At 43.4% G+C, this 71,702-nt stretch overlaps 3 protein-coding genes and 1 long non-coding RNA gene across 16 annotated transcripts in view; 2 read left to right on the top strand and 2 right to left on the bottom strand.

Moving 5' to 3' along the window:
• Positions 1–3,207: 3,207 nt before the first annotated feature.
• Positions 3,208–19,572, top strand: ercc6l2 (excision repair cross-complementation group 6-like 2). The gene is given in 21 exon segments (XM_035786113.2): positions 3,208–3,518; positions 4,804–5,128; positions 5,224–5,332; positions 5,460–5,576; positions 5,733–5,926; positions 6,065–6,226; positions 6,433–6,640; positions 6,918–7,058; positions 7,300–7,416; positions 7,493–7,612; positions 7,766–7,837; positions 9,970–10,115; positions 10,341–10,436; positions 11,314–11,413; positions 12,230–12,299; positions 12,302–12,381; positions 12,493–12,570; positions 14,054–15,113; positions 15,323–15,477; positions 15,634–15,806; positions 17,546–19,572. Coding segments are annotated over 21 exon segments (4,719 nt in total). The 5' UTR covers positions 3,208–3,484; the 3' UTR covers positions 18,708–19,572.
• Positions 19,573–34,952: 15,380 nt separating this feature from the next.
• On the bottom strand, positions 34,953–63,829 carry LOC118393439 (17-beta-hydroxysteroid dehydrogenase type 3). 2 transcript variants are annotated; one of them, XM_052461783.1, is made up of 11 exons: positions 63,567–63,826; positions 46,448–46,494; positions 44,251–44,326; positions 43,712–43,819; positions 43,518–43,585; positions 40,833–40,877; positions 38,999–39,033; positions 38,740–38,821; positions 38,547–38,612; positions 38,053–38,202; positions 34,953–37,955 (listed from the first exon to the last, which is right to left on the bottom strand). In XM_052461783.1, exons 1-11 carry the CDS (start codon positions 63,715–63,717, stop codon positions 37,860–37,862), a joined length of 924 nt encoding a protein of 307 aa, XP_052317743.1. In that variant the 5' UTR covers positions 63,718–63,826; the 3' UTR covers positions 34,953–37,859. The 2 variants fall into 2 exon arrangements, with proteins under 2 accessions (XP_052317743.1, XP_052317744.1); XM_052461784.1 differs by lacking the exons at positions 38,547–38,612; positions 38,740–38,821; positions 38,999–39,033 and having other exon boundaries at positions 63,567–63,829.
• LOC127907290 (uncharacterized) lies at positions 44,348–46,406 on the top strand. Of its 12 annotated transcripts, none has more exons than XR_008064071.1 (4): positions 44,348–44,643; positions 44,848–45,299; positions 45,504–45,607; positions 45,713–46,406. It is a non-coding gene; the product is annotated as an uncharacterized LOC127907290 (long non-coding RNA). The 12 variants fall into 12 exon arrangements; XR_008064064.1 differs by having other exon boundaries at positions 44,814–45,299; XR_008064066.1 differs by having other exon boundaries at positions 44,746–45,299.
• Positions 63,830–70,698: 6,869 nt separating the features above from the next.
• Positions 70,699–71,702, bottom strand: part of LOC118393438 (39S ribosomal protein L41, mitochondrial-like) — a 1,755-nt gene continuing 751 nt past the window's right edge. Inside the window, exon 2 of the mRNA XM_035786111.2 lies at positions 70,699–71,361. Within this exon, the coding sequence (XP_035642004.1) occupies positions 70,903–71,310 (408 nt within the window). The 5' untranslated portion in view covers positions 71,311–71,361 and the 3' untranslated portion in view covers positions 70,699–70,902. The remainder of the gene's footprint in view (positions 71,362–71,702) is intronic.

Genomic DNA, 71,702 nt, shown 5'->3' with positions numbered 1-71,702 from the left:
AACTGAGTAAAAGACCCTCTGCATTGAGTTGGCTCACCAATAGGATATTATTTCAGAATCAATATTCCCAAAACAAAGAATTATTTTTAAACAATATATCCCGATTTTTCCATATATAATATCTGTGTGGGGAAAATGATGCTTAAAAATGAGGGACAATGACAAGAAAACCTGCCGATGAAAAGCAGAAAGTATCACTGGAACTTTGTCAATATTATATTTGCAAACCAACATGAAGTTAAGGACACCAAAAGTAGAGAAGACATGATGAGGAATAAAATTCCACATAGAAGTGGGTCTTCTTAGGAGTTGTTTTATCCAATTGATCTTAAAAGTGTTATTTAAGTTAGTAAAGTCCAGAAAATTCAGCCCACCATTCTCACAAGTGTTCATTACAACAGTTTTCCTAATGTAATGGGTACAGTTTCTCCACAGAAAGTTGAAAAGCATCTGGTCTATCTCCTTACTGATTTTACTGTCAAGATATAAAGATAGAGTGTCATATGTTAGTCTAGAGATACCTTCAGCCTGGGTTATTAGGACACTACCTTTTAAAGACAAGTCCCTCTTTAGCCATTGATTTAGCTTCTTCTGTTTTTTTAAAATAAAAGGGTTCAAATTTAGTAAGCCTCTAGACTTCTGATCCGTTGTAATGGTTATGCCTAAATATGTAATTTCTTACTGGAATACGATAATATGCAGGTGTCACCCAATCTTTGACAGCCACGAGTTCACATTTATGAATGTTAAGATATAGACCAGACACTTTGGAAAAGGTTTGTATCACATTGATCGATATAGGAACTTGGTTAGCGTCTTTCAGAAAAAGTGTAGTATCATCAGCCAGCTGGCTTATAATAATTTCTTTACCAACAATGGAAATACCTTGTACCGGACTATTATTTAAAGAATTTATAAGAAGTTGGGTGATTAATAAAAACAGGTACGGAGAGATAGGACAACCTTGCCTAATTCCTCTCTTTAACGCTACATTTTCGTCGCCAGACGAACTGGCTCCAGGTCATCTATAAGTCTATGCTAGGTAAAGCTCTGCGTTATCTCAGTTCACTGGTCATGATAACAACACCCACCCGTAGCACACGTTCCAGCAGGAATATCTCACTGATCATCCCCAAAGCCAACACCTCATTTGGCCGCCTTTCCGTCCAGTTCTCTGCTGCCAGTGACTGGAACGAATTGCAAAAATCGCTGAAGTTGGAGACTTATTTCCCTCACCAACTTTAAACATCAACTACCTGAGCATCTAACCGATCACTGCAGCTGTACATAGTCCATCTGTAAATAGCCCACCCAATCTACCTACCTCATCCCCATACTGTTTTTATTTGATGTCCTTTTCTGCTCTTTTGCACACCAGTATCTCTACCTGCACATCATCATCTGCTCATTTATCACTCCAGTGTTAATCTGCTAAATTGTAATTATTCACTCCTATGGCCTATTATTGCCTACCTCCTCATGCCTTTTGCACACACCGTATATAGACTTTCTTTTTTCTACTGTGTCATTGACTTGTTTGTGTTATTGGCTTGTTTATTGTTTACTCCATGTGTAACTCTGTGTTGTTGTCTGTGTCACACTGCTTTGCTTTACCTTGGCCAGGTCGCAGTTGCAAAAGATAACTTGTTCTCAACTAGCCTACCTGGTTAAATAAAGGTTAAATAAAAAAATAAAAAATAACTCAAATCTAGGTGAGGTGCCATATTTCAATTTGACGGAGCTGTTACTATTTGTATAGTCTTAATAGTCTTACAGAAAAAATCCCCAAAGCCAAGTGAGGTCTGAGTAGTCAAGTATGTCTAATACTAGTTTGATATTGTTAGAAATATGTCTGTTCCTCATGAAGCCAGACTGTGTTTCATCAATGATTGCATCCAGGACTTCTTTCATTTTTTTTCTAGTAGTAAGGCTAATTAATATCTTATAGTCATAATTAAGAAGACACATTGGACGCCAGTTATCGATGAGCAGCACTTCTTTTGTAGGCTTAGGTATCAGTGTTATTAACCCCTGACTCATTGTATGAGGGAGAACATTGTTTTTAATACTCTCTAAAAAGACTTCAAATAGGAAGGGAGCTACTTGTTCAGACAATAATTAGTAAACTTCTGATGTAAATCCATCAACACCTGGTGAATTATTGTTCTTTAGATGTTTGATAGACTCTATAATCTCTTCAACTTTGATGGGTTCATCACACTGTTTAGATTCTATATCACTGATAGAGTGAACATTATTCAGTGAGCCAAAAAACATATCTGTGGATTCCTGACTGTACGTAGAGATATACAATTTCCTGTAAAAATTGTTACAGTATTTAGCAATTACTTTTTGGTCATCTGTAATAACACCATCAATGTTTAACTTATGGATAGTGTTATTTGTACAGTGATATTTCACAAGTCTAAAGAAATAGGTCGAATTCTGTTCTCCCTCCTCAATCCATTTTTTCCTAGATCTAATAAAGGCTCCTTCTGGTTTTAATCTATATATATTATCCAGTTTATTTTGTAACTCAATTCGTTCCATCTTCTCCTCCCCTGAGAGGGCAGCTGGGGACCTTTGAGAAAGGGAAGTTATCTTAATGATCACATTTTCCTCCTCAGCTCTTCTGGTCTTAGCAAGATTACTACCATATTTTCTAAGGTATTTGGACAGCTCAAATTTAAAGAGCTCCCAGTTTTTGCAATAAGATTTTTCTTCACAAGCCCTTTCCCAAAAGTGTGAAAGCAGATCTTTAACCTCAAACTTAACTATATCATTATTTAATAACGAGCTATTTAGCTTCCAGTATGATGCTCTACCAATGTTAGCATCAGGGGTAAATATTTTGATATCAATGTAAAATGGCCCTATGGTCTGTGAGGAGAATAGTACAAATATTTGTAGTAACACACTCAATATCAATACACTTGGATATAAGCCAAAAATCTCCGAATACAACAAGTGTAGACTTGGTTTGATTTGGTTGCGTCAGCGTTCCATTCCGCTGGGCCTAAATTGCACAACAGGTAGCACTTTCTATTAATATTAACATATTGAAGCAATTATAAATGTTCACTTTTAGATATTTCAGGGAAAATAAAGAACACATTTAATTATATTTTGGTTTTATTATTAGTTTCGTTTGAATTGACAATTAGTGTTTTGGCAGCCAGGGTGATTGTTGAAAGTGCGACGCCGAATGCTTAAACTAGATAAACAGCAGAACGCTTGCTAGCTAGCGACGCTGACAAGTACGGGCAAGATAGGTCTCAAAGATCTAGCTAGCTAGCTAGCTATACATATTACTGTCCCGTGAAAATACGAAATCTTTTAGTTATCGAGTGTAAATTTAGCTAACTAGCTAAACGCTATTTGACTGTCTGAGCAATGTCTGTGCCAGACAGTGAAGAGACGTGTCTTACTAGTTAACGTGAGCTTGTCTGCTTTAGCTAGTTACAGCTTGCCACAATGCTTTTTGATGATGGCTTCAACTTCCACAGCTGACATAAAAGGTTTGTTACGCAGACGCTTAATGGGAGATAAATTAGCTCGTTGAGCTTTAAAAGTTTGTTTCTCAAAACAGTCACATAGCCAGCTAGCTAGCTAGTAGCATAAGTTAACTGTTAAGCTCACATTGTCTTGAGTTGGATGTTAACAGAATGTATTTTACGGTGGTGATTTTAGCATGGAACGTTAAGTTAAATCCTGGTGAGGCAAATTCCCCTAAATGTTTTTCGATGGATTCCAGCAAAGCCATTACACAGCACATACATGAATATCACGGTGACAAACGGGTCCCAGAAACTTTTAGGGTCTACATAAAGCTGTCCCAACAGCAGAGCTTTCTTTTCAGCACCACGGAGTGAATCCCTTAGCGATTGCTACATTTCTCTTCATATGACAAGGATTGAAAAGGATTTGCCCGTAGATTGTCAACGTGATTCATGATGACTGCTTGTCTTGCTTGTTAGCTAAGATCAAAGGTATGATGTTGACATGTGCAGTCCAATCAAAGCTACGGTAGATAAAATTGTCAAATTATGCTACATCTGTGGCCAATGATCTTGAGCCTTCTTTGATGGGCACTTCTAATGTAACTCTATGGCAGTACCCAAGGAGCTTGAATGTCCAACTCTCCCCGTAGAGTTTGCGGCGACGTAGTGTCCCCATGAGTGACAGAACACGGAGCCATTCACGGTGTAACTGGAGAACATTACCAACCTCTACGCTCTGTATTTTCTGCTGCCTGCTCCACCACCCCAGAAAGCACTGAGCTAGGCTGAAACACCTGCATTTTGGAGCTGCCTTACTCAACTGTATGCGGCTTTATTAACTCAATATTATATATATTTTTGTTTCCAAACTGATATGTGACACGTATTAATGCCAGAATCACATGCAAAACAGGCAACACAAAATATATATATTTTTAGCTTAACGGGTGGGGCTCAACCTGCCCTGAAGGTCACCACTGGTAATTTAGCCTATTAAAAACAAAAACTGTTTCAAGTGAGCATTCAGCAGGTCTGATACCGAAAATAAAGTACATTCTTGCCTACTTCACCCATTCTTTTCATTTATTTTTTCAATGAAAGTTGTGTGTAGTTCCAGTAGTTAGCTACACCGCTACATGGCAAAACAAGTCATTAGCTAACTACTCCCTCCCATAACAACTGCAAAATGTAGTTAAATTACATGTAGTTCACTACTCCCCAACGCTGCTTGCTGTCTAGGTATTTATATAGCTAACCTGACATAACTAACCAAGCCATGATTTTCCCTCCCTCCCATAAACAGTGTGGCATGAGGGCGACAGATGCCTCGCTCCCAGCCTCAGAGATGGCACCCTACTACGAGAGGGGACAATCCAGAAACTCCCTTCCACTTCTCATGGTGAGGACATGGCACTGGTGAAGTTCACAGATCAACATGATGAAGATGAAGAAGAGGAGGCAGTCTTTCCAGTCTGTAAACTCCAGAGACCAGACACAAACCAGTCGTCCACCAGTGTAGTGTCTGCCCAGGAGAAGCCTCTATTCCTCTGCAGCCAGACACCTCCCGGGCCATCAGAGCCCTTGGTGTTGTCACAGAGTGGTGTGGCAGTCCCATATACCATCAACAGGTACGTGAGCTGTTAACTAGGAAGCTGGGATTTTGCTGTGCTTCCCAGGTTGTTTTTGCTGTATGAATGGGGCCTTAATCAGATGCCGTCAACAGGTACCTGAGGTACTACCAGAAGGAAGGGATCCAGTTCATCTATGACAACTATGCCCAGTCCAGAGGATGTATCCTGGGAGATGACATGGGTCTGGGCAAGACCATTCAGGTAAAAACTAGACTGTCTCTGCAGAAACCTGATTGTTGACGGTATGTAGCTAGAGTATTAGCACTATTGGAGTTATCATGTGAAGAAAGACCTGCTGTTCATGACTGACGTGTGTGTCTGTCAACAGGTCATTGGTTTCCTGGCTGCTGTGCTGGGTAAAACAGGGACATGGGAAGACATTGAGAACAACAGGCCTCAGTTTCTTCTTACTCAGATCCCCACACAGCGAAGCAAACCCCGAAAGGTAGATTTTGAGCTATAGATTTCCCACAAGGGTAGCACTCTTTGAGGCTGAAAACTGAATGATAGTTACAAAAATGTTAAAACCCACATGTGCATGCCCATGCTCTCTGTTAGGGTCCTGTGTAGGTGTTGTTATATTATCCATGGTTGTGCCCAGGTGTTCTTGATTGTGGCCCCTCTGTCGGTGCTGTACAACTGGAAAGAGGAGCTGGAGACGTGGGGTCACTTCCTGACCGTTGTAGTCCACGGTCTGAGGAAAGAGGAGGAGCTGGCTCGCATCCGGAGGGGACGCTCTGAGATCGCCCTCACCACCTACGAGACCCTACGCCTCTATCTGGAGCAGTTTAACAGGTAGCGTTAGCTAAGATAATTAGGTGTGTTGGCGTGTGTAGCCTGAAACCATAGTAGACCCGTTTCCTAATCCTATCGTGAAACTCCACCTATAAGCATGCCACGCATTTTGACTGTGTGGCCGGTCTTCAATTCCAGCATTGACTGGTCTGCTGTGATAGTGGACGAGGCCCACAAGATCAAGAACCCCAACTCCCAGATCACTGGGGCAATGAAGGATCTGAGGTGTCCGGTCAGAGTGGGCCTCACTGGCACAATCCTGCAGAACAACCTGGATGAGCTCTGGTGTGTCATGGACTGGTGGGTCTACACTGGCAATATAACTACTACTACTGTTTCTATCACTGCTGCTACAGTACGACTGATTACCCTTTATTAGACACGTATTAGTGTAATGATGTAGAGTCAAGAGGTTACCCCAAAAAACCTCCCAATACCCAGTGCCACCATTTCCTTCTAAACCACTCTTTCTCTTGGGATTGACCTTCTTCCTTTGTGTACTTCAGGGCCATCCCTCGTTGCCTTGGCAGCCTGGGTAACTTCAAGAATATGTTTTCGGACCCCATCGAACTGGGGCAGAAGCACAGTGTAACTAAGCGGGCCCTAGCGACGGGCAGGAGGGCGGTCCGGGCCCTGGCTGCGAAGCTCTCCCATTGGTTTCTCCGGAGGACCAAGGCTCTTATCAGAGAGCAGCTGCCCAAAAAAGACGACAGGGTGAGACTTCCACACACGGTTCATGTTCATGAATTAGGGTTGTGCAATTCTGTTAACTTTTCCAGAAATCCTAGTTGGGAGTATTCCTGCTTATTCTCTCCTGATTTCAGGAATTTTCCAACAAGGATTCATGGAAAACCTGGGAATTTTGGGAAAGTTACCTGCATTTTACAACCCTAAATTGAATGAATTCTCTGGCCTTGAATGCGAATATCCCTGGTCTAGCAGGTGGTTTCAAACATCTCACTAAGTGAATGGCTCCTCCATCTACGGCCAGGTGGTGTACTGTTCGCTGACGTCGTTCCAGCAGACTGTGTACCAGGCGGTACTGGACACGGAGGACGTCACCCTGCTCTTGCGCTCCTCAGAGAAGTGTGACTGTCACAGTGGACACTCCCGCAGGAAGTGCTGCTACAAGGTCGGCTTATGACAGGAACAGTTGTGTTATAACCTCTATTTGACCCACTATGAAGAAATCTGTTATTAACCGTTTTGCACTCTTTAGTTCAGTGAACATCAGTCAAGGTTTGAATCATTGTTTGGTCTTTATAGGTCACTTAGACTAAGCAATAGTCACAATGTTGTCAGTAATGTTGACTTTATTGTGATAGGCCTTCCCTGGGAGGTGATGTAAATGTTTGGTCTCTTGTACACTACAGGTGAATGCTCGGGGTGTGCGTGTGACAGACCTGTACTTCAGTTACTTGGCCATTCTCAGGAAGGTGGCCAACCACGCGGCTTTACTGCAAGCCAAGTGGAACACCAGCAAAAAGCAGGTACGCTCTCACAAGTGAAGTCCTGGTTATTATTTTACTGAACATGACAAGTTCTGTTTGGTTTAACATCTCTCAGGAGCAGTATGTGAATGAGATCTGTGAGAAGGTGTTCCAGAAGTTTCCTGACTTCACAGAGAAATGCAAGCAGGCAGCATTTGAGGCCATGTCAGACCCCATGTACAGCGGAAAGATGAAGGTAGGTTGGTGTCGAGGACAAAAGTCATGTCACGTGAATGGCAAAGGTAGTTAGGTAGGCTCATATGTTTACATATAGTATTAGGTTTTTAAGAGAAGTATGTCTCATTTGGATCCTTGGTTGATATCCCTCTTCCTCTACACCCTGTCATAGGTTCTCCAGAGGTTGTTGAAACATTACATGCAGAGAAAAGACAAAGTGCTATTATTCTCCCTCTCCACTAAGGTAAAACGTTTTAATTGTGTTTGGTAGCCACAGGGATTCTGTCATTTGTGTCTAACTGTTTGTATGTGTGTGTCTCTCTGTGTTTGTGTGTATGTACTGTAGATGTCATGTGTGAGAGTTGGGGGATCTGTAGGGGTGTTAGTATGTGTGTAGGAAAATGGCTGTGGTTGATAATGATGAGATCATGTACTGGGCTTTAGATGGTGTCAGAGCTCTAGTTCAGACACAACCAAAGCATGGATTGCTGTCTTCCTTACTTTGTCCATAGACTGCTTACATGATGAGGAAACTATCCCTTTAAGCGTACAGTGCAATCAAAGTATTCAGACCCAATTACTTTTTCCACATTTTGTTACGTTTTAGCCTTATTCTAAAATTAAAATCGTTTTTTTCCTTCATAAATATACACTCATTAATTAACCAATAATGACAAAGCAAAAACAGGTTTAGATATTTTTTTTGCAAATATATTAAAAATAAGAAACTGATATCAAACTGATATATATTTTCAACAATGTAGAAAATAGTAAAAAATAAATGAATTGCCTTTAACTTTGTGGAAGCACCTTTGGCAGCGATTATAGCCTTGATTCTTCTTGGGTATGACGCTATAAGCTTGGCACACCTGTATTTGGGCAGTTTCTCCCATTTCTTCTCTGCAGATCCTCTCAAGCTCTGTCAGGTTGGATGGGAAGCGTCGCTGCATAGCTATTTTCAGGTCTGTCCAGAGATGCTTGATCGGGTTCAAGTCCTGGCTCTGTCTGGACCACTCAAGGACATTCAGAAACTTGTCCCAAAGCCGCTTCCGCGTTGTTTTGGTTGTGTGCTTAGGGTTGTTGTCCTGTTGGAAGGTGAACCTTCGCCCCAGTCTGTACTTCACTTCGTTCATCAGTCCCTGGGAGACTAGCATGATGCTGCCACCACTATGCTTCTCTGTAGGGATGGTGCCAGGTTTCATCCAGATGTGATGCTTGGCATTCAGGCCAAAAAGCTTAATCTTGGTTTCATCAGACCAGAGAATCTTGTTTCTTATGGTCTGAGAGTCGTTTAGGTGCCTTTTGGCAAATTCCAATCAGGCTGTCATGAGCCTTTTACTGAGGAGTGGCTTCGTCTGGCCACTCTTACCATAAAGTCCTGATTGGTGGAGTGCTGCAGAGATTGTTGTTGTTCTGGAAGATTCTCCCATCTCCACAGAAGAACTCTGGAGCACTGTCAGTGACCATCGGGTTCTTGGTCACCTCCCAGACCGATTGCTCGGTTTGGCTGGTCGGCCAGCTTTAGGAAGTGTCTTGGTGGTTCTAAACTTCTTCCATTTAACAATGATGGAGGACACTGTGTTCTTAGGGGCCTTCCATGCTGCAGAAATGTTTTGGTACCCTTCCCCAGATCTGACAATTCTTTCGACCTCATGGTTTGGTTTTTTCTCTGACATGCACTGTCAATTGTGGGACCTTATATAGACAGATGTGTGCCTTTCCAAATCACGTCCAATCAATGAATTTACCACAGGTGGACTCCAATCAAGTTGTAGAAACATCTCAAGGATGATCAATGGAAACAGGATGCACCTGAGCTCAATTTCGAGTGTCATAGCAAAGGGTCTGAATACTTATGTAAATATGGTATTTCTGTTTTTTATTTTTAATACATTTTTGCAAACATTTCTAAAAGCCGTTTTCGCTTTGTCATTATGGGATATTGTGTGTAGATTGATGAGGAACATGTTTTATTTAATCTATCCTAGAATAAGGCTGTAATGTAACAAACTGTGGAAAAGGGAAGGGGTCTGAATACTTTCCCAATGCCCTGTATACTTGTGGTCATTTATGAACATTTGAACATCTTGGCCTTATTATAATCTCCACCCGGCACAGCCAGAGGAGGACTGGCCACCCCTCATAGCCAGGTTCCTCTCTAGTTTTCTTCCTAGGTTTTGGCCTTTCTAGGGAGTTTTTCTTAGCCACCGTGCTTCTACACCTGCATTGCTTGCTGTTTGGGGTTTTAGGCTGGGTTTCTGTACAGCACTTTGAGATATCAGCTGATGTACGAAGGGCTATATAAATCTATTTGATTTGGTAACACGCCACGTCACCAAAAGGAAGTGTTCTCAATATGCTGTGTTAACCCTTCAGCTGCTGGACGTGCTGGAGAGCTACTGCATGGCAGATGGGCTGGAGTATAGCAGATTGGATGGCAACACCAAGCCCAGAGAGAGGCTGAAGATCGTCAAAGAGTTCAACAGCTGCCCTGACATCAACCTCTGCCTGGTCTCCACCATGTCAGTGCCACTCCCACCACCTCTCATAGCTCTGCTTTAACAGAGCACAGAAATATGATTGTGTTGGATGTCCCCCCCAAATGGCACCCTATTCCCTACATAGTGCACAGCCCTGCTCAAAAGTAGTGCACTATATAGGGAATAGCGTGCCAGTTGGGACACAGCTATGTTTGAAATGAATGAACCACTGACTGTAGGTTCGCTTGTCTGTTTCTCCCCCCCCAGGGCAGGGGGTCTGGGCCTGAACTTTGTCGGGGCCAACATTGTGGTCCTGTTTGATCCCACCTGGAACCCTGCCAATGACCTGCAGGCAATTGACAGGTATGCCGCAATATCCATACATGCCATGTACTTACATAGGAGTACATAGTCATAGAACCTTACAGGGTTCTTTCCAATATGTTGTATCAAATCAAACTTTGTCACATGCGCCGAATACAAGTGTAGACCTTACCATGAAATGCTTAGTTACAATCCCTTAATCAACAGCACAGTTCAAGAAGAGTTAAGAAAATATTTACCAAATAAACTAAAGTAAAAAAGTATAATTAACAATAACGAGGCTATATACAAGGGGTACAGGTTAGTAATTTGTACATGTAGGTAGGGGTGAAGTGATAAAACATCAAGTAGCAGCAGTGTACAAAATAAATGGAGGGGGTCCTAGACTTGGCGCTCCGGTACAGCTTGCGGTGTTGTAGCAGAGAAAAGAGTCTCTGACAATTTTATGGGCTTTCCTCTGACACCGCCTATTACTGGATGGCAGGAAGCTTGGACCCAGTGATGTACTGGGCCGTATGCACTACCCTCTGGTGCGCCTTACGGTCAGATGCCGAGCAGTTGCCATACCAGGTGATGATGCAACCAGTCAGGATGCTCTCGATGGTACAGCTGTATAACCTTTTGAGGATCTGGGGACCCATACCAAATCTTTTCAGTCTCATATTCTATGTCTGTATACACAATGCCAGTGTTAACAACAGTGATCTCTGTGCTGGTGTGGGACCCATAGGTCACTCTTTATGGTTTATTGACCTGAATGGGGACCCCTCTTCTATTCCTTTTTATTTCCATGATGTGACCTCTCCTCAGGGCTTATCTTATAGGCCAGTGCAAGGACTTGACAGTGTGTGACCTCTCCTCAGGGCGTATCGTATAGGCCAGTGCAAGGACTTGACAGTGTGTGACCTCTCCTCAGGGCATATCGTATAGGCCAGTGCAGGGACGTGACAGTGTTCAGACTCATCTCTCTGGGAACAGTGGAGGAGGTCATCTACCTGCGCCAGGTCTACAAACAGGTACAGTCATCCTAAGACTTTCATCACAGTATGCTGTCTGCACATACAATTATTGTGTTTGAGGATTTCTAAATTGCTTTCATGGAGGATTGGCTTGAATTGTGAGGATAACCACACAATGTATTTATCATGAGCAAACACTATTAGTTTTCTATCCAAAGTTTCAAAGAAAATGTTGAGATCCATTTATTAAACACAAGAAACTAGAAAAATGGATAAACGGGTGTGGCGGTAGCAGGAATAGCGATATCTTGTGGGCAAAGCTAGTACTTTCACACTAATTTATGGGGGAAAATGCAAGCTACTTCAATGGCTAATTTCTCTGAACAAGGGGAAAACACATCACCAAATTCACTGAGAATATATTACATAGTATGAATAAACAATACTCCAATACGCAACTTCATACTACTTGTCAAACATAGAGAACTGATATTATATACTGGATGTTGGTGTGAGCTTTGGGAGTTCTGTAGGTGACTTTTGACCATTTTATTTGGATTCCTCCCGTAGTCGGTTTTAAGAAGAGGTTTGGTCCAAATCGGATGTTGGATACTATATTTATTGAATATTAGATTAATCCTATACATTGAAATGGCTAATTAGGGTGCAATCAATTAGCTTAGTTTCTCAGATCAAATTATATTTCAACAAAAATACTGTTGCAGGAATGCTTATCCGATATGTTCTTAACTACAGAAACCAATTCAAAACAATGGCTTGCTGAAATGGAACGACCCATTTGATATTGGTATTTAGATGGGGAAACCAACCATCTAATGTTCTCTCCCTCCATCCCTGTCTGTGACTCTGCAGCAGTTGCAGTCTTCTGTGATGGGTAAGGAGAGTGCCCGGCGGTACTTTGATGCAGTGCAGGGGTCCGACGACCAGAAGGGGAGCTGTTTGGGATACAGAACCTCTTCAGGCTGCAGACCCAGGGGACCTGCCTCACCAGGAGAATACTGGAGGTCAGAAGTCAAACAGCCTGTGTGGACAACTCTGGTACTGTGTGTTACATGTTTGTGTGTATTTCTGTTTATGTACATGTATGCTCAAGTGTGTGCGTGTGTTCCTCTCAGCGGGAGGGACGAGTGGAGGTAGGAGTAATGACGTCCAGCACCCACACAGGGGAAGAGGAGGAGAGGAAGAGCGAGAGCGTGAGTAACTGCCTTTCTCAGGGACCCGTGACGGGCGCGTCGTTCCCATCTCTCACTCCCTCTCCTTTCCCAGGCGGCCCTCTCATCCCTCCATTCCCTCTCATCCCTCCATTCCCACGTGAAAGAGACAATTCCTCACACGTGCGTCTTCCTGTCTCCTTCACCGGCCCCTTCTTACTCTTCTCTCTCTCTCCCCCTTTTCCCCCTCCCCCCCATCTCTCTTTCGCATTCTCTCTGTGATAGTGTCCCAACAGATGGACATAATTATCCCTCTGTAATGCCAGGACCAGACCACACTGAAGGCCGTCTGTTCTGTTGTGTGGTATTTATTTACCCAATAGTTTGGCTTCTATCTACTGTGACAGTTCCCAGCTAAGACCCAACACAACTGTCCCTTTTTAGTAGGCTGGGTATGTACCGGGGGATGTTCAGACTTTAATAGCCATAGACAATACACCAGGGTGTATTCACACACACACAACGGAGGAGTCATCTGGTTGGCAAAAACCATAAGATTAGTATCGCTGTAGGTGGTCCCACTCATAAAGGCCCTCGCATAACTCCCATGCACGCTATAAAAGCTACAATGTATCCTATTGTTTCATATTCATGACTCATGGCATGTCACATTTAAGTATGGATGATTTATTGTTTACAAGCATCTTCGCATTACCTTGCACTGCTAAATTCTTTATGAATGACCAATCCTGTTCTGTAGCCTGGTGATGCCATCAGCCCCAGGTCACAACCAAATACAACATACAGAACACTCCATAGCTTTGTCGATCTCATTAGTGCTGCTTTCCTACCAGACCTAACGCAGTGGTAAATCTTAGCACTGACGGTAGAGCTATACGTCTTTTTGTTTGTCCTACATTTTTTTGCTATTTTCACAGCGGGAATTGTGAAGATTTATTTTGAAGCGGTCTACCGAGCCAAACCCTTTATCAATGGTCTTGACTACTTAGCGAATGCTTTGGTCAGGACAAAAAAAAAAGCAGCCTTCATTGAGAGGAGGGGAGGCTATGCTTGATTTCATTTGATCAAATTTAACAAAAAAACATGACTTTTTTAATATTTCTAAATACGAGGTGTATGGACAAAAACTAAATAGCCTCTCTCTTGTTCCATGTGCATATGGGAACTGTGCATCACTGCTGGGTAGGTTACTCTTCCGCTGTTCAAATCCATGCCTTAACCAACCGCGTGACCTCTAAGACCAGCCTTCAGGTGGTTTAAATATCCCCACCAGCGCTGCCTGAAATTGGCACATTGGCCAATGTTTTTAACGACAAACCTCAGATATTGCCACCCCTCCCACCTTAGCAAAAGCAAGCTCATAATAAGACCTGTAAATTACTAATCTTGGGCCAAGGGTTTAAAAATAGTTTATATATATATATATATATATATATATATATATATATATATATATATATTTTTTTTTTTTAAATATGAAGACTCTGTTGACCTTGTGTTGCAGGAGGCTGGGGAGGTTTCCGCAAGGGACCACTGTGAACTGGGCAATGGAGGGGCCTCGAGGATCCCCAGGGCAACAACCAGGGGGGTATTGGACTTCAGCAGTGGCAGTGAGGAGGAGGGGGAACAGGGGGACAGGAGTAAGGTGGAGAAGGCGAACACTACCCTTCCTGGCCGACTCAGTCTCCTTCAGCATGGCTTCTCCAGGTTGCTCCAGAGGTCAGGGGTCAGGGCTGGATCAGGGTCAGAATCAGGGGAGCATAGCCAGAGTGAGGGGGGAAGAAGTGATTCTGAGGAGGACAGTGATGAAGACACTTCTGCCATGGCACCAAAGGGCCTCAGCACCGCAGGGAGTGGGGGCCCCCAGACCCCTACATTGGCCCCCAAGTGTGGGAACCACTTGGATGCAGCTCCTCTGAAGAACGACTGGGACGTCTCCAGTGGCTCTGAGAGAGAGGAAGAAAGGAATGGAGGGAGATGGGATGGACAGAGGGGGCGAGACCATGATCCTGTTACACTGTCAGGAGAGAGTGATGACATGGGGAGAAAAATACTAAATCTGAAACAAGGAATAAGGAGGAAGAGGAGGGTGGAGGAGGACAGTGATGATGATTCACCCCCCTCCAGTGGAAGCAAACGATCTAACACTAAAACTCCAGTTTCCAGAATGCACCAGGTGATGTTTGACTCTGAGTCTGAGGACATAGACATTGAGGAGCTAATCAGAGCTTGTGCACAAACTCATGTGCTTAAGAGACCCCCAGCACACCGAAGAAGGAGGGAGATGGGGAGAGATGGTGGTAGTAAGAGAGAGACCAGCAACAGACCAGTAGACCAGAGTAGAAGAACCAGACAAGCAGAGGACATTGAGACGTTTACCTCCTCAGACGAAAACCACACTGCAGTCGAAAGAGTCCGATCTGTTACAGCCCCACAGAACCACAATCATGGCCGAGGCCCACAGACAGACCAACACGGAGCGAGGGCGTTTACAAACCCAAAAGTGAACCAGACTGTCCCTTCTGCCAAAGGACCGCCCTGGGGAACGATTGACAATGTGTTAGGTAAGGTCAAAATGGGATAAAAAAAAACAACTGTCGTATCATGTGTGTCAGCAAACATCAGGGGCTTGTATTCACAAAGCATCTCAGAGGAGATCAGGACTGCTACTCTGAGGTGCTTCTGGGATACAGGCCCAATTCTATACCAAGAGTTAGAGTAGAATTTGCCTGTAAGTACAGACTTATATCTCCTATTTGTGTGTGTGTTGTAGGTGGTGTACGGGAGGTGGTTTACACCCACTCTAACCAACATGTGGTGGGCGGGAGCAAGGCCGAGGAGCGAATCAGCAGAGCCGCTCTCAGAGACGTGTTTGAGCGCAGGAGGTTCTCCCAGCTTCCAGCCAATGAACTCCGGGACACACAGAAGGTACACACTCACTACCTGGTGAAGCCCAAACCACCCAACGAGTCGATAGTCTGGTGTCCTATTCCAAATCAACTCCCTAACCCCTTTTCCTTGTCCCTTCCTTGTCAGTGTGATTAGAAGGAATTTATCAAATCTGTGCGTGTGCGTATTTTACAGACTCAGCCTGAACACACTCCACCATTCCATACTTCCCATAATGATGTTGGTTGGGTGGGAGCAGTGCACAGACCCAGTGTGGACCACCCAGTCACACACACCATCAGGAGCGTCCACCACCCCACCCAACACACCACCGTCATTATCGGAGAGACCCCCGGAACCATCCGAAGGTGAGTTATTCCTGGTAGGGCAGGGCAGAGAGCCAAATCTAACCACCATTATGGTGTGCAGCGCCCTCAACTGGTAGAAAGGGGTTCTCCTTTGTGTGTGTGTGAGACCACCTCTGAGCTAACCCTCTCAACCATTTCCCAGAACCTTGCCAAAGATTAGCCAGTTGTGTTCAGGCTCTACAGTACTGCCTTTCCCCTCCAATACCACAGTTAACCTGAGACTCCCAGAATATGGTTAGTTCCTGTTTTAATGGCTGCGACAGAATATGGTTAGTTCCTGTTTTAACTTAATGGCTGTGACAGAATATGGTTAGTTCCTGTTTTAATGGCTGTGACAGAATATGGTTAGTTCCTGCTTTAATGGCTGTGACAGAATATGGTTAGTTCCTGTTTTAATGGCTGTGACAGAATATGGTTAGTTCCTGTTTTAATGGCTGTGACAGAATATGGTTTGTCCATGTTGTTTTTGGAGACAGTTGCGCCTGTCTTAGAAAAAGGACCCTATATCATTCCATGACGATCAGAAATGTATCCTAAATATACACAACATGACCAAAAATATGTGGACCTGCTCGTTGAACATCTCATTCCAAAATCATGGGCATTAATATGGAGTTGGTCCCCCCTTTGCTGCTATAACAGCCTCCACTCTTCTGGGAAGGCTTTCCACTAGATGTTGGAACATTGCTGCAGGGACTTGCTTCCATTCAGCCACAAGAGCATTAGTGAGGTCGGGAACTGATGTTGGGCGTTTAGGCCTGGCTCGCTGTTCGCGCTCCAATTCATCCCAAATGTGTTTGATGGGGTTGAGGTCAGGGCTCTGTGCAGGCCAATTAAGTTCTTCCACACTGACCCTGACAAACCACTTCTGTATGGATCTCGCTTTGTGCACTGGGGCATTCTCATGCTGAAACAGGAAAGGGCTTTCCACAAAGTTGGAAACACAGAATAGAATGTCATTGTATGCTGTAGCGTTAAGATTTCCCTTCACTGGAACTAAGGAGCCGAGCCTGAACCATGAAAAACAGCCCCAGACCATTAATCCTCCTCCGCCAAACTTTACAGATGACAGTATGCATTACAGCAGATAGCTTTCTCCTGGCATCCGCCAAACCCAGATTAGTCCGTCGGACTGCCAGATGGGGATGCATGATTCATCACTCCAGAGAACGTGTTTCCACTGCTCCAGAGTCCAATGGCGGCGAGCTTTACACCACTCCAGCCGACGCTTGGCATTGCGCATGGTGATCTTAGGCTTGTGTGTGGCTGCTCAGCCATGGAAAACCATTACATGAAGCTCCCGATGAACAGTTTTCCATGAGCTTGTGTGGCCTACCACTTCGCGGCTGGGCCGTTGTTGTTCCTAGACGTTTCCACTTCACAATAGCAGCTCTAGCAGAGCAGAAATTTGATGAACTGACTTGTTGGAAAGGTGGCATCCTATGACAGTGCTACGTTGAACGTCACTGAGCTCATCAGTAAAGGGCATTCTACTGCCAATGTTTGTCTATGGAGATTGCATGGCTGCATGCTCGATTTTATACACCTGTCAGCAACGGGTGTGGCTGAAATAGCCAAATCCATTCATTTGAAAGAGTGTCCACATACCTTTGTATATATATCCACGAAGCATCAAGCTCACCTACTTTCAAGCCAACATTTTCCTATTTTCTAATATGTTATCACGCAACTTTCCTACGCTCTCTGAGCCGAATCCTGTGTGTGTGTTCCCCATGTAGGCAGCAGCTGGAGGAGATGGCGTGTGTATTTGGATCTGTTTCATTGAGACAGTTTGCTGAGGAGGTTCTGAGGAGTACCTCTGCCCAGAGACTGGCTCAGCTACGACAGTACTACACTGACCAAGGCCCTGACGTGGCTTCCACCATCAGGGAGAACTTCGCAGAACCACACACAGCCCAGCCCAAAGTTAACAGGACAACACCTTCCTCCTCTACAACCAAACACAGACCCAACTCCAAAAGGAACCAGAGAGTTGCTCTAGAACCCCAAGCAGAACCTAGAACCCGACATAGGTCCGTTCCAGAACCCCAGAGGGATGTTCCCTCTTCTGAGGAGCAGATGGTCCGGAACGCCAGAGGAGGGAAGAAGAAGAGTGGTAATAGTGGAATGTCCAGAGCTGCTCAGTGCTCCAGCTCAGACCTGGACAATAGTAGGAGTAGTCCTCTGGGACCAGGGCCCTCTAGAGCTCAACCTGTTTCCTCCTCCTCCTCTTCTTCTTCAGCTCTCAGCCATCCCCAGGCTAAGCCCACAGCCAGCCCTCAGAGAGGGAGGAGCAGCCTGCTGTCCTCCCCCAGGAAGAGTGAGGTTGTGGGGAGGCAGCGGTACAGAGCTCAGCCTTCCTTTCCCCCCAGCCAGCAGGTCCTCCTCACAGAGCTGCTAGGAGACACCTCTATCCTGGACGACCTGCTGCGACCCAGAAGCAAGGCCTCCTCAGAGCCTCAGAGGGCCTTCCCAAAAACCCCTACCTCACGGGCTGTCTTTACACCCACTTCTCACTCTGCCACACCTGCCTCCTGTCACCCTACAATGCCTCCCAAACCGCCCAGCACACCCCACCCACGGCCCCTGACAAAATCCGTCCCAGGCCCTTCTTCTACTACTACTACTCCCCCCTCTCGATCCATCACCACACCCCTCACACACCCCATTACACCACTTTTCTCTCCAACCCCTGAGAGGTCAAAGAACAGCCACAGAGACTTCTGGGACATTTTGGAGGAGGGTAACGAGGAGAGGATCAACAAACTGACGGACCCGTCGGAGGTAGAGAGGGTGTGTGAGAGTGCTAGCGTCAGGGCCAGAGGAGGAACAGGGGGAGGAGAGGAGAAAGGGAACACGTCACTTTGGAAGAGGAACGACAAGTTCCTGTGGAAGAAGTGATTTTGGGGGAGACATGACGACATGTATTTTGCGTTCGACTTTTATTATTCTTATGCTTTTTTTAAAACGAAAAATGTAATCGTTTTGGTTACTGTAACCTATCCTGAAATTATAGATTGATAAATACGTGTGTGTGTGTGTGTGTAAGTCAGCCGTGTAGACAAACCATGTGTGTGCGTACTCATGTATGGAAATGTACATTGTAATTCAGAACATTAATGCCATGTGCCATTGACTGTGTCAGTGGTGGTAACCCATGGTAACCCATGTTTCCTGCTCAACTAATTAGTGACCACCAGCCTGAGAATCTCATGTCTGGCCACCTACATGGCAGGCCCCTTGGTGGTCCTAATAAAAATCTCCCTAACCCCCCCGTTCACTCACACTCTGTCTCTTTGTCTGTGTTTCTGTCTTCTGCAAGGCTTGGACTAGTTTTCTTATATACTCTTTCTCAATAGACGGTGTGTATGGGAAGTGGGCCAGGGGCTGTCTGGGGGCAGGGCCTGTGGTGGGTACATGCCCGGGGCGCTCCTTCCCGCATCAGTAGTCTGCAAAATGACAGGCTGTGGTTGGGCTCAGCTCTGCTTCTAATGGCCTCAGAGTGGAGGCCGCTGCTGCACCATTAGAGCATTAATGAGGTAAAATCTGTGGGTCGTGGCCCACCATTTTGGGGACCACTGCTGTATACCATCTCGGATAGTTACTGTATAGAGGTGTGTGTGTGTGTGTGAGAGAGAGAAAGCCACACAGCTGTTTGACCTCTCAGCTGAGGTAAGCAGAGCCCCTAAGGGTGCAGCTCTGTCAATGTGTTTTGTGTAGCTGAAATGAGAAAGTGCTGATAGCTATCAATAAACAACAAGACTAATACGTGCCTCAACAGAACACTCAGCTCCGCTGCCAAAGCCGTGTGTGTAGCCCTTCTGGGTGGTAGAAGGTGCACACAGACAGGCCACACATCTGCCACGCCTGTTCAAATCCGAGACTGAGGAGAATAAAAAAAAAAGCCCTTTCTATATCTCTTTCCTCCTCAAACTCACGCCACGAACAGATTCCCATCTACCTCCCCCTCCGCTCTTTGCTCAGTCTCGTTCAAGTGCAATGACAGTCAGGCTTAAAAGGTTTTAGAAATGCACTAAATGATTGTAAAGAATTGGACCCCTCTACAGTACATCATGCCCCAATGATTCCCAATGTTGTCCTGTCTAAAAGCTATCTAAAAGGATTCCAGCTCTTCAGTGACGTGAGAAACGCAAACCGAGTGCTGTTCTGTCCTCTGGACGGATGTCAATAAATATAAACAGGTGGAACATGTTTAGCAAGAGGCACTGAGGACTGAAAGACACAAGTACAAGAGTCAAAGAGTTGTTTGTGTTCACTGGATTATGGGTCCACTTGTGTCTACCATCTTTTCACTCTGTTTTGCTGTATTTTGTTCCCCATTTTGGGCATCACTTTTGACCAAAAAAAATGGACTGCTGGCTTTTTCTAACTTCCCTATTAGGGTCTTTTGTCTGTGTGTCGGGACGGTGAGAGGACTTTCTGGATTCCCTGTCACAATTACCCAAGTGTCTGTCCATCCATCTGGCTGGCTGGGTTTACTTGCAGATGTCAGGGAGAGACAGACAGAGCGTGTGGTGTGATTGGTGAAAGAAAGGCCAATGGAGGCCTTTCCTCTCAGGTTTCTACAGAGATGGAAACACAGTAAATGGGGGATGCAAAGTATATTGAAAGCAGGTGCTTCCACACAGGTTTAGTTCCTGAGTTAATTAAGCAATTAATATCCCATCATGCTTAGGGTCATGTATAGAAATGCCCAGTTGCCCATTATTTTGGCTAACATGGCTAGAAGAAGAGATCTCAGTGACTTTGAACGTGGGGTCGCAAAGGAGCATAGGGGGTTTAACGGGTGAGTGTGTGTGTCAGTCACCAGATCTCAACCCAGATTCTGGAGGAGCGCCAGAGACGGCGTTTTCCAACAACATCAACAAAACACCAAATGATGGAATTTCTTGTGAAAGAATGGTGTCGCATTCTCCAAGAGTTCCAGACGCTTGTAGAATCTATGCCACGGTGCATTGAAGCAGTTCTGGCACCTCGTGGTGGCCCAACACCCTGTCCGTCTGCAGTATTGGAGCTCGCAGCTCTTCATGAGGAACTAAGAATTTGAGAAAAGAAGGCGATGGTAACCTTGGCAGAATGTGGTATTTCTGCCCCTCTGAAGCATTGGTTTCATTTAATGTATTTTGCATGTGGATGTATAAGTCATTTAAATAATGCATCAGCTGCTATTGGCCCCCCTCCCCCCAACAAAACAATATATATTCCTAAAACCATCTATTCATCGTCTGTCGATCCAACCATTACTCCCTTCTCATTATTGCTGGTCGTCCCCGCAGTGGCAGACCACGTAAAAACACCTGCACAGGATGGGTACATCCGAACATCACACCTGTGGGACGGGTACAGGATGGCAACAACAACTGCCCGAGTTACACCAGGAACGCACAATCCAACCATCAGTGCTAAGACTGTCCGCAATAGGCTGAGAGAGGCTGGACTGAGGGCTTGTAGGCCTGTTGTAAGGCAGGTCCTCACCAGACATCACCGGCAATGTCGCCTATGGGCACAAACCCACCGTCACTGGACCAGACAGGACTGGCAAAAAGTGCTCTTCACTGACGAGTCGCGGTTTTGTCTCACCAGGGGTGTTGGTCGGATTCGTGTTTATCGTTGAAGGAATGAGTGTTATACCGAGGCCTGTACTCTGGAGCGGGATCGATTTGGAGGTGGAGGGTCCGTCATGGTCTGGGGCGGTGTGTCACAGCGTCATCGGACTGAGCTTGTTGTCATTGCAGGCAATCTCAACGCTGTGCGTTACAGGGAAAACAGCCTCCTCCCTCATGTGGTACCCTTCCTGTAGGTTCATCCTGACATGACCCTCCAGCCATACTGCTCGTTCTGTGTGTGATTTCCTGTAAGACAGTAATGTCAGTGTTCTGCCATGGCCAGCGAGGAGCCCGGATCTCAATCCCATTGAGCACGTCTGGGACCTGTTGGATTGAAGGGTGAGGGTTAGGGCCATTCCCCCCAGAAATGTCCGGGAACTTGCAGGTGCCTTGGTGGAAGAGTGTAAATCTGGTGCAGTCCATGAGGAGGTGCACTGCAGTACTTAATGCAGCTGGTGTCCACACCAGATACTGACTGTTACTTTTGATTTTGACCCCCCCCTTTTGTTCAGGGACACTTTATTCCATAGTCACATGTCTGTGGAACTTGTTCAGTTTGTCTGTTGTTGAATCTTATGTTCGTACAAATATTTACACATGTTAAGTTTGCTGAAAATAAATGCAGTTGACAGTGAGAGGACGTTTCATATTTTGCTGAGTTTATGTTCAGTACACAGGTATTCATCGGCATACAGTAAATAAGAGGCCATGTAGTGAGTGTATATACGTCTCATTAAGGCCTATGGAGCAATTTAATTTTTTCCCCCTTCATTTAACTAGGCAAGTCAGTTAAGAGCATATTCTTATTTACAATGATGGCCTAGAAACAGTAGGTTAACTTAAGGGGCAGAACAACAGATTTTTACCTTATCAGCTTGGGGATTCGATCTAGCAACCTTTCAGCTACTGGCCCAACGCTCCAACCACTAGGCTACCTGCTGCCCCAAGATAGGTGACTCAGCAAACAAACAACTCCATCACGTTGGGGGAATATCCCACAGTTGTTACGGTAACGCTCCGAGGAGGTCTCTGAATGAAAAATGAAAAAAAAAAAAAAACATTCCCCTCTCTCATTTCATTAGGAAATTATGTACAATTGGGCAACCATTCTTGTCTTGGTTTCCTAGGAGAACTGTTAGCTGTAACTGAGTGTAATTTACTAGCTCCTGGGCCCTTCCTCTCCTTATTGTTCTCCATCATAAAAGAGGTAGACTGGATACACACACACAGGAATAATCCTGTTTAGTCTCTGGTTCCTAAAAAAGAGTAAGTCCTCTGCCCGAATATTAATGATCCACTGGTGAGACAACTAAAATGAACTCCGATCTCCTTGAAACCTCATTCTCCACACCTAGATGGAATGACTGAAATAGTAAATGTGTGGTTCTATGATAGATTTGTAAAATAAGGTCAGAGTCGTCATGTTTCTCTGGACAAGAGATGCATCTACACACTGAACTCCCTCATGTCAAACTGTAAAAGGTGAGACCGATAGCGAGGGAGGTCTCCTTTCAAACAGAACAAATGCAATGGAAAATTGTGTGCGTTTCCGTAGAGTAAATATTTGGAGTAGGGAGATCGAATCGTAGAGAAGAAAGGCATTTCTGGGCCGTGTCTAGCACTGCCAAAGGGGGCTGCTTCATCTGATCCATTGTTTAGTGAACAGGGGGCTCGGTAAGCAAGCGGCTCACTGGCCCCTCTCCTCTCCCCCCAGCTGTAGCCTCTCCTGTGTTTATTTTTGCAGGGCTACAAAAGCAAAGCACCGCCATATGTGAGTGGAGTAAAGTGCGCTCTGTTCTCTCTTGTGTGCGCACTCACGTTCTCTCCCTTTTTGTCTTTCCATCTCTCTTCCTGTAATTTGGGGTCCTCTCTCTCTGCCTCTGTCTTTCCCTCTCCCCGCCTGCTTGCTGACAGTTCACCTTCTCCTTGACAGCATCCTGTTAAGAGGAGATGAAGGGTAGGAATTATACTCTGAGTTTCAAAGATCTGTGTCGAGGAGGGAAGTGATATGACTTCGGGGAGAAATAATTAGGCCTTGAAACGCTGTGAAAATCGGTGATGTTCACAAGAACTAAAGTTGAGGGACAAGGTGGTAATTATGTCACAGAAATACATACGTCAGAGAATGTATATATTAGAATGTTTATTCTGGTGTATCAAACTGACATGCTCGGCATATTCCTCTGATTGAGAAACCAGCCATATGAAAGCTATAGTAAAAAAAATATATATATTTGTCATGGGCCTGCCTGTGTGTTGAGGTGAGTGGTCCGGCCTGGTTCCAAACCATGCGCGTTGGGTGGGCCGTGGTGGCTGTCGGGCTTGTTTTGGATGCTCCTCTGAACCTTTCCTCTGTTTACTGAAACAACAAGCACTCAGTGTTCAGAGTGGAGGGCTTGTCACGAAGGACACATCTTCAAAGACTGCTAGGCTTTTAGTTCTGTCCTCTTGCCCACCCACACAGAACCACTATCTTATATTTTTTTCCCTCCCCTCCTTGTGTAAATCACTGAATGGACAATATTAGGTGAGAGCTAGTTTCCATGGGGCTTTCTCCAAGCCACCCAGATCAATGATGTGTGAGGACTGTGAGGAAGGAAGGAGGGAGAGCGAGATTGAGAATTTGCTGTCGACTTTTACAGGACGATTAAAGGCCCAGTGCATTAGTTTGGTGGAAAGATATATTTAAAATCATATTTTAAATGTTCAAATATATACTGAATATATTGTTTTGATCTATCAGGGGGGGCTGCAGCACCCCTACTTCCCCTTGGCTATGTCTATATCTCTCTCTGTCTCTCATTCTCTCTCATGTCACTCACCTATTTTTTTACTTCCTATCAAACATTCTGTTTTAGAAGCTGAACTCTTCCAATGTGACAAGGGTTCAATTGACTCATCACCATATCATTTGATCCATGAAAGGGCTTTGAGATAGAACATTGAAAGGGGGGTATTTAACATGTTCAAGGTCCCCCCCACATAATTACCTAGTAAATCAGGTGTGGAAAGTCCCATCTGTGAAGAAAAGACAAACGTTTTTTTTTTTCTTCAGCTGAAAGTGATATTCATCGTTCAAACTGTCGGTTGGAAGCAGAACGCACAATAGCCTGAGTAACTACTAGCCTATATCAAAGAGATTTATCAGTGGAAATTCCCTGAGATTTTTTAATTTGCTATAGCCAAGGAGTCATGCTGAGACCACAATCTATTTTGCAGATAAGCCCTGCATGAAAACATCAATAAACAACAATTACTCTATATATACACTACCGTTCAAAGGTTGAGTCACTTAGAAATGTCCGTGTTTTTTAACGAAAAGCTTTTTTTTTTCTCCATTAAAATAACATCAAATTGATCAGAAATACAGTGTAGACATTGTTAATGTTGTAAATGGCTATTGTAGCAGGAAACCTTTTAAATGAAATATCTACAAAGGCGTACAGAGGCCCATTATCAGCAACCATCAGTCCTGTGTTCCAATGGCACATTGTGTTAGCTAATCTAAGTTTATAATTTTAAAAGGTTAATTGATCATTGGAAAACCCTTTTGCAATTGTTAGCATAGCTGAAAACTGTTGTGCTAATTAAAGAAGCAATAAAAATGGGCCTTCTTTAGCATCTGGAGGATCAGCATTTGTGGGTTTGATTACAGGCTCAAAATGTCCAGAAACAAAGCACATTCTTCTGAAACTTGTCAGTCTATTCTTGTTCTGAGAAATGAAGGCTATTCCATGTGAGAAATTGCCAAGAAACTGAAGATCTCATACAACGCTGTGTACTACTCCCGTCACAGAACAGTGCAAACTGGCCCTAACCAGAATAGAAAGAGGAGTGGGAGGCCCCGGTACACAACTGAGCAAGAAGACAAGTACATTAGAGTGTCCAGTGTGATAAACAGACGCCACGCAAGTCCTCAACTGGCAGCTTCATTAAATAGAACCAGCAAAACACCTGTCACAACGTCAACAGTGAAGAGGCGACTCCGGGATGCTGGCCTTCTACGCTTTCATCATATTCCCAGTGGGACAGAAGTTTACATACACTCAATTTGTATTTGGTAGCATTACCTTTAAATTGTTTAACTGGGGTCAAACATTTCGGGTAGCCTTCCACAAGCTTCCCACAATACGTTGGGTGAATTTTGGCCCATTCCTCCTGACAGAGCTGGTGTAACGGAGTCAGGTTTGGAAGCCTCCTTGCTCGCACATGCTTTTTCAGTTCTACCCACAAATGTTCTATAGGATTGAGGTCAGGGCTTTGTGATGGCCACTCCAATACCTGACTTCCTGACTGATGTCTTGAGATGTTGCTTCAATATAACCACACAATTTCCCACCTCATGATGCCATGTATTTTGTGAAGTGCACCAGAGGACATTTCTCCAAAAAGTACGACCTTTGCCCCATGTGCAGTTGCAAACCGTAGTCTGTTTTGTTTATGGTGGTTTTGGAGCAGTGGCTTCTTCCTTGCTGAGTGGCCTTTCAGGTTTTGTCGATATAGGACTCGTTTTTACTGTGGATATAGATACTTTTGTACCTGTTTCTTCTAGCATCTTCACAAGGTTGTTCTGGGATAGATTTGCACTTTTCGCACCTAAGTACATTCATCTCTAGGAGACAGAACGTGTCTCCTTCCTGAGCGATATGACGGCTACGTGGTCCCATGGTGTTTATACTTGCATACTACTGTTTGTACAGATGAACGTGGTACCTTCAGGCATTTGGAAATTGCTCCCAGGATGAAACAGACTTGTGGAGGTATACAATTTATTTTCAGTGGTCTTGGCTGATTTCTTTTGATTTTCCCATGATGTCAAGCAAAGAGGCACTGAGTTTGAAGGTAGGCCTTGAAATACATCCACAGGTACACCTCCAATTGACTCAAATGATGTCAATTAGCCTATCAGAAGCTTTTTAAAGCCATGACATAATTTTCTGGAATTTTCCAAGCTGTTTAAAGGCACAGTATGTAAACTTCAGACCCACTGAAAATTTGATACAGTGAATAATAAGTGTAAACACTTGTTGGATAAATTACTTGTTTCATGCACAAAGTAGATGTCCTATCCGACTTGCCGAAACTATAGTTTGTTAACAAGGAATTTGTGGAGTAGTTGGAAAACAAGTTTTAATGGATTAATAGATAATTAATAGATATTCCATAAAACAAATCCTCCAGCTACAATAGTCATTTACAACATTAACAATGTATACACTGAATTTCTGATCAATTTGATGTTATTTTAATGGACAGAAAATGTGATTTTCTTTCAAGGGCATTTCTAAGTGACTTCAAACTTTTGAACGATAGTGTATCTATACTGAAAAAATATATAAATGCAACATGTAAAGTGTTGGTCCCATGTTTCATGAGCTGAAATAGAAGATCCCAGAAATGTTCCACATCCACAAAAAGCTTATTTCTCAAAAGAAAATATGTTTACATCCCTGTTAGTGAGCATTTCTCCTTTGCTAAGATAATGCATCCACCTGACAGGTGTGGCATATCAAGAAGCTGATTAAACAGCATGATAATTACACAGGTGCACCTTGTGCTTGGGGACGATAAAATTAATGTACATTTCTCTACCATAAGTCGCCTCCAATGTCATTTTAGAGAATTTGGCAGTACGTCCAACTGGCCTCACAAACCGCATGCCACGTGTAACCACGCCAGCCCAGGACAGCCACATCCGGCGAATTCACCTGCGGGATCGTCTGAGGAGGACGGGGGTGCTTAGGAGTATTTCTGTCTGTAATAAAAATATTTTCTGGGGGAAAACGTATTCTGATTGGGTGGACCGGGCTCCCAAGTGGATGGCTGTGCCCCTGCCCAGTCATGTGAAATCCATAGATTAGGGCCTAATGAATTTATTTCAACTGACTGATTTCCTTCTATGAACTGTACCCTGTAAACTTTGACATTGTTGCATGTTTATTTTTTTGTTCAGTATATAGACTACCAGTCAAAAGGTTTAGAACACCTACTCATTCAACGTTTTTTCTTTATTTTTACCATTTTCTACACTGTAGAATAATAGAAGACATCACAACTATGAAATAACACATATGGAATCATGTGTTAAACAAATCAAACTATATTTTATATTTGAGATTCTTAGAATAGCCAACCTTTGCCTTGATGACAACTTTGCACACTCTTGGCATTCTCTTAACCAGCTTCACCTGGAATGGTGGGCTTTTGCATAGATGGTGCTCCATCTATGGCGGGACAGAGGGCAGGCCTCTGGAGTTATGAATGTGTCTCCCTCTGCCAGATGGATGAATTGTACGATACACCGAGAGCAACTGGTGGCAAAAGAGCTGAGCACAGAACAGAACATACTGCAGCAGGTAACTTTGATTGTAAACTACATCAAACCACATCCACTGCACGCACGCCTGTTAGCAAAACTATGTGGAGATATGGGATCAGAGCATGACAATGTTCTATTTCATACCAAGGCTAGTTGGTTATCGAGGGGCAGTGTTGTAAAAAATTGCAGGGGAAATACAAAAGCACTCTACAGATGAGTAGAATGCTTTCCCTCAGCTGTGCATGTTTCTAATAGCAAACAGCATCATTCGGTAAGTTTCCCACATGAGTGATGGCTGCTCACCTCCAACGCTTGGAAGAGCACTTTGGGGTCTACTTCCCAATCTGTTTGAATGAGGTCCTGGCTCAGTTGACATGCCGGTAAGTGAAATTGAATAGCTGATCGAGCTGTCATCTGACCGAATGCATTCACAGATTAATTTTGTCTCCTGACTCAATGGGAATAACCTACACTGCCTCTGAGCATTAATGCCACGTTCAAAACAACTGTGGACTCGGAAATCTCCGGCGTTCGACTTCAGTGCGTTCAAGACAACTGGCAACTCAGGAAAAAACGAGCTCAAAAATATTTTTGAATGGTAATCCAACTCGGGAACTCTGGGCCTCTTTCTAGAGCTCAGAATTTCCGACATGAAGATCACTGACCTTATGATTTGACCTCACCTTTTTCAGAGTTTCCAGTTGTTTTGAAAGCACGATTAAAGCTGGATTCAGCGCTTTTACCTGCAATTAAACCAAATATCAATCCAGTTTGGATGTTACAGCAGAGATGAGGTGCGCACTGTTGACAACACCCCTGAGTAACGTGGTGAAGAGACATTATGTCAGACTAATTTGCAATTGACTGCCATAGCCCCAAATAAAAAAGTAAACACTGGCTGTTAATTACATAATCTTTTTCACATGGTTGGAGTCGTGAGAATTTTCTGATTTCAAAATGGGGTTGTGGGCCAAAAAAATTTGGGGAACACCTTCCGCAGAGGCACCAACTCCACCAAGTTTAAGGAGTTTTGGAGATCATTTCACATGAGAGGTGACAAAAAACTAAAAGTAGATTTACCTAACTTGGTGGAGATTGAAGGGATCTCCAGGGTTAGCCATCCCTTAGTCCAGGTCTGGAAATGTATTTGTCTGAAGGTTAACAATGAGGTAAGTTATGGTGGAAGTTTATGCACGAGGGCTTTATAAACAAAAAGAGTGCAATGCATCGATATACGAGACTTCAAAGAGGGCCAGCCTACTTTCTGATACAAAATGCAATGATGCCTACTGAACCTTTCGCTCGTAATAAAGCGCAATGCGCTATGATAAACTGCGCACAATGGCTTCAAACAGTGACAGCTGCATTCATATAGACGATATCGCCATAGTAAATAACCGGAATGAATGTTGACTGAATTACTTATTTTCTGCTATTTAACTAAAGACATAACCTGTTCCTACAGAAGAAGGCTATTTTAATTCTTAATTTCTTAACTTACTCATCAACATGCTTTTTGAAAGATAGCTTTTGTCAATCCAGAGGACCAGATATTTATAAGCAGGGACATGGCCAATGAGGGCATCATCCAAAGCACATACTGTATATGCATAAATGATCACATTTTGAGGTAGTGATTTGGAAAATAACATATACTTGGTTTTACCTGCATTAAGTACCAATTTCAGTTCAACAAAGGCTTTCTGCAGAGCAATAAAGGCAGATTGAATCTCTGACAGAGCCTGGACACCCGTGGGGGCAATAGCACACACCACATTGTCATCTGCATACAGGTGATAGTAATATTTTACAGATAAATTGTAAAATGTAAATAGTGAAAAGAACCGGACCAAGAATCAATCCCTGTGGGACACCTTTTGTTATGTCCAAAAAAAACCAATTTAACACCAGTAAAACACACACTGTGTGTTGTCCTTTAAATACTTTTCAAACACTATACTGGACTATACCAATTGATGAAAGCCTCTGAATAAGTATTGAGTGGTCCGGAGTGTTGAATGTTTTAGACGGGTGAATAAAAAGGGTTGCACAGTGTTTCTTCTTATCCAAACAATTAAGAACATCATTTTAAACCAAAGAAGTAGCAGAGATGGTGTTATGACCTGGTCTGAAACCTGACTGGTGTACATTTAGTATACCTTTTCTAGTTAAAAATGGATCTAAATGGACTATTTACAAAGGATTTTCAAATTGTTGCTAGAGAAGAGAGTTTGTAAATGGGGCGATAATTATTTAAGTCACATGGGTCACCACATTTTTGAAGGGGGAGTATATGGGCCACCTTCCAGACCCTGGGGATGGTATGAGAAACAATTATATGGTTAAACATGTGTATTAAAGATTCTGCAATCAGAGGAGCAGAAAGCTGCAGCAAGAAAGGATCAAGCAAATCAGTCCAAGTGGATTTTTCCCCCACATCATTACCCAAGGCGTTTAGCACATCATAAGCAGAAGGTAGTTGAAATGAAAATAAAGATTCACTATAAGTTGACGAGACAACTAGAGGCTGGGAGAGGGGCAGGCAGTCGACTGGCTGACCAGGATCAATTAAACCACAATTTATTAAAAAGCCCACAGAGATAAAATGCTGATTAAAAGCATCCCTTACAGGTATCTATTTTTTTCCTCAGTACATCAGAATGAATCAGTGTATTTGTGCCATTGGAACTGCAACGAAAGGTGTATATTTAGTGCCCTCTCTTGGCTATTTTGGCCATAGCAGTCTGTCATGAAACTCATAGAAGAAACAGAACCCCAAATGCTGCGTCTTAATTCACTCGGAATGAAACAGAAGCAAATGGGGAGGGACTACCTGAACTTTTCCAGTAAGAAATACTTGTTTTTCTTTTCCATTGTGAAAGGTTTTGCTACTGTGTGCACTGATGAATAGGACCCTGTTTCATTATGAATGAACGGAGGTCAGTTACAAATCTGTGCTTCATCAGTAGATTCTATTCAGTCATTGCATTGTAACCATGGTTCTGGGATAAGACAAACTTCTTATTGATGCTCAAGACAATTAAATCCCCAAGATCCATAGATTACTTATCAACAGGTTAGGGTAAGATTGAACCTTGGTGTGAACATAAAGCTACCCAGCTAACAATTTCTAGGGTGAGAAAACGTTTTTGTAATGTTCCCCCAATGTTTGAGTGTCGAGTTTTCCGTTAGTTACGGGAACATTCTATCCATGTTAGCAAAAGTCTTTTGAGAAACTTTCATCATGTGTTTGTGTTAAAGTCGGGTATGTTAATGACAAGCAGAACTTATCTAGAACATGGTTACAATGTTCTCAGAATATACAACCTTAATGTTTTTACAAGAACATTTCTGTGTCCAGTTTGAGGGTTATGAGAATATTATATCAACATCCCACCAAACATACACAGAACATGGTTGCCATCTTCTCAGAATGTAAGATATGAATGTTATAGACAAGTTTCATGGGAACGATGCAGGAACATTTCTGTCAATCAATTGTCAGGACGTCACCTGAAGCCGCAAAGAAACGCTCAAGTGTTTTTAAATAGAAATTACACATCACACCGTGTTGCTGTTGCCAAGCCAATCAAAGCCCTGATTGGTGAACCACTGATCCATTCATAGCTCTTTGTTGGCAAGGTTAGAGATACTCACACTAGATGTCTTCACAGGTCCAACTTTCCCACCTCGATCCGATATGCAGAATTATTTGTTTTAAATATTGAGACTCGTTCGGAACAGGCCCGAGGACAACTTGTCCCGTTCCATATAGACCTGGTCTGATCCAGGGAAGCAGCAGAAAATACATTTTTTAAGCTACTTTATTAAGCGGAGATGATAAAGTGCAGGAGGAGGTTGAGAGAGGTACCGCTCTAGCAGGCGGGGAAAGGGTCGTACTGTGAGCGAGTGACACCGGGAGCAGGAAAGAGGCAGTAGGGAGCAGGGAAGAGGGAGAGGGGAGCAGGGAAGAGGCAGTGGGGAGCAGGGAAGAGGGAGGGGGGAGCAGGGAAGAGGGAGGGGGGAGAAGGGAAGAGGCAGTGGGGAGCAGGGAAGAGGGAGGGGGAGCAGGGAAGAGTGAGGGGGAGCAGGGAAGAGGCAGTAGGGAGCAGGGAAGAGGCAGTAGGGAGCAGGGAAGAGGGAGCAGGGAAGAGGGAGGGGGAGCAGGGAAGAGGGAGGGGGAGCAGGGAAGAGGCAGTGGGGAGCAGGGAAGAGGGAGGGGGAGCAGGGAAGAGGCAGTGGGGAGCAGGGAAGAGGGAGGTGGGAGCAGGGAAGAGGGGGGGCAGGGAAGAGGCAGTAGGGAGCAGGGAAGAGGGAGGGGGAGCAGGGAAGAGGGAGGGGGAGCAGGGAAGAGGCAGTAGGGAGCAGGGAAGAGGGAGGTGGGAGCAGGGAAGAGGGGGGGGGGCAGGGAAGAGGCAGTAGGGAGCAGGGAAGAGGGAGGGGGGAGCAGGGAAGAGGCAGTGGGGAGCAGGGAAGAGGGAGGGGGAGCAGGGAAGAGGCAGGGGGAGCAAGGAAGAGGCAGTGGGGAGCAGGGAAGAGGCAGTAGGGAGCAGGGAAGAGGGAGGGGGAGCAGGGAAGAGGCAGGGGGGAGCAGGGAAGAGGCAGTGGGGAGCAGGGAAGAGGGAGGGGGGAGCAGGGAAGAGGCAGTGGGGAGCAGGGAAGAGGCAGTGGGGAGCAGGGAAGAGGGAGGGGGAGCAGGGAAGAGGGAGGGGGAGCAGGGAAGAGGCAGTGGGGAGCAGGGAAGAGGCAGTGGGGAGCAGGGAAGAGGGAGGGGGAGCAGGGAAGAGGCAGTGGGGAGCAGGGAAGAGGGAGGGGGAGCAGGGAAGAGGCAGTGGGGAGCAGGGAAGAGGCAGTGGGGAGCAGGGAAGAGGGAGGGGGGAGCAGGGAAGAGGGAGGGGGGAGCAGGGAAGAGGCAGTGGGGAGCAGGGAAGAGGCAGTGGGGAGCAGGGAAGAGGCAGTAGGGAGCAGGGAAGAGGGAGGGGGGAGCAGGGAAGAGGGAGGGGGGCGCAGGGAAGAGGCAGTGGGGAGCAGGGAAGAGGGAGGGGGGAGCAGGGAAGAGGCAGTGGGGAGCAGGGAAGAGGCAGTAGGGAGCAGGGAAGAGGGAGGGGGAGCAGGGAAGAGGGAGGGGGAGCAGGTAAGAGGGAGGGGTGAGCAGGTAAGAGGCAGTGGGGAGCAGGGAAGAGGGAGAGGGGAGCAGGGAAGAGGCAGTAGGGAGCAGGGAAGAGGGAGGGGGGAGCAGGTAAGAGGCAGTGGGGAGCAGGGAAGAGGGAGAGGGAGCAGGGAAGAGGCAGTAGGGAGCAGGGAAGAGGGGAGGGGGAGCAGGGAAGAGGGAGGGGGAGCAGGTAAGAGGGAGGGGTGAGCAGGTAAGAGGGAGGGGTGAGCAGGGAAGAGGGAGGGGGAGCAGGGAAGAGGCAGTAGGGAGCAGGGAAGAGGGAGGTGGGAGCAGGGAAGAGGGGGGCAGGGAAGAGGCAGTAGGGAGCAGGGAAGAGGGAGGGGGAGCAGGGAAGAGGGAGGGGGAGCAGGGAAGAGGCAGTAGGGAGCAGGGAAGAGGGAGGGGGAGCAGGAGAGAGGGGGCAGGGAAGAGGCAGTAGGGAGCAGGGAAGAGGGAGGGGGAGCAGGGAAGAGGCAGTGGGGAGCAGGGAAAAGGCAGTGGGGAGCAGGGAAGAGGGAGGGGGAGCAGGGAAGAGGCAGTGGGGAGCAGGATAGAGGCAGTAGGGAGCAGGGAAGAGGCAGTGGGGAGCAGGGAAGAGGCAGTGGGGAGCAGGGAAAAGGCAGTGGGGAGCAGGGAAGAGGGAGGGGGAGCAGGGAAGAGGCAGTGGGGAGCAGGGAAAAGGCAGTGGGGAGCAGGGAAGAGGGAGGGGAGCAGGGAAGAGGCAGTGGGGAGCAGGATAGAGGCAGTAGGGAGCAGGGAAGAGGCAGTGGGGAGCAGGGAAGAGGCAGTGGGGAGCAGGGAAAAGGCAGTGGGGAGCAGGGAAGAGGGAGGGGGAGCAGGGAAGAGGCAGTGGGGAGCAGGGAAGAGGGAGGGGGAGCAGGGAAGAGGCAGTGGGGAGCAGGGAAGAGGCAGTGGGGAGCAGGGAAGAGGGAGGGGGAGCAGGTTTTATCCTACTTTCTATCCTACTCCTCTTTGGGACCTGTAAGGTGCAGGAGCCAGGTTCTGGGAAGCTCTGGCTCAATTTAACTACTGCTAATAAAAACAAATAACACTCCTAACTTCCTTTTTCTGCTTGTGATGACCATAAACTGCCACTAGATGGTGACATAGACAGAAAATATATTACATGTTGGCGTGCTACATTCTTTGTTACACGTTACATTCTCTGGATAAATGTCAGCCAACCTAATATGCTCCCTTGACACTGGTTTATCAATGAGACGCACAAGACATGCTGGACAATGTTGGGGTCCATGAGTGTGTGTGTGTGTACGTGTGTCCTTGTCTGGCTTCTTTTGCCTGTCTGTGTTATTCTGTCTCCCCTATATCTTGCTGTGTGTTCATAATGAGAGTGACAGACTGTTTTTTATCTTACCCTCCTTTCTTCTTCCCTCACTCAATCTCTCTCTTTCTCTGTCTTGGACGGACTCCAACGGTAATATGCAGGACAAAGAAAGACTTTGGTAGAGGTAAATCTGGCCCCCAATCTGGCCCCCTTTTTAACATCTGTCTCTCCATCTCCATCCCTCATTTCCACCTCTTTTCCTCTATCTACTGTATAATTGACCCTCTCCAAATCTATTCCCCCTTTTCTCCCTTACCATAGGAAGATAATTCATCATGACAGTCCATCACTCCAGTCACCCATTGGTTAGCCAGTCAACCTGCTCTGACAAGCTGGCACAACATCAGCTATGGTAAGTGGGATGAAATGTTATCAGAGCTTCTTATCATTTATTATATGTTGCCCTGTTTATCTACATGCGCATATGCGTGCGCGCACACCCACACACACACCCACAGCACTGTCTCCCAATTGGAAAATGATCCCCTACAAATAAGTATTTGAAATACTATATTCAAATACCTGGGTGAATGCTGCGTTCACATGCTAGTCGGAAATAGGAAACTCTGAAATGTTTGACTTGCTAACTGGTTGAACATGGCACGTGTATAACTACAGCCAGTTAGCAAGTTGAACATTTCTGAGTTTCTTAGTTCTGACCAGAGTGAGTGAGTGTATGTTAGTGTTTTCAAATACATGCCAATACTTTCCAAGTTTATTTCAGAATACAGTAGAGACAGAATCTAAAAGCCCATGGTTGTTTTGCAGGTATTGAATGTCTTATTGCCATTTTGCTGGAATATTCTCAGAATAGTATACATTTCCTGCACTGTAAAACCGGATAAGTTCTGGCTACTTAAACATTTTTAGGAAACTGATTACCTCAAAACAATTTAGTTAAGACACTTAAATAGCTGGTGTAGAGTACAACATCATATGAGTAATACAAATGTAAAAAAATTGATTAAGGTATACTTAAATTTTTCATGTAAGTCAACTTACAATAGTTATTTTGATTTCTCTATACATAAAAACACTACATAAATGTAGTCAATATGGGGAAGTGAGCACTACATCATCTTTTAAAGTCAGTCACTTTTATTTTCTCCCCAATTGGTAGTTAGTCTTGTCCCAACGCTGCAACTCCTGTACGAACTCGCTAGAGACAAAGGTCGAGAGCCATGTGTCCCCCGAAACACGAACCTGCCAAGCCGCACTGCTTCTTGACACACTGCTCACTTAACCCAGCCGCACCAAGGTGTCAGAGAAAACACAGTACAACCGGGAGACAAACTCTCCCCTAACCCGGACGACGCTGGGCCAATTGAGTGCCACCTCATGAGTCTCCTGGTCGTGGCCAGCTGCATCACAGCCTGGGATCAAACCTCATTCTGTAGATGCCTGTAGCACAGCAATGCAGTGCCTTAGACCACTGCACCGCTCGGGAGGCCTAAAGTCAAAGTCAATTAATAAGTATAAGTTGCAATACTTGAAATGTTTGAGTTTAGCAAAGCCCGCCTTACTTAGAAACTATAATCACGTCCGGATGAAATGCGCGCCCAAAGTAAACTGCCTGTTACTCAGGCCCAGAAGCTAGGATATGCATATAATTGGTGGTTTGGATAGACACTCTAAAGTTTCTAAAACTGTTAAAATAATGTATGTGAGTATAACAGAACTTATTTGGCAGGCGAAACCCCGAGAACAAACCATCCAGGATTTTTTTTTGAGGTCACTGTGTTTTCAATTGGCTTTCTATGGGAAACTATATTTATGAGGCATCTGGTTGCAGTTCCTATGGCTTCCACTACATGTCAACAGTCTAGAAATTGGTTGATGTTTTTCTTTTGAGAAATTAAGAAGTAGGGTGGTTCAGTGTGAGTGTCAAGCCAAGTGGACTCTATTGTTTGTTGAGCGGGACCTGGAGCTCGCTCCACATGGATTTTATCCGCTATTGAACACAGTATATTCCGTCTTAAATTTTATCGATTATTTACGTTTTAGGATACCTAAGGTTGGATTAGGAAAGTCATGTTGGGCGAGTTGGAACCGGTGTATTTCTGAATCAAACATTTTGGGGATATAAAGAAGGAATTTATCAAACAAAGGGACCTTTTGTGATGTTTCTGGGGCATTTTGGAGTGCCAACAGAAGATCTTCAAAGGTAAGGCATGAATTATATCGTTATTTCTCATTTTCTGGTCACACCTCCCTGGATTAAATATGTTTGTCATGCATTTGTATGATGGGGCGCTGTCCTCAGATAATCACATGGTTTGCTTTTGCCATAAAGCCTTTTTGAAATCTGACAAGAAGTTAAGCTTTATTTTGGTGTATTGCACTTGTCATTTTATGACAGTTAAATATATCTAATAATTTAATTAGAATTTCGCGCTCTGCAATTTCACCGGATGTTATCAAGATGTTCCGCTAGCGGTAACAGGTCAAATATAAATCAGTAAATACAAAACAGTTAGTTAACTACACTCAAAAAGCAAAAGTTCAGAAGCGTTCTGTCTTCCTGTGTTGGCTTTAGCTTAGAGCTCCGAGAGCGGTTGAAACATGAGACACACATTTACGTAGTGCCACCGGCCCCCTCTTCTCTCACTGTAAAACTTTTGAGGAAACCTGTTGCACTAAATATATCTGAGTACAGTTACAAAGTGAATTTGTAGTAATTATTCCAACCGATAGTCACTGTGACCCTGTAGGGGGTCCAGATTTCAGCTTGAAAATGTTAAATATAATTTCCTAGTGTGCCTTGCCTTTTCAAATGAATTATAGAGTTACCACCCATGACTGTATTTGTTAGTGACAGAGATATGGTTGTTGAATTCATTCACTTTCAGTCTTGTGGTCTTCAACAACTGTGTTCCTAGGCAAATGTTATGATAATAAAACTTTTTATGACAATACATTACATATCTTATAAGACCTTATTTTATATACCCTTATACAGTGGCCTGAAACTCATGGTTTACAGGCCACATCAGTCCTTCAAGTAGGGTTGCAGAATGCTGATAACTTTCCCAAAATTCCCAGATTTGTAAAAAATCCTGGTTGAAGGATTTCCAGGAATCTTCCAACGGGGGAGATTTACCTGCATTTTGTCCTGTACCTGCAAGTCACATTATGATGTCATTTCTATTGGAATCCAGCCTGTTAGTCTATCCAACAGTTAACATTTGTATTCACCCGCAACCTGATAATGACTGCCAGGGTTAGGAACAATGGGAGGAGACCGCCTAAGCCATTTAAACCGGAACAACCATTTCAGTAAGAAGTTCAAAATTCAAACTAAATTATTGGATTAGTTTATAAAAATGTATGTTATATATCTTTGTGTAGTATAAGATTAATCAATCACTCAATGTACATTACAAAACACAGATTCCAAAATATCGACCCACAGCAGAGCATGCTGGGAAAGGTTGGTGTGACTTCTCATTTTCAGTCAGTATCACATAGAAGAATGAGTTAAAAATGCCTTTAGTCCTCTTGTTTTAGAAATACATACATGTGAAAAAGTTATTTAAAAGGCATCATCTTATTTACAGACATGCATACAGTACATGATGATAACATAGTGCATGGGTTGATCTCCTATGACCTATGTCCCCACTCTTTTCTTCACATACTCCAGTAGACTGTCCTGCATGGTCTCACTGTGGAGGATCTGCTGAGGAACAGCCTGTACCATCCAACCCTGTAGAGACAACACACAGCACACACCTGTTTCAATGACTGAAAACTAGGTAAATACTTCACCTTTCCATATGTCTAAATGTTCTGATGCGTTTTACCAGTACTGTGTGACAGATGCTGCCGTAGGTCTTGTCCCCGGCTTGGAGGTACTCCAGGGATGTCCTGACAAAGTCTTCCGCTGTCAGGGTCACCATGTTGGACTTCTGGTAGCCCGTCATTGGGGTGGACACCCCAAATGGAGCCACTGCCTGGACACAGAGACACAGGAGAGAAATTCAAGAATAGTAAAATGCCATTTATTTCCCTTACACTTTTTCAATTCTTGATTTAGCTCACCTCCTGAATTCACATTCACGTTGCTGTACAAACCAATGGATACAATTTGCATGTATTTATTCTACCCTTATTTTACCAGGTAAGTTGACTGAGAGAACATTCTGATTTACAGCAATGACCTGGGGAATAGTTACAGGTGAGACAGGGGGATGACTAAGCCAACATACACAGTCAATACATGTACAAACGATTTGAGGGCCCTCCCCCTTTTATATGAATGTAAAATAGATCCATGCACCCTGATGCATCACTGCACCTGTATCATGACTCTTTTTGCTTTATATTCAGCCTGCAGACCTTGAGAGAACCTCTCCACAAACACCTGTACAAAGACAGCAAGGCAGAAACATTGAGATCACTTTTATTATACAAACGACTAATTCCAGAAGCATCGCGTACAACCGACTGATCATCCGGTGCTTAGAAAGAGATAGCAGGTCTGTACTAGCCTTTGATGCACAGTACATGGTGTACATGGGGGAGGGAACAGTGGCCACACCAGAGGAGATGTTCACGATCACTCCCTTCCCTCTGCAGAGGAATTAGACAGTCAGGATTACTCAGGTTCTCCTCTCCTGACATTCATCAACATATGTTCATCCAGTAATTAACAGGATTTTAGATTAGACTAATTATAGTTTCAGTATAAATAAACTGGACTTTTGATTTAATTGACAATGTGAAGTCTCAAATACTCTCCAAAAACACCTCTTCTCCATCCCTGGCAGGACTATTTGGCACATCTGTGGAACAAAGACAAGTCGGTTAAAAACAAAGACACTTAATTAAAGGGATACTTTGGGATTTTGGCAATGAGTCAGAAGCAGGGCCGGCGCCCTGGACGGGCATGTGATTTCCATAGAGGGGAACGCTTTCTTTCTCACAGGACCTCCTATTTGGATCTAGACTGTCATTTTTTTATTTGTTTCTTATAATATTAAGTGTTCAATAAATTGTATTCGTGGAGTGACTTTGTTACAACTATTAACTGTAAGCGTTGGTGTTGGAACCCGGTATCAGCTTCTTTTTATAAACGACAAAGTGCAAATAAATACCCCAACCACCAAGTGCAAGGTCAGCAAGATGCATGGTCAAACGACAAAAACATCAGTAGCCTAAACATCATTACAAGTGCCAAGTGTGCTTGATAATAGTGAAAATCATCACATAAGCAATAATGACAATATGAATATGGGTTGATATGCAAGCAGTCAAAAAGTCCATTGGCAATCAGTTGATGATTTTATTATTTTGCTTGAGATGTCGGGCCTGCTCCCTCAGTGATTTTGTGCTGATAAAAGCCCGTAAAATTGTCACCTGCTTGTTCTATTGGGAGAAACTCCACAAATACAGGTGTGCCAAGCTTGTAACGTCATACCCAAGGCTGTAATGGCTGACAAAGGTGCTTCAACAAAGTACTGAGTAAAGGGTCTGAAAACTTATGCAACGTATTCAGTTTATTTTTATTTTTTAATACATTTGCAAAAATGTATGGTCCAGTTTTTTGCTTTGGCATTATGGGGTATTATGTGTAGATTGATAAAGGGGAAAAAGCTATTTAATCCATGTTAGAATACAGCTGTAACAAAATGTGAAAAAAGTCAAGGGGTCTGAATACTTTCCGAATGTACTGTATCTGATGCGGACTGGCAAAAAAGAGAATGTCATGCCATACTCTTTTAGCTCTGACAGCATCACATTTCCTGGGCTACACATACTGAGACGCGCTGTTTCGCTTGCTTGGATGGGTCTTTCTGTTGGCAGGTGTCTCGGTCAAATAAGTTAACAATATTTAAATATTTTATTTGGACGAGGCATGAGGTATGTTAGGGTGGGCCAGGCCCTCTAAGGTCCGTCCATAACGCCGGTCTTATGAACTTGTGGATACCATTTTTATGTCTCTGTGTTTAGTATGAAGGAAGTAGTTTAGCCGAGATATTGCTAACTAGCGTTAGCACAATGACTGGAGGTCTATGGTATCTACTAGCATGCTAGCAGTTACCATAGACTTCCAGTCATTGGAATAGCGTGGGATGCAGGCTTGCTTTTGAAGCTAAGCAGGGTTGGTCCTGGTCAGTCCATGGATGGGAGACCAGGTGGTGTTGGAGGGCCAGTAGGAGGCAACCTTTCCTCTGGTTTCAAAAAAATTCCCTGTGTAGGGTGCTATCTTTCGGATGGGATGTTAAAAGGGTGTCCTGACTCTGTGGTCACAAAAATATCCCATGGCACTTATTGTAAGAGTAGTGGTGTTAATCCTAGTGTCCTGGCTAAATTTCCAATATGGCTCTCATCCCATCATGGTCACATAATCATCCCCAGCTTACAAATGGCCCATTCATCCTCTCCCCTGTAATTATTCCCCAGGTTGTTGCTGTAAATGAGAATGTCTTAGTTAGTAATTGTGCTAGCACTAGCCAGCAACTTCCTTCAAAAGACATATCCATGAGTTCATCTGGGGAAGTAGATAACGGGCCTCATTGCCAAAATCCCAAAGTATCCCTTTAAGCATAAACTCCACTGATGGGCTTCAATATCTACCCACCTTGACCAAGGCTTTCACATTGCAGTTGATCACTTTTGTAATTCTCTGGAAGAAGAAAAACAACAAAAACAAATGTGAAGTGTGTTCCTCCTTCCTTGTCATCCACAGGTAACATTTTTATTTGATTTAACTAGGCAAGTCAGTCAAGAACAAATTCTTATTTACAATGACGGCCTACCAAAAAGCAAAAGGCCTCCCGCGGGGACAGAGGCTGGGATTCAAAGTAAATTAAATTAAATAACAATATAGGGCAAAACACACATCACATGAGAGATAACACAGAACTACATAAAGAGACAACGAAGACAACAGCAGAGAAAGGCAGCAACACATGGCAACACAACATGGTAGCAGCACAAAACACGGTACAAACATTATTGGGCACAGACAACAGCACAAAGGGCAATAAGGTAGAGACAACAATAGATTTACAGAGGAGTATAGAGTGCAGTGATGTGTCCTATAAGGAGCATTGGTGGCATTGGTGGCAAATTTCATGGCCGAATGATAAAGAACATCTAGCTGCTCAAGAGCACCCTTACCTGCCGATTTATAAATTACGTCTCCGTAATATAGCATGGTCATCTGAATCAGGGATAGTTTGGCAGCTGGTGTGAAAGAGGAGCGATTACAATAGAGGAAACCAAGTCTAGATTTAACTTCAGTCTGCAGCTTTGATATGTGCTGACAATGTACTGTCGAGCCATACTCCCAAGAACTTGTATGAGTTAACTACCTCAAGCTCTAAGCCCTTAGAGGGAGTAATCACACCTGTAATCATGACCTTTGCTTTGGAGTTGTCCAGAACAAGGTTAAGGGCAGAGAAAGCTTGTTGGACACTAAGAAAGCTTTGTTGTCGAGCATGTAACACAACATCCAGGGAGGGGCCAGCTGAGTATAAGACTGTAGCTAAATGGATGAGAGAGTTTCCTACTGCCTGAGCTATGTTGTTGATGTAAATTGTGAAGAGCGTGGGGCCTAGGATCGAGCCTTGGGGTACTCCCTTGGTGACAGGCAGTGGCTGAGACAGAAGATTTTCTGACTTTATACACTGCACTCTTTGAGAAAGGGAGTGAGCAAACCAGGCCAAGCCCAGAAGAATGGAATGATCTACCATACCAAAAGCTTTGGCCGCACAACATTGCTTAGAATCAAGAGCAATGGTGACATCATTGAGGACCTTGAAGGTTGCAGTGACACATCCATAACCTGGGCGGAAACCAGATTTCATACCAGAGAGAATACTAAAACATCAAGAAAGCCAGTCAGTTGATTATTGAAAAGTTTTTCCAACACTTTTGATAAACAGGGCAAAATAGAAATAGGCCTATAACAGTTAGGATCAGCTTGATCACCCCCGTAAATAAAGCAAACTGTGGCTGCCTTCCAAGCAATGGGAACCTCCCCAGAGAGGAGAGACAGGCTTATAGCGGTGATAGAAAGCGTCTTAACCATTTGACCCAGATGTTTTTTGGGGGTCAAGTTTAGGAGCTCCTTTAGCACCTCAGACTTACTGACCACCTACAGGGAGAACCTTTGTAGAGGGGCAGGGGAAAAAGAGGGAGGAGCGTCGGAGCGTGTCGCATTAGAAGGGGTGGGAGATAAGGAAATGTTGGACGGGCAAGGAGGCATGGCTGAGTTAAATAGGAATCCTGACTTAATGAAGTGGTGATTAAAGAGCTCAGCCTTGTGCTTCTTGTCAGTAACAACCACATCATCAACTTTAAGGGACATGGGCAGCAGTAAGGAGGAGGGTTTATTCTCCAGGTCTTTAACCATTTCCAGAACTTCTTGGGGTTAGACCCACCAGAGAGAGAACTGATCCTTAAAGTAACTAACTTTGGCCTTCCTGACAGCCTGAGTTTACTTATTTCTCAGTTGCCTGAACGAGAGCCAGTCAGCTTGAGTATGTGTGTCAGGAGCCTTTCGCCAAATGCAAGTGCAATTATTGAGGTGGATCAACATCAACGTAATAACTGGCATATTATGACATCACACCAGTGGAGCCTGGTGGGAGGAGCCATAGGAGGACGGGCTCATTGTAGAGGCTGGAATGAAATCATGGAATGGAGTCAAACGTGGTTTCAATGTTTGATCTGTTGAATACAGTTCCATTTATTCCATTCCAGCAGTGGAAGCTGCTGAAAGGAGGACAGCTCATAATAATGTCTGGAATGGAGTTAATGGAATGGTATCAAACACGTGATCTCCATGTCATTGATATCATTCCATTGACTCCATTCCAGACATTATTATGAGCCATCCTCTCAGCAGCCTCCACTCGGTCACGCAGCGGTCACGCAGCGTGTTGGATAAAGGTGAGGTGGGGCGAGAGGAAAGGGGAGTGTGAGGAACAGGTAAGAGGACAGGTGAGGTATGAGGACGAGATCTTAATTTGATCACTCCTTTGTTGAAAAGAAAATGTGTGCATAGCAGGAATTGCAAACTTGTAGTGTATTCAAGGTTTAAAAGGCTTCTAAAGTTTGTAATTTCCAATTGAACATTTCAGACTTGATTTGCCCTAACGTCAAATGCATCAGCCCCTACAAAAATGTATATTAATTATAATACACAAAATAATTTACAGTTCCTGTTGCTGCATGATTTTTTTTCCTGCTGTATCAAACTGGCTCAAATTAAGATCCTACATCTGTAGGTGAACCAATATTGTATGTCTCCTCTCACCTGTTCCAGGTCCTTAGTCTGCAGGAACTTGCAGGGAATATGACTAGGCAGAATCCCCACGTTGTTCACTGCATGAATTGGATGAGACCAGGTTAATGCCACTCGGCAGCTGTCATTGGGATAGGTTATTGGGATAGGTTACTATTTTTAGAGCTCAGTAAATATAAGGAGTAATAATGAAGGACAGCGCACACCTAATACACTGATATTTAAGCCTTTCAGGTTCTCCTCAATGTGTTCATACATGTCATCCTCAGTGAAATCAGCTACGACCACTTTCACTTTCTGACCCGTGGTTTCTCCTGTGAAAGAGAAGGGTCACAAAATGAAGTTCAAGAGATACATTGACCTAACATCTAAACCAGGGGTGTCGAACTCATTATGTACTGGGGGTGCATATGGTCTTCATCGAAGTCCAGAGGGCTGCACCGAATATGTGTTATATTTCCTCACTGTCAAAGTGTGTAAAAATAGTCCTATATCCATCGTTTTTGGAAATTCAACCCTGACGGTGTAGCTTTAATTTCTGTGATTATTTGAGAGCTGGAAACAGTCAAGAAATTCTATAAATGAAGGTCCATTATAATTTCAAAAACAATATATATATGTTTTTACACAAACCATCCTTGGGATGGATTGAACCCCTGCGAGCAGTATGTCTGACACTCCTGATCTTAACCCTCAAAGACAATCTTGCTCATCCCAGAAGAAGAAGGATGTTAATTCCTCCCACCTATCTCCAGTGCCACCCGGTCCAGTTTGTCCTTGGTTCTGCTCAGGATCACCACGTTCAGCCCACGTCCTGCCAGCTGCACAGGTAGGACAGAACCACATGGAGTTAGTGGTGGACAGGTGGGACAGAACCACATGGAGTTAGTGGTGGACAGGTGGGACAGAACCACATGGAGTTAGTGATGGACAGGTGGGACAGAACCATTGGAGTTAGTGATGGACAGGTGGGACAGAACCATTGGAGTTAGTGATGGACAGGTGGGACAGAACCATTGGAGTTAGTGATGGACAGGTGGGACAGAACCATTGGAGTTAGTGATGGACAGGTGGGACAGAACCATTGGAGTTAGTGATGGACAGGTGGGACAGAACCATTGGAGTTAGTGATGGACAGGTAGGACAGAACCATTGGAGTTAGTGATGGACAGGTAGGACAGAACCATTGGAGTTAGTGATGGACAGGTAGGACAGAACCATTGGAGTTAGTGATGGACAGGTGGGACAGAACCATTGGAGTTAGTGATGGACAGGTAGGACAGAACCATTGGAGTTAGTGATGGACAGGTGGGACAGAACCATTGGAGTTAGTGATGGACAGGTGGGACAGAACCATTGGAGTTAGTGATGGACAGGTGGGACAGAACCATTGGAGTTAGTGATGGACAGGTGGGACAGAACCACATGGAGTTAGTGATGGACAGGTGGGACAGAACCACATGGAGTTAGTGGTGGACAGGTGGGACAGAACCACATGGAGTTAGTGATGGACAGGTGGGACAGAACCACATGGAGTTAGTGATGGACAGGTGGGACAGAACCACATGGAGTTAGTGATGGACAGGTGGGACAGAACCATTGGAGTTAGTGATGGACAGGTGGGACAGAACCACATGGAGTTAGTGATGGACAGGTGGGACAGAACCACATGGAGTTAGTGGTGGACAGGTGGGACAGAACCACATGGAGTTAGTGATGGACAGGTGGGACAGAACCACATGGAGTTAGTGATGGACAGGTGGGACAGAACCACATGGAGTTAGTGATGGACAGGTAGGACAGAACCATTGGAGTTAGTGATGGACAGGTAGGACAGAACCATTGGAGTTAGTGATGGACAGGTGATACAGAACCATTGGAGTTAGTGATGGACAGGTAGGACAGAACCATTGGAGTTAGTGACGGACAGGTGGGACAGAACCATTGGAGTTAGTGACGGACAGGTGGGACAGAACCATTGGAGTTAGTGATGGACAGGTGGGACAGAACCATTGGAGTTAGTGATGGACAGGTGGGACAGAACCACATGGAGTTAGTGATGGACAGGTGGGACAGAACCACATGGAGTTAGTGATGGACAGGTGGGACAGAACCACATGGAGCTAGTGATGGACAGGTGGGACAGAACCACATGGAGCTAGTGATGGACAGGTGGGACAGAACCACATGGAGCTAGTGATGAACAGGTGGGACAGAACCATTGGAGTTAGTGATGGACAGGTGGGACAGAACCACATGGAGTTAGTGATGGACAGGTGGGACAGAACCACATGGAGTTAGTGATGGACAGGTGGGACAGAACCACATGGAGTTAGTGATGGACAGGTGGGACAGAACCACATGGAGTTAGTGATGGACAGGTGGGACAGAACCACTGGAGTTAGTGATGGACAGGTGGGACAGAACCCCTGGAGTTAGTGATGGACAGGTGGGACAGAACCACTGGAGGTAGTGTTGCACGGGGGATAGAACCACATGGAGTTGGTGTTGCACGGGGGGGATAGAACCACATGGAGTTGGTGTTGCACGGGGGGGATAGAACAACATGGAGTTGGTGTTGCACGGGGGGGATAGAACCACATGGAGTTGGTGTTGCACGGGGGATAGAACCACATGGAATTGGTGTTGCACGGGGGGATAGAACCACATGGAGTTGGTGTTGCATGGTCCTTCTGTGGCTCAGTTGGTAGAGCATGGCGCTTGTAACGCCAGGGTAGTGGGTTCGATTCCCGGGACCACCCATACGTAGAATGTATGCACTCATGACTGTAAGTCGCTTTGGATAAAAGCGTCAGCTAAATGGCATATATTATTATTATTATTATTGCATGGGGGGGATAGAACTGTATGCAGTTAGGGATGGACAGGTGGTATGTCATGAACAGCCACAGTCGCATTCAGAGACAGCAATGGTAACTTACCTCAAAGGCGTAAGCCTTCCCTATCCCGTCTGACCCACCAGTGACCACTGCAAGAGAGCAAGATGGGATAGGATGTCACTGCAAAATATCTTTACACATTGCTACTGATAGAAGTATCCAGGCAGTACTATTTCCCACCACTAGAGGCTTCATGCACCACAGCATGGGTGGACTGCTCCACTTGGAAGTTTTGTTCCCATCGGACCTGAAAGTTAGAGCCAAGTCTGATCCAAGCTCGGTAAACTGAAACCCGAGCCCAGGCCCGATCCAATATCAGAGAAATTAAATTAGCTTTAACCCGAAAAGGAGCCATATTTCTAGAAAACAGTATATTGATTTAAACTGGTGCTGAGAACAATGCAGAAGAGGCGGGTGACAGAGACTGGAAAACTCACCTAAATTGAGATCAACTGAATGATGAAACTATTGGAATAATGTAGGCTAATGCAATTGAAGGCATGTATCAAATTGCTGTTTTATACTGAAACTCCCAAAGTCATATCCAAATGTAATTTAAAGCAATAGTCATGTCACCTAGATGATCATTTCGCTCTGCTTTGAGACAAGCGTGGAGGAGTCGTCTTGATAAATCAATTAATAGGCAGGTTTCCAATGACCCAGTTGTAACATGTGTAATGGAAACGACAGATATAGAAGTCTTCTATATATGAGGTTGTATGTGTAGTTCTAAAGGACAACACACCACATCATCACTGACTTCAAGTGTACTTCAATGTTTTTCGTTTTTTTTTTACCTTTATTTTTTGAACCTTTATTTAACCAGGCAAGTCAGTTAAGAACAAATACTTATTTACAATGATGGCCTAGGAACAGTGGGTTAACTGCCTTGTTCAGGGGGGCAGAATGACAAATTTAACCTTGTTAGTTCGGGGATACGATCTAGCAACATTTCGGTTACTGGCCCAATGTCCTAACCACTAGGCTACCTGCTGCCCCATTACTAGGGGGTAACTAGTCCCCTGAGGTTAACTAGCCCCCCCAACACGAGATGTCACCAAACACTTTCCCTGGCTGAAAAAGTTGTAGATATATTCCAATGAAGTTAGATGTACAAGTAGGAAAGCCTTAAGATAAATAATCCACTTGTTTAGAGAGAAACATTTAGATAATTTTTCAGTAAAGTTAGTAATATGTAGGATGAGTGTGTTGGTAGCATGAGCATGAGTGTGTTGGCTAGTTACCCCTATATGGTTATGATGTGTTTCTACCTGTCATTTAGACACTGACTATCCCAGTTAGTGGTAATTTATGCTAATTTTCTAGTTATTAACCTTACTGGCAGTAAATGTTAGCCAGCTAGCTAGTTAGCATAAGCTGCTAGCAGAGCTAGCTGGCAACCTTACTACCTGATCGTCTGAGGTAAAATACATTCAAAAAAAATAATAATTAATTGCAGTTGTAAATGTTTCCACCAGTGACTGATAGCTTTACAGTTAATGTTACTTTATAGTCTTTTAGTTGCTTTACACAGCATTTTATGTCATATAACGTTCGTTAGACAGCTAACTACGTATAACCTTACTACCAGATCATCCGAGGTAAAATACATTCAATAAGATATCGTAATTGCAGTTGTAAATGTTTCCACTAGCGACAGAAAGCTTTACAGTTAATGTTACTCTAAAGCCGTTTAGTTATTTTACACAGCGTTTTATGTCATATAGCTAGATAGCTAGCTACGTTTTTAAGAGAGAGCTTTTAAATCTCTCCCTCTGTAGGTCAATAATAATACTTTAAGTCATGTGGTTTGAAAGAAACTGGTTAGTCTTATGGTACACAGTTCTGTGTGGGGTAGTTAGGGTTAAGGGTCATCTGTTAGATTAGGGGCTAGGTGTAAGGATTAGGGTCCATTTGTTAGATTAAGGGTCAGGTCTTAGGTTAAGGTTAAGTTCCTTACAGTTACTAATATAATTCAATGTTTTTATTTTCAGATGAGAGCATACAAGAAGAAAACAGACTGAAGCAATGAGTCAACACAGCATGCACTGAAGTCAATGGAAAATGGGCATATCTTAAAGGGAGCTACCAGGGTGCCCAACATTCCATCAAGAACACTACAGCAACGAGGAAAAGGAGGTGAAAAATCCAGGCTTCAGCCAAATGGGTGGGTGCCAGTCTTCTCTTCCACACATGAAGTGACCTCAACCACATTCAACAATTGGAAAGAACCCTATTTGGCTTAACATCATGGGACGTGAGTAGACTCGCCTTCGTTCTGGCAGAGGGGATGGGAATCAAGCAAAGGTTCAAGAAAGGACAGGGGCACGGAGGGGTGGATTGGTTCAGTGGCTTAAGTGCAACCCTCAACTTTCAGTTCGAGTACCGCAACCAGTCTTACAAGGGCTGTGGGCTTTAATAAGCCTAAGGTTGACCAGTTTTTACAGCCTACAAAGATGTTTCAAACAGCTTCAGGCAATGTTCCCTCCAATTCTGTGTAACTTCCAGCAGGTGTTTACTGTGAACACCGAGGCTGTACCTGTTTTAAGTTACAGTTTCAGACAATGTAGGATACTGTGGCTATTTGATCATAATATAGACGTTCCAGAGTGGCCTACCACCAAAAACAATGGAGAAAATGTATCCCATAACATTTTAACATGGAAATAGCTGTTCTATCATTCAGTCTACAGTAGCAGCCAATGTGTGGCGTTCAATGTAGGCCTACATAATAATACATTATTATTCCCATACCATTATTAGAGAATCAGACAAATTATGCTACTCTCTGCCTATTGGCTACTTACCTTATTCAAGCCTGTCTCAAAATACAACCAATACCTCTAGTACTACCGCCACCACCACTAGCACTACTGCCACCACCTCTACTGTTGTGCTGATTAAAGAAGAAATAAAACTGGCCTTCTTTAGACTAGTTGCATCGGCATTTGTGGGTTCGATTACAGGCTCGAAATGGCCAGAAACAAAGAACTTTCTTCTGAAACTCGTCAGGCTATTCTTGTTCTGAGAAATTAAGGCTATTACATGTGAGAGATTGCCAAGAAACTGAAGATCTCGTACAACGTTGTGTAATACTCCCTTCACAGAACAGCGCAAACTGGCTTTAACCAGAGTAGAAAGAGGAGGGGTTGGCCCCAGTGCACAACTGAGAAAGAGGACAAGTACATTAGTGTCTAGTTTAAGAAACAGGCGCCTCACAAGTCCTCAACTGGCAGCTTCATTAATTAGTAGAACAAAACAAAAAAAGTAAAACACCAGTCTCAACCTTTTCCACATTTTGTTAAGTTGCAGCCTTATTCTGAAATTGATTTAAAACTTTTTTTAAAATCAATCTACACACAATACCCCATTATAATTAGCCCTTGATCAAGGCAGTTAACCCACTGTTCCTTGTTCTTAATTGACTTGCCTAGTTAAATAAAGGTAAAATAAATTTAAAAATTACAAAGTGGAAACAGGTTTTTAGAAATGATTGCAAATGTATTACAAATAAAACAGAAATAACTTTACATACGTATTCAGACCCTTTGCTAGGAGACTTGACATTGAGCTCAGGTGCGTCCTGTTTCCATTGATCATCCTTGATTGGAGTCCACCTGTGGTAAACTCAATTGATTGGACATGATTTGGAAAGGCACACACCTGTCTATATAAGGTCCCATAGTTGAAAGTGCATGTCAGAGCAATGAGGTCGAAGGAATTGTCTGTAGAGTGCCGAGACAGGATTGTGTTGAGGCACAGATCTGGGGAAGGGTACCAAAACATTTCTGCAGCATTGAACATCATGTACACAGTGGCCTCCATCATTCTTAAATGGAAGAAGTTTAGAAGCAACAAAACTCTTCCTAGAGCTGGCTGCCTGGCCCAACTGAGCAATTGTGGGAGAAGGGCCTTGGTCAGGGAGGTGACCAAGAACCTGATAGTCACTCTGACAGAGCTCTATAGAGTTCTTCTGTGGAGATGGGAGAACCTTCCAGAAGGACAACCGTCTCTGCACACTCCACCAATCAGGTGTTTATGGTAGAGACGGAAGCCACTCCTTAGTAAAAGGCACATGACATCCGCTTGGAGTCAGACTGGGGCGAAAGTTCACCTTCCAAAAGGACAGCGACCCTATGCACACAACCAAGACATAGCAGGAGTGGCTTCAGGACAAGACTCTGTGTCACGCACTGATCTGTTTTCACTTGTCCTTGGCTCCACCCCCTCCAGGTGTTGCTGATTTTCCCCAGTGTATTTATCCCTGTGTTTCCTGTTTCTCTGTGCCAGTTAGTCTTGTATGTTCCAAGTCAACCAGTGTTTTTCCCGTTCTCCAGCTTTTTGCATTTCTCCTTTTTCTAGTCCTCATGGTTTTGACCCTTGCCTGTTCTGGACTCTGTACCTGCCTGCCTTACCATTCTGCCTGCCCTGACCTCAAGCCTGTCTGCCACTCCGTACCTCCTGGACTCTGATCTGGTTTTGCCTGTCCACGACCATTCTCTTGCCTACTACTTTTGGATTAATAAACATTGTAAGACTCCAACCATCTGCCTCCTGTGTCAGCATCTGGGTTTCGCCTTGTGTCATGATACTCTGAATGTCCTTGAGTGACCCAGCCAGATCCCAGACTTGAACCCGATCAAATATCTCTGGAGACCTTACAATAGCTGTGCAGCGACACTCCCCATCCAACCTGACAGAGCTTTAGAGGATCTGCAGAGAAGAAACGGGAGAAACTCCCCAAATACAGGCGTGCCAAGCTTGTAGCGTCATAACCAAGAAGACCCGAGGTTTAAATCGCTTCCAAAGGTGCTTCAACTAAGTACTGAGCAAAGGGTCTGAATACTTATGTAAATGTCATATTTCAGTTTAAATGTTTTAATAACATTTCTAAAAACCTGTTTTTGCTTTGCCATTATGCGGTAGTGTGCAGATTGATTATTTTTGTAATTCTGTATCCATTTTAGAATAAAGGCTGTAATGTAACAAAATGTGGAAACAGTCAAGGGGTCTGAATACTTTCCGAATGCACTGTAACCACACTAAACGTAACATATCATACTAATTTGAGTGTACCGGATTTACATTTACTATATATAATTTACTTTAAAATGATTCTGCCGCGAGAAAACAGAATCAATATAACATATGTTCTGGTACTGTCAATCGGTGGCTCGCTTTTGGAATCAGGTCCAGGCATGGTTGTTATGTCATAATATCAGGGTTCAGATCAACCTACTATTGTTACGGGATCTGAAAAACCACGATCTGTCAATGGGAAATATTATTATACTCTTGGGTAAAGTATTTATTTTTAGAGCAATATTAGTAGAAATGCTACAAATAGGGAGGTTCAGGACCCTCCTTAGACATCATAGTGAAATGGAGGGCTGTAATTGCAAATGGAAATAGCAAAATGCTATTATACTGGGAAAGATGGGTGAATCTGTGAACATTAGAGGGTTGGAGTTAAGATCATAATGGTGGATTGGTTGCTGTGGGTGAAAATCCAGCACCTGAAGAAAGAAGAAATTAGGAACATATGTATAATTATTTAACTACAGGTACCGTAGATGTCAGAGAAAATAGCTGTAAGTAGCAGTAGAAGTATTTTTGTCCATTAGTTTATCCAATCAGGGTAGGGATGGTAGGGGGACCCTTCTTTCATTTTATCCTTAAGTAACCTTCTGTTTTATGTAACCATACCAAGCTTAACATATCATACTAATTTGAGAGCACTGAATTTATTTTTACTGTTACGTCTAGTAAATGCGACCAGGCCGGTGCCTGGTAAATGCATGGCCTGGTAAATCCATGGCCTGGTGACATTCCATTGGTCACTCCACCCACTCGGGGCACTGTCCCAATTCATCATGATGTCAATTGGCTTGTTCTCACTGGCTGATGAATGATGGATCCCTATTTAAACCCTGTAATTTCCTTGTTTGAGAGACAGGACCGGGAACGGGTTGGTATGCTGACAGGTTTTTCAGGCATGATTGAGCCTGGGTTTTCTTTTGAACCCATTTTTTAAATTCAGTTTATGTTCCTTGTTGCTCAGTCCAGATTCTTTTCTTTTGTAAGTAATTGTACAATTCGCCGGCTGTTTTAGCCTCACCCTGGTAAGAAAAAAACAATTCTGCATCGTTGCCTCCTCACTGTTAAAATCCAACTGCCACAGGAGGTTGGTTGCACCTAAATTGGGGAGAATGGGCTTGTGGTAATGACTGAATGGTATGAAATGGTTTCCAGGTGTTTGATGCCATTCCGTTTGCTCAGTTCCAGCCATTATTATGAGCCATTCTCTCCTCAGCAGCACCCACTGCCAACCGCATGGTAAACTTCACACACACAGACACACACTGTAGCTGTAGCTGTGGATAGTGAACAAAGAAGTTCAGAACAACAACCTTCGAGATGGAACCGAATGGAACACGAAAGCCCTGGAATGTTCTTCTCTGAGGGGAAGGGAGGGGTGTTGAAGGGAGCATTGGTTAGTGACCCTATTATAACAAAGGCAGCAGCATCTGAAAGCTGTGGTGTTTGGCTGGAGCTGAGTGGTCTCAGGGCTCTCCAAGCTAGCCGGTGTCTCTTTCTCTCTCAATAGCAAGATGTGGTTATCTAGCCTCTGACTGTACAGTGTTAGGAATGTCTATTCTTCTCTTAACACTAGTCTTCTCCTGCATCGCTTCAGGGCAGAGAGCTGAAGTAAGAACACATGCAAAGCACACCAGCACACCTCCCACAGTCAAATTAGAAATCACACGGTTTGGGACACTACACAACGAAATACACACACACATTGAAGGCTACACACACTCCAACCTAACACTGAAAAAGGCTTGATTGTGAAAGGAAAGAGAAACACACTCATGTTCCTTTGATTTCCAATGAGCTGGAAGGACTCCTCCAAGTTAAGGGTAAAGAAAGAAATAATTCACCCGGAACATACTGTTCTAAAGGCTTTTTTCCCATGTACTTGATTGGAATGGAATGAAAGTGGAGCTTGGGAAAAAGGAGGCCGTCAGGCTGGGTATTGTTGGTCCTTCACGGTGAAAGAGAACACCACAGCATTAGCTCGCACTGTGGGAGGCGGAACAGCTCAGCTCAGAGGAGAAGACGGCCCAGTAACACCAGGAGACTGCTGCCTCAGGAACACAGGAAGTTGATGTGTGTTTGTTTAACCTTCAGTCTGTGTTTGTGTGTATGTTTGTGTAGCCTTCAGTGTGTGTTTGTGTCCGTGTCTGTGTTTTGTTTGCGTTGCGCAGAAGATGATCTGATAGGAAAGTGACTCCAAGATTTTCAGCAAAGACTTGTATAACTAAACCAAGATAGACCACAGCCTGTTGTATCCAATGGGAACAAATGAGTCATAGTGGGCAGAACAAGCAAGAAGGTGGGCAGATCCAAGCACGAGCTAGCGAGATCCTATTGGCACATTCTAGCATATGTCTGCAAATTTCCGTTAGGGAACGCCTACTCTGAAGTGCGCCATGTACAATAACTCAATTCGCCTGTGCATTTCGCCTGTGCAACGCTATTTTTAAAAAGTTTCGCAAAGGGTAAAGTCTATAAAACTTAGTCAACTCTGTTCATTATAGATTTTAGTTATGGGAACAGAAAACTTTATTGAGATTAAATATTTAATTGATGAGAATACAGTGCCTTGCGAAAGTATTCGGCCCCCTTGAACTTTGCAACCTTTTGCCACATTTCAGGCTTCAAACATAAAGATATAAAACTGTATTTTTTTGTGAAGAATCAACAAGTGGGACACAATCATGAAGTGGAACGTCATTTATTGGATATTTCAAACTTTTTTAACAAATCAAAAACTGAAGAATTGGGCGTGCAAAATTATTCAGCCCCTTTACTTTCAGTGCAGCAAACTCTCTCCAGAAGTTCAGTGAGGATCTCTGAATAATCCAATGTTGACCTAAATGACCAATGATGATAAATACAATCCACCTGTGTGTAATCAAGTCTCCGTATAAATGCACCTGCACTGTGATAGTCTCAGAGGTCCGTTAAAAGCGCAGAGAGCATCATGAAGAACAAGGAACACACCAGGCAGGTCCGAGATACTGTTGTGAAGAAGTTTAAAGCCGGATTTGGATACAAGAAGATTTCCCAAGCTTTAAACATCCCAAGGAGCACTGTGCAAGCGATAATATTGAAATGGAAGGAGTATCAGACCACTGCAAATCTACCAAGACCTGGCCGTCCCTCTAAACTTTCAGCTCATACAAGGAGAACACTGATCAGAGATGCAGCCAAGAGGCTCTGGATGAACTGCAGAGATCTACAGCTGAGGTGGGTGACTCTGTCCATAGGACAACAATCAGTCGTATATTGCACAAATCTGGTCTTTATGGAAGAGTGGCAAGAAGAAAGCCATTTCTTAAAGATATCCATAAAAAGTGTCGTTTAAAGTTTGCCACAAGCCACCTGGGAGACACACCAAACATGTGGAAGAAGGTGCTCTGGTCAGATGAAACCAAAATGTAACTTTTTGGCAACAATGCAAAATGTTATGTTTGGCGTAAAACCAACACAGCTCATCACCCTGAACACATCATCCCCACTGTCAAACATGGTGGTGGCAGCATCATGGTTTGGGCTTGCTTTTCTTCAGCAGGGACAGGGAACATGGTTAAAATTGATGGGAAGATGGATGGAGCCAAATACAGGACCATTCTGGAAGAAAACCTGATGGAGTCTGCAAAAGACCTGAGACTGGGATGGAGATTTGTCTTCCAACAAGACAATGATCCAAAACATAAAGCAAAATCTACAATGGAATGGTTCAAAAATAAACATTTCCAGGTGTTAGAATGGCCAAGCCAAAGTCCAGACCTGAATCCAATCGAGAATCTGTGGAATGAACTGAAAACTGCTGTTCACAAATGCTCTCCATCCAACCTCACTGAGCTCGAGCTGTTTTGCAAGGAGGAATGGGAAAGAATTTCTGTCTCTCGATGTGCAAAACTGATAGAGACATACCCCAAGTGACTTACAGCTGTAATCGCAGCACAAGGTGGCGCTACAAAGTATTAACTTAAGGGGGCTGAATAATTTTGCACGCCCAATTTTTCAGTTTTTGATTTGTTAAAAAAGTTTGAAATATCCAATAAATGTCGTTCCACTTCATGATTGTGTCCCACTTGTTGTTGATTCTTCACAAAACAATACAGTTTTATATCTTTATGTTTGAAGCCTGAAATGTGGCAAAAGGTTGCAAAGTTCAAGGGGGCCGAATACTTTCGCAAGGCACTGTATGTGCAAAATGTCAGCCAAAATCCATCTCGTTCCATCTTCTCCCAATGCCGGCCAGTGGGCTTCCTATCAATACCATATTTGTTAGTGAGTGGAAACGCTAAGCGGACGCTTCACATTTATCTGTGCTTTCAGCCTCCCATAGAGGGCTGGCCATCATTGATGACCTCGGTATAAATGTCATGTTGGTGTGTCAACATGCCTGGTATGGCAACTGTTCTCTCGGCTACTGTACGACAAGCGGTACCGGAGCGCCAAGTCTAGGTCCAAGAGGCTTCTAAACAGCTTCTACCCCCAAGCCATAATTTGTAAGTCGCTCTGGATAAGAGCGTCTGCTAAATGACTTAAATGTAAATGTAAAATAAGACTAGACCTACTTACTCAGGTAGAGTAAGTAGACCTACTTACTCAGGGAAATGTTAGCTTTAACTGCTGGCTACTCTTCTCCGTTGCTTAACCTAACGAGAAAATGTTTCCCCAAAAACTGTCTGGGTTTAAACATCTTCCATTGTACAGAAAATGAGTAGCTTAAATCGATTGATGGGTGACAGAATTATTTTACTTCCAAGCGGAGTATGCTTTTAGTCTCCCGGCTATAGAAGGTTGTAGCTCAGCCTCTGAATGTCAAAGAACAAAACAATGATATCTCTATATGCATCAGTCACGTCGTTCCTGGGTATTTTACAGCTTGTTTCTAGCATAAAGCATTGCGGACCAGAGCAATGTCATAGATCACTTTATATAATCAGATCTGTTTTATTTTCTTCAAAATCGTAAGCTAATAAGGGGTAGGCCTATGCTTTGTGTTCTTTTCTTTAATAAAATGGTAGGCCTATGGCATACCCTCTCATGCCCCCTCAAGATTTGTCATGGGTCCCCAGATCCTCAAAAGGTTTGACAGCTGCACCATCAAGAGCATCCTGACCGGTTGCATCACCGCCTGGTGTGGCGCTACAGAGGTTAGTGTGTATGGCCCAGTACATTACTTGGGCCAAGCTGCCTGACATCCAGGATCTAAGTGTTTTCTAAGCGGTGTCAGAGGAAGGCCCAAAAAATTGTCAAAGACTCCAGTCACCCAAGGCATAGACTCTCTGCTACCGCACGGCAAGCAGTACCGGAGCGCCAAGTCTAGGACCAAAGGGCTCCCAAGCCATAAGACTGCTGAACAATGAATCAAATTGCCACCTGGACTATTTACATTGACCCCCACCCCCTTGTTTTAACACCGCTGCTACTCACTGTTTATTATGTATGCATAGTCACTTTACAAATGACCTCGACTAACCTATACCCCTGCACATTGACTCTGTACCGGTACCCCCTATATTTAGCCTAGTTATTGTTGTGTCATTTTGTTGTTACTTTTTTATTTTGTTTATTTTTTTTCACTTTAGTTTATTTAGTAAATATTTTCTTGAATCTATTTCTTGAACTGCATTGTTGGTTAAGGTCTGGTAAGTAAGCATTTCACCTGTTGTATTCGGCGCATGTGACAAATAACATTTTATTTGAATTTGAGTCTTGGTTTTAACTTAACAGCCCTAATTTCATCTGTCAAACACGTAGGCCTACCTCTTGTTTTTTAAATAGGAAGAAATAGGCTCCAACATAAAGGCCTGTTGTTGTTAGTAAAGTCAAATTAAAATGAAGATGGTTTAAATGAATTATGCATACTTGAATTTGCCTACTTTCAGCACCATGAGCTGTCCATTTCCGATTGATTGTGCCGCGGCTGCTGCTTCAAGTTTCAGCAGCACAATGTAAGTTACTTGAATCTGGTTTATTGTGAGGTCAACAACTCTGATAAATACATAATGGGCAAGAAACATTGTTTTTAATCAAATAAATTATAGTAGTAGCAAGCTATCAAAGTTGACCTCCGGTCCTCCTCCTCATCTTCGCGGACTAGCCTATATAGGCTATAGGCTAATCCGCGCGCAAGACTATTTGGACTACAGTAGGCCTAATCCGAAATTATTTCCAGAAGAAACCGTTGCCTTTCCTCCAGAACGGCCACTGTAGGCCTACACAGCACAGACATTAGTTAGCCAGCACACAAAAAAGTTTGGGATCAGCAAGAGCAGAGCAGGCCGGGGCTCAGGGTTGGAATATCCAGCCTAGTTTTATTTACACTATCCCATTATCCCATTAGAAATATAACTGCTCTGTGCTTCTCCATGCATGCCCTACATAGCCTATAGGGTATGGGTCATTTGATTGAGACCACCCTACATAGCCTATAGGCACAATTGATATTGACCACCCAGTGGAGAATCAGAGATGAGGGGCGGCATCGGGCACACTTGATATGTAGCCTACTAACCCGCCCCCATTTTCCTCTAGGTAACCATTCTGTAAATTTCGATCCATCCCTTGGAGGGGAAGAATGACAAAAAGCAGTCGAATTGGTTTCGAGGTCCAGATTTGAATTGGAGGGATATAGGGTATACAGTATATAATTACATGTGATAGGAAATGACAATACTAATACACCATGGGTATTCAACCGGGGGTCCTGCAGGGGGTGTTCGAAAATATACACTGAGTGTACAAAACATTAGGAACATGCTCTTCCCAAGACATAGACTGACCAGGTGAATCCAGGTGAAAGCTATGATCCCTTATTGATATCACCTGTTAAATCCACTTCAGCCAGTGTAGATGAAGGAGAGAAGACAGGTTAACTTATTTGGGATAGGGGGCAGCATTTTCACTTTTGGATGAATAGCGTGCCCAGAGTAAACTGCCTCCTACTCAGTCCCAGATGCTAATATATGCATATTATTATTATATTGGATAGAAAACACTCCGAAGCTTCTAAAACAGTTTGAATGATGCCTGTGAGTATAACAGAACTCATATGGCAGGCAAAACCTGAGAAAAAAATCCAAACGGGAAGTGGGAAATCTGAGGTTTGTGGTTTTTGAACTCAACCCCTATCGAATTCACAGTGGGATATGAGTTATTTTGCACTTCCTAAGGCTTCCACTAGATGTCAACCATCTTTAGAATGTTGTTTTAGGCTTCTACTGTGAAGTGGGAGCGAATGAGAGCTGTTTGACTAAGGGATCTGGCGGCAGCCTCGTTTTCAGTTGCGTGTTCACATGAGGCATCTCTCGTTCCATTGCTTTTCTACAGACAATGGAATTCTACGGTTGGAACATTATTGAACATTTATAATAAAAACATCCTAAAGATTTGATTCTATACTTAGTTTGACAAGTTTCTTCGACCTGTAATATAACTTTTTGAACTTTTCGTCCGACTGGACCTGAACGCGTGTTTGGATTTGTTTACCTAACACCCTAACAAAATAAGCTATTTGGACATAAATTATGGACATTATCAAACAAATCAAACTTTTATTGTGGAACTGGGATTCCTGGGAGTGCATTCTGATGAAGATCATCAAAGGTAGGTGAATATTTATGCTATGCTATTTATGACTAATGTTGACTGCGCAACATGGCGGATATTTATTTTGGCTGTTTTGGGCTCTGAGCACCCTACTCAGATTATGCTTTTTCCGTAAAGTTGTTTTGAAATCTGACACAGCGGTTGCATTAAGAAGAAGTTTATCTATATTTCCATGTATAACAAATGTATTTTCATCATCATTTATAATGAGTATTTCTGTAAATTCATGTGGCCCTCTGCAAAAATACTGCATGTTTTGGAACTACTGAACATAACATGCAAATGTAAAATAAGATTTGTGGATATAAATATGAACTTTACCGAACAAAACATACATGTATTGTGTAACATGAAGTCCTATGTGTGTCATCTGATGAAGATCAAAGGTTAGTGATTAATCTTATCTCTATTTGTGCTTTTTGTGACTCCTCTCTTTGGCTGGAAAAATGACTGGGTTTTTCTGTGAGTTGGTGGTGACCTAACATAATCGTTTGTGGAGCTTTCGCTGTAAAGCATTTTTTAAATCAGACACTGTGGCTGGATTAACGGGAATTTTATCTTTAAAATTGTGCCTAATACTTGTATGTTTGAGAAATTTGATTCATGAGATTTCTGTTGATTTGTATTTCCGCTAGTGGAATCCCAGTCCTAGACAGGTTAAATAAGGATTTTTAAGCCGAGAGACTAAATTAGACATTGATTGTGTATGTGTACCATTCAGAGGGTGAATGGGCAAGACAAAAGATTCCACTGCCTTTGACTGGGATATGGCAGTACAGTGGGGCAAAAAAGTATTTAGTCAGCCACCAATTGTTCAAGTTCTCCAACTTAAAAAGATGAGAGAGGCCTGTAATTTTCATCATAGGTTCACTTCAACCATGACAGACAAAATGAGAAGGGGAAAAATCACATTGTAGGATTTTTAATGAATTTATTTGCAAATTATGGTGGAAAATAAGTATTTGGTCAATAACAAAAGTTTATCTCAATACTTTGTTATATACCCTTTGTTGGCAATGACAGAGGTCAAACGTTTTCTGTAAGTCTTCACAAGGTTTTCACACACTGTTGCTGGTATTTTGGCCAATTCCTCCATGCAGATCTCCTCTAGAGCAGTGATGTTTTGGGGCTGTTGCTGGGCAACATGGACTTTCAACTCCCTCCAAAGATTTTCTATGGGGTTGAGATCTGGAGACTGGCTAGGCCACTCCAGGACCTTGAAATGCTTCTTACGGAGCCACTCCTTCGTTGCCCGGGCGGTGTGTTTGGGATCATTGTCTTGCCACATTTAATCTTCAATGCCCTTGCTGATGGAAGGAGGTTTTCACTCAAAATCTCACGATACATGGCCCCATTCATTCTTTCCTTTACATGGATCAGTCGTCCTGGTCCCTTTGCAGAAAAACAGCCAAAGCATGTTTCCACCCCCATGCTTCACAGTAGGTATGGGGTTCTTTGGATGCAACTCAGCATTCTTTGTCCTCCAAACACGATGAGTTGAGTTTTTACCAAAAATGTATATTTTGGTTTCATCTGACCATATGACATTCTCCCAATCTTCTTCTGGATCATCCAAATGCGCTCTAGCAAACTTGACGGGCCTGGACATGTACTGGCTTAAGCAGGGGGACACGTCTGGCACTGCAGGATTTGAGTCCCTGGCGGCGTAGTGTGTTACTGATGGCAGGCTTTGTTACTTTGATCCCAGCTCTCTGCAGGTCATTCACTAGGTCCCCCCGTGTGGTTCTGGGATTTTTGGTCACCGTTCTTGTGATCCGTTTGACCCCACGGGATGAGATCTTGCGTGGAGCCCCAGATCGAGGGAGATTATCAGTGGTCTTGTATGTCTTCCATTTCCTAATAATTACTCCCACAGTTGATTTATTCAAACCAAGCTGCTTACCTATTGCAGATTCAGTCTTCCCAGCCTGGTGCATGTCTACAATTTTATTGTTTGTGGACAGGTGTCTTTTATACTGATAACAAGTTCAAACAGGTGCCATTAATACAGGTAACGAGTGGAGGACAGAGGAGCCTCTTAAAGAAGTTACAGGTCTGTGAGAGCCAGAAATCTTGCTTGTTTGTAGGTGACTAAATACTTATTTTCCACCATAATTTGCAAATAAATTCATTACAAATCCTACAATGTGATTTTCTGGATTTTTTTGTCTCATTTTGTCTGTCATAGTTGAAGTGTACCTATGATGAAAATTACAGGCATCATCTTTTTAAGTGGGAGAACTTGCACAATTGGTGGCTGACTAAATACTTTTCTTTTGGTTTGAGTGTGCCAAGAACGGCAACGCTGCTGTGTTTTCCACGTTCAACAGTTTCTTGTGCCAACTTGACTCAACTGTGGGAAGCATTGGGGTCAACATAGGCCAGCATCCCTGTGGAATGCTTTCGACACTTTGTAGTCCTTGCCCCAAATGAATTGAGGCTGTTTTGAGGGCAAAAGGAGGTGCAACTCAATAGTAGGAAGGTGATCCTAATGTTTTAGGACAATATCAACTGTTCAGAGACTGGGTGAATCAGGCTTTCATGGTCAAATTGCTGCAAAGAAACCACTACTAAAAAGGACACCAATAAAAAGAAGACTTGCTTGGTCCAAGAGACACGAGCAATGGACATTAGACTGGTGGAAATCTGTCATTTGTAAAAAATATATTTGGATTTGTCTTACACTTTTTTTGGCTACTACATGATTCCATGTGTCATTTCATATAGTTTGTCTTCACTATTATTCTACAATGTAGAAAACCCCTTGAATGAGTAGGTGCCCAGACTTTTGACTGGTACTGTATACATAAAAAAAAGTATAATATAATGGCGAGATGCTTATGTCTCCGCCCTAACAATGAGAGTCGTTGTCCCAAAGGCGGAAAGGCAGACTACAAGATTAGGTCCAAAATAAACCCATAAAAACACATTGGGTTTATTTTGGACAGATTTTGGTGAGAGTGAAACCTCTCCCTTTGCCTCTTCCTCTCTGCCAACAGTAGAAGAGGGGAATATCTTCTTTCTAATGATAACCTTGTTTCACCTCCTAATACTGAGCAAATTACACTCACTGGAGTATCTGACATAGGCTTTAAAAAGTACCCGTGAGTACCAGTCATGGTTTAATTACGCTGCCTGCTGGCACTCTTTCTTGACTTGGAATGACATTTTTGCCAACATATTGCTAACCTTTGTTAAACCAGCTAAACAGCTGCAATTAGCGAACATGTTTGGAGTAGGCCTGGCACAATTATTGTATAATAATCATCTTAATACATTAATTTTAGGAGAAGGGGGAGTCAACATTAAATTCAAGTAGATATAGTTTAACCAATAGCAGTTTTTAATTTGTATATAACATTGGTAAAGTTGAAGGGGAAGCTTCATTTCCAAACGTTCTATAAACAGTCAAAACTATTAATTTTTTGAGACACTGGTGTCACCAAAGCTGTGTTGTATTCATTAGGTATGTCTTTCAAAGATGCATTACAAGCTCCATTTAAAAAAATATATATATAGAATTTACATGACAATTAAGAATGACCTAAAATTCCATAATCGTCACAGCCCTAGTTTGGAGTTAGCCTATTAGCTCGAAAGGTATGTTAGAGTTTACACTTCTTTCAATGTTAATGTAGGCAGGTCAAAATAATGAAAAATTCATTTTGAAATATTGATTTACTTATCATCATTCACCGGATAATATGATGGGGGTCCCTGGGTCGCCGGTTTGCCTGGGCAGGAAAAGGTTGAAGACCCCTGCCATACACCGTTTACACTTTGTTTAAAGTATCTTAACAGTGTGTAGACATCATGCTTGCTTTTCCTGGGCTCTATGTCAGTCAGTTCGATAATCTCCCCAGGTGGCCCTGTCAGATGACACACGTCATCCCCGCCAGATAATATAATGTGTCAACATAACATCAACGTGATAATAAAATGGCATTGATAGCTGTGGTGTAAAAAAAACAACCTTCATTTACCCACCTATATTCTGTAAAGCCTCCTTACTGATCCACCTATAGCTGTGAGTGACCTTATCGAGTGTTTCCCAGACATTTAACAATCTGGAAAATGTTTTAATAATGGGCTTTAATCCCGTTCCAGATAGAACTCTTTGTTCTTCAGTATAGAAGATTTGCACAGTGGGGTCACAAGTTGCCACATTTCATTAAATTCAGTACAATACCTTAGAAGCAAGTTGAGACCACAAGGTGGAACAGGGACTGAAGTAGGACTTTGTCCTGTAGTGCTCATACAAAGACTGAATTTACATCATTCGTTTTTAAAACCTCATGAAACGTGTTTACAGATTCTTCTTCCTAATAAGTTACTTATAATCAGTAATGTAACTTCAGCGCATGTCAGTTATTTATTCTGGGTAAACAAACACACACACACACACACACACACACACACACACACACACACACACACACACACACACACACCTAGAGAGAGAGCTCACCTGCCCACTCTCCCATTGATGTAAAGAAGGAATCTGGCTGCGGAAAGCAAACTCTGGGATAAAGCATCTTAGCGAAGCGGACCATTTTCACTCCATAAAAGACTACGACTGCAGCACCAAGGCAGACAAAGAACAGCTCCATTAAATCCATGGCAGACCCACTCTGGCTCTTTAAGATTGTCTGGCTGCAACAACAAACTCGGCCTGTGTGTGAGAATGTGTACGTCTGCTCTGACCACAACACAATTCCTCAGCCCAGACATACACACTGGGGAGTGTCAGAGGGAACATAGCCACTCCCCCCACACGCACCTCTCCTGTAGGCTACACAAAGCAAACACACACACACACATCAAATCAAGCTACACCTCCCCTTTCAGTTTAGTACCAAGCATGCAATTTGTCAGATGTCGTCTCTGCCTCTGTATCAAATTCCGATGACTGAGTTAGAGTAGAAAGGCTCTCGTGCATTTCCTACCAGCTGCCTTCTTGCTGAATCAAAACAACTTTCTGGAAAAAGCCTTAGTGCTACCCATATGGTATGGACTGTATGTAAGCTATTTTGACATGAGTTACATATAAAAAAAAAACAGCCATGATTGCCAGGAATCACAACTGGGAATAGGACGAGTCTAAAACATGTTTAAAAAAAAAACATTTAATCGGCACCCAAAAATACCGATTTCCGATTGTTATGAAAACTTGAAATTGGCCCTAATTAATCGCCCATTCCGATTAATCGGTCGACCTCTTATCTTGGATACTCAGTTTCACCAGCACATTGAAGAAGACACAGCTGTGCACAGGCACGGGCTTTAACTGCTTTATTTGTACTGTTTGAAAATGCATGTTGGCCTTCTTAAGAATGCATCAAGGAGACTATAGTAAATGAAAGAAAACAGAGACAAACCCACGCATTTGCCCAATGCAAGTGCTTGTATGCAGCAGGCACAAACAAGAAAATAAGTGTAATTTACAGGTGATCTAACATTTCGGAATAATCTATTCTGACTCTCACACACTCTCCCCAACATTCCCACATAGATCACATTATATGACAGTTGATTCACTGATCTTTTGACATCTTTCCTTGTGGACCCATTTTATCCATGGATAACAGGGAATATTGTGCCATTTTGTCACCCTGAACCACAGTTCATCAAAAGGCAGAGTGTGGTAGGTCAATGGCAGAACTTGAGTTGGGAAGTGCTTGATCAAGCCAGATGGCTGAGGTTTGTGTGCTTGTGTCTTATCAATTTAAGGGACCATTTTGACAATAGCCCATCTGTAATTTATTTTTGTAGGCAAAAAAACAAAACAATAAAACAATTACACTACTCTATACTGAAGATGGTAAGTACATGCAGTACTAATTACCGTAATTGCAAAATACATATCAGTATTTCTAAAATGGGAAAGTTAATTATCTCAATCTTGTGGTTAAATACTATTGTCTTCATTCAAAAGGTAGCCTGCTGGTGGCAACAAAATATGCTATTTCATCAAAACACATCTTCACTTACGAAAAATCACTATGGGATTCCTATAGGAAACTATACACCGAGTGTGCAAAACATTAAGAACACCTGCACTTTCCATGACATAGAATGACCGGTAGAATCCAGGTGAAAGCTACAGTATGATTCCTTACTGATGTCACTTGTTAAATCCACTTCAATCAGTGTAGATGAAGGGGAGGATACAGGTTAAAGAAGGATTTCTAAGCCTTGAGACATGGATTGGATATGTGTGCGGGTTTGTGAAACAATGCTGGGTATTTCCACACTCAACAGTTTCCCGTGTGTATAAAAATAAATGGTCCACCACCCAACGGACATCCAGTCATCTTGACACAACTGTGGGAAGCAATACAGTCAACATGGGCTAACTTGTGGAACTCTTGACACCTTGTAGACTCCATGGCACAACGAAATCAGGCTGTTCTGGTGGCGGGTTATGTTTTGAACACTCAGTGTAAGTCTTCTATAGTAAGCTTATAGTATTCTATGATCTTGTATCTGTATCTATGACAAGCAGGTGTTGCTGTGGGACGAGAGGAACACGTGCTAGCCTCTCAGTGAGAATGCTCTGGGTGGAGGAGTGTGGTGACTGAAGTGGCATCCTACCCATGAGCACTTGCGACTGCCACATCCTTCACTGCCAGGCAAGCAAGCCCTGGGGAGTCTGAACGGGGCTAGCCTGCACAGGCTTTCACCACACAATCGAGCGAAGCGTGAGAGCTGAGGCTCGACAGTGACATGATACTCACATGAAAACTTAACCCTTTACAACTACCATGTCTGATTGTTTTTTAAAGGGGCAATCCAACAGAAAAGGTTTATAGAACTAATTGTAGTTTAAGAGCTGGTAATGTTTTGTCATTGTGTCAAACATGGATTTTTCACTTGTTCCTCTAGAGGGCAGCGGAAGAACATGTTCTGTCCTAGCCTACTACACAACTACCTGGCCTACAGGGGCAGACTGGTCTCACTTGTCCCTGGAACAGCCTCCTTCCCTGCTCCCATCTGTAGACCACATAGCAGCTTCAACACCTCCTTGGAGGATGACGCAGGACATTACATACCTGGGCGCATATCCCTGCCACCTGCTAGCTCTGTGGGAGGCCCACCTCCTTATTCCAACCCTTCAGAAGACAGCACTGCAGTGTCCTGCCTAATAGCCAGCTGCTCATTCTATGACCACATGCTTCATGTATGGCGCTGGTACTGGAGGTAGCCTGCACCAAAGGAGGTAGCCTGCACCGTGAAGGCCCAGGGGATGAGAGAGGGAGAGGAGCTACGGACGAGGGCAAAGATTGCCAGGCAGGAGCACCACCACCAGGTTTAGACTTGTTTTGTGTCATTGATCAAGCCCACAATATCAAAGGGGTATAATAACGCAGGATCAATGAGTTAGCCAGCTAACTTTAACAAACAACCAGAAAAAACTAAACTTAGTGCCTTCAGAAAGTATTCACACTCCTTGACTTTTTCAACATTTTGCTGTGTTACAGCCATAATTTAAAATGGATTATATGTAGATGTTTTTGTCACTGGCCTACACAAACACAATATGGAATTATGTTTTTACAAAGTAAACAGTATTCAACCCCTTTGATATGGCAAGCCCAAATAATGCTTGTAATCCTTAATGATAACAAAAGAAACAGAATTAAGTTTAAGCACAGGCAAAATCCTAGACGAATACACTGGGAGATTAATTCACCTTTCAGCAGGACAATAACCTAAAAACAAGGCCAAATCTACACTGGACCAGTTTACCAAAAAATTTAAATGGTTGTCTAGCAATGATCAACAACCAATTTGAAAGCACTTGAAGAAATTTGAAAAAAAAAAAAAAATTGCCAAATGTTGCACAATCCAGGTGTGGAAAGCTCTTAGAGACTTACCCAAAAAGTAGTGGCTCAGGTGTGAATACTTATGTAAATTAGAGTTCTGTATTTATTTTTCTAGAAATTTGCTAACATTTCTTCTAAAAACATATTTTCACTTTCTCATTATGGGTTATTGTATGTAGATGGGTGATACAAAAATGCATTTAATGAATCTATAATTCATGCTGTAAGGCAACAAAATGTGGACTAAGTCATGGGGTCTGAATACTTTGACGGCATTGTATGTGCTTTTGGATGGGTCACTTAGACCATGGCCATATCAAGTTAGTTTTCAAAAAATAAAAAGTGATTTCCGAATATTTATTCAAGTTAGCTGGCTAACTCATTGATCCCACTTTGTAGTATACCTCTCTGGAGGCAGAGGCAGAAGAATGCATATTATATTCCACACGACCCTACCTGCCTCACTTATTTCAATGTTCAAAACAAAAAACACAAAACAACCAGCACCAATTATTTTTTTTTTGCTTTTTTGAAAATGTCAAATCTTCAAGATGGAACACTTTTGGTAAAAAGCAAAGAGTGATGAAAATACATATTCACATGTAGATTTTTACTAAAAAGTGCTATATCTTGGAGGCATTACTTCTGACATGGCCCCATTGTTGGCAACCATATCAACAGTGGACAAATGAACAAAATACTAAAATATGTTTGAGTGAACTATCCCTTTAACTTAGGCTTCCCTGGTGAGTGCATCATGGATTTGTTACAACTGTTGTGCTGAGAAATTATGTTCCAGGAAAAGCATTGGTATTCGGAAAGTATTCAGACCCCCTTACCCTTTTCCACATTTTGTTACATTACAGTCTTATTATTCTTATGTATTAAATACATTTTTCTCCTCATCAATCTACATACAATACCCCATAACGACAATGTTTGCAAATGTATTACAAATAAAAAAACAGAAATACCTTATTTATTCAGACCCTTTGCTAGGAGACTCGAAATTGAGTTCAGGTGAATCCTGTTCCCATTGATCCTCATTGAGATGTCTCTACAACTTGGAGTCCACCTGTGGTGAATTCAATTGATTGGACATGATTTGGAAAGGCACAAACACCTGTCTATATAAAGGTCCCACAGTTGCCAATGCATGTCAGAGCAAAAATCAAGCAAAGAGGTTGAAGGAATTGTCGGTAGAGCTCCGAGACAGGATTGTGTCTAGGCACAGATCTAAGGAAGGGTACCAAAACATTTTTGCAGCATTGAAGGTCCCCAAGAAACACAGTGGCCTCCATCATTCTTAAAATGGAAGAAGTTTGGAACCGGCCGCCCGGCCAAACTGAGCAATCGGGGGAGAAGGGCCTTGGTCAGGGAAGTGACGAGGAGCCCGATGGTCACTCTGACAGAGCTCCAGAGTTCCTCTGTGGAGTGGTAGAGTGGCCAGACGGAAGCCACTCCTCAGTAAAAGGCACATGACAGCCCGCTTGGAGTTTGCCAAAAGGCACCTAAAGGACTCTCAGACCATGAGAAACTAGATTCTCTGGTCTGATGAAAATAAGATTTAATTCTTTGGGCTGAATGCCAAGCATCACGCCTGGAGGAAACCTGGCACCACCCCTACTGTGAAGCATGGTGGTGGCAGCATCATGCCGTGGGGATGTTTTTCAGCGGCAGGGACTGGGAGACTAGTCAGGGTCGAGGCAAAGATGAATGGAGCTAAGTACAGAGAGATCCTTGACAAGTCTCTGAATGTCCCTGAGCCTGGACTTGAACCTGATCGAACATCTCTGGAGAGACCTGAAAATAGCTGAGCAGCGACGCGCCCTATCCAACCTGACAGCACTTGAGAGGATCTGCATAGAAGAATGGGAGAAACCCCCCAAATACAGGCGTGCCAAGCTTGTAGCGTCATACCCAAGAAGACCCAAAGCTGTAATCGCTGCCAAAGGTGCTTCAACAAAGTACTAAGTAAAGCATGCCTGAGCTAATAATATCTTGCAGTTGAGGGAAATTCACATATTTTCCTTTCAATTGCAAAAACTCAGCAATCTCTGACTTCAGGTCCCCCACTCTTTTAATCACCTTCCCCAAACTCAGCCACCTCACGTTTGTGTGGTAGGGGAGATCTGCATGAACCGACTCAGTCTCTTCCAACAGTGAGACAAACTGCCTGTGATTTAAAGATTTTGCTAATGAAGTTTACAACTTTAGTGACTGTCTACACAACATGGCTAATTTTCAGAACACATTAACGGATCACCTCCTGATGAAGAATGCAACGCAGGAAAAAAAATATTCTGATCTGGGTTCAGCTCAGCTACTTGATCTTGTATCTTTTTCAAAAGGCCAATAGTTTTTTCCTGTCAAGTTTGGGCACCTATCAGTGGTCACACTGCATAACTTTTCAAAACTCAGTCCCAGCTTTGCCACACACTTATTAACCTCCAATAAATATTTCCCTGTTGTTGTGCTCTTCATTGACTGCACTGAAGCAAGCTCCTCTGTAACTTCAAAGTCTGGGGTTATGCCTAGTAAGAATATCGACTACGCCGATGTGCATCACTGCTCTCATCCAGTGCCAAGGAGAAATAGGTGAAATCCTTTACCATGTCTTTCAACGGTTGTTCCATATTCTCTGCGATGTCCTCAACACGCCATTTCACCTCAACATGCTCTTTCATGTCGGGGCAAAGTATTGCTGCAGTCAATTAAACATTGTTTAATGAATTCGCCCTCAGCGAATGGCTTGCTATGTTTAGCAATTTTGTGGGACAGTACATAGTTAGCTCTCGCGATTCCGTTGTTTGCTGAATGCAGTTTTGTGAAAAGTCCTTGCTGCTTCTGTAACTGAGAAAGCAACTCTTTCGATGCACTTGCGCTCTGCTCAGAAGATATACTCCTATATTTCTCTGCATGCTTCGTCTGGAAGTGTCGGGACAAGTTGTAGTCTTTCAAGACCGATGCTCTCTTTGCATAGTAAGCACACAGCTTTCCCTGATTCCTCAATAAAGACATATTTCAATGTCCACTCTTGCTGGAACACCCTACGGTCATTGTCTACTTTCCTTTTCTTGCGCAATTTTTTGCGCAATTTGTAGCTAGCTATTTCTAACTGACGTGTCAGACCGTGAAGTCGCCGTCCGTCCTTGTGCAGTTATTTTTTACATGCCTTCAAAATAAATGTCCCACAAGCGGTGGGAGTTAAATCATTACACAAAGGCAAGTATTCATTGGCCTTTTAATTTGAATAACAAATACGTTTTTCAAAACGTTACCATCACAAAATCATTTTGTGATCTGAGCATGATTCCGGGGGCCAGCCTTTGTCCAAGCCTGAAGTAAAGGGTCTGAATACTTATGTAAACGGTTTTTTTCTGTTTTAAATGTTTTTATGAATTTGTCAAATTATCAAAACTGTTTTTGCTTTGCCATGATGGGGTATTGTGTTTAGATTGATGAGGAAAAAACCTATTTCATCCATTTTACAATCAGGCTGTAACTTGTAACTTTCCGAATGCACTGTATATCATTTTTGAACAAGACATTTACTGTATTTGGATCACCAGGCTTCTCTTGTTCTGTTAACATTGTGAAAGCCTATTTGGCAAACATCTAAGCTTAGTTGGATACCATCGTACATATCTGTACTATGATCAATTGACCATAATGATTTTACTTAGTGCAAAACCCATCCTAATAACATGTATCCAACATGTGTATGGATTGTTTAAAAATTAAATATCTAATAAATAAAGTAGTAAAACGTCATACAATACATTTGTTTTTAATTAGAATACCACATACTAGTACTTTCAGCAAGCACATTCACAATACACCACGGTCCAGTAACATATGATCAGCTCAGCGGTCTCAAATGGTTAGCAACTACTTGACCTCCCAACACAAACAAAATTAGTTAACGATCCTTGATACTAAGTCAGAGTTCCAGATAGATCAGATTGGGTGGCCTTTTTATTGTATAAAGTTCTTTGGGTATAGTTTGAATAACTTTCCCTCCTGCGTGGGCTCAAATCCGTATTTCTCAAGCTGTTCCTTATCAAATGAGCCTTCCTCAAAGTCTTTCTGGATCTGCTGGGCCACAGCCTCGTAGAACAGACCCTCAGGGGTGACAGCGGGCTCCGTTCCAACCGGGGTGCGGTACGACACGTAGGGCTTGAGTCTGAATCCCTCCAAGTCAGGCACCACAAACTGGGGGATCATTGCCTGTATTGGAACAAATTTTCTGCTGGAGGTTAGTACTCCTGTTGGCTGTGCCCCTCTGCCTTTGTAGTGAGTCCTTGAGCCACGTTTGCTGGTGAATTCAGCCATACGATCAGCTCCTCTCACAATGCCCCGTCGAAGAGCATTCAATACACCCATCGCATCGAAGAGTTTTGGACTCAAACTGTTGGGCAAGTCTGTATGGAGTCACTGAAATGGGTGAGATTACAATGGGTACTTTGGTAGCTAACAACAGTAAACATAGCTAACTCACTATTTCCTCACTGCTAGGAACCTACCTCTATCAGTTCTTTCACATTAGTTTCAATCAAGTAAAATGAGACTGGGATAAAGAAACAGATTACAATAAGCATTTGAACTATTGACCATTTGAAACCCCCGTGTGAAAATGTGAGTCAAACTGTTGCAAGATATAGATAACACGTTTTTATTTACAATGATGGTTACCAAAAGGCAAAAAACGCCTCCTGCGGGGACGGGATGAAAATATATTTTATAAAAAATATTGGACAACACTACATAAACTAGTA

Source organism: Oncorhynchus keta, chromosome 14 (assembly GCF_023373465.1).
Source record: "Oncorhynchus keta strain PuntledgeMale-10-30-2019 chromosome 14, Oket_V2, whole genome shotgun sequence".
In the NCBI taxonomy this organism is placed as follows: domain Eukaryota; kingdom Metazoa; phylum Chordata; class Actinopteri; order Salmoniformes; family Salmonidae; genus Oncorhynchus; species Oncorhynchus keta.
Note: the sequence above shows the minus strand (reverse complement) of the source record. Positions and strands in the feature narration are given on the sequence as shown.

Excerpts from the sequence above, each read along its gene's own strand:
- LOC118393439 (XM_052461783.1), bottom strand. The coding sequence starts at position 63,717 with ATGGATTTAATGGAGCTGTTCTTTGTCTGCCTTGGTGCTGCAGTCGTA. Across the intron at positions 43,586-43,711 it reads CTTAAATATCAGTGTATTAG|TGAACAACGTGGGGATTCTG; the intron begins GTGTGCGCTGTC and ends CAATTCATGCAG. Across the intron at positions 37,956-38,052 it reads GCATCTGTCACACAGTACTG|GGTTGGATGGTACAGGCTGT; the intron begins GTAAAACGCATC and ends TTGTCTCTACAG.